The sequence below is a fragment of the Oryzias latipes genome, chromosome 8 (assembly GCF_053564925.1).
Source record: "Oryzias latipes strain Hd-rR chromosome 8, Olatipes_Hd-rR_3.1".
Classification (NCBI taxonomy): Eukaryota; Metazoa; Chordata; class Actinopteri; order Beloniformes; family Adrianichthyidae; genus Oryzias; species Oryzias latipes.
In genome coordinates, this window is record NC_136244.1 from 21,190,925 (window position 1) to 21,248,434 (window position 57,510).

Consider the following 57,510-nt stretch of genomic DNA (forward strand, 5'->3'; position numbering starts at 1 on the left):
CAACTGTGTTGTAATGTTGGGCTTTATGAATAAAACTGAATTGAATTCAAAAGTACTTTGTGATTGAAAGACAAATAAAATGTTCACTGAAAAAGAGTCTGATCTTTACCGAGACCAAACTATGCCTTAATGAAAAAGCAAGAACGCATGCGCAGAAGCGTCCTTCGTCATGTGCATAGAAGAAGCTACTCTGCTGCCCTCTGCTGGTAATCAATGAGTACTGCACGAACAACAGGCCTTTTTTGCAGAAAGTAACTTTAAAACTCAATGGATTCTTTCAAGTCATAAACTTTGCACGAAAAAGACGCCATGTGCTATACGGAGACGTTTTTGTTTTGTTCAACTGTCATGTTTCATTTCTGAATCACATCTACAGGTTGAGGATTCCTTTACATCAGTCATGTCCAAAGTGTGGCTCACAGGCCAATGTGACCCACGTTCAAGTTCTCACCAGCCCATAGGCTCCTATTATAAAATCAATTATATGTGGACTCCAGAACTTTGTAGCCAAATTGTTAAAAGTCGTTGGAAACCCCTGGCAACATGTGGCTACTTCACCTTCAGAGCTGTAAAAGCCAAATGAGAAGATCAGATTTATTTGTTTCTGTGATCAAAAGTTCAGGACAAGAAACCATGTTTTCCTGTTCATGATTTAAATTTAGAAGATTACAGTGAGCGTTTTATTGTGGATTGTGGAAAGAAAGAAAAAACTTTGGTCGGTTTCTTCCAGACAATTTTTATTTTAATTCCAGCCTTTCACAGAAACTTTGATTTAAAAATTATTTAGATGTATTTCTATTCTATGATGAGAAATGAAAAGTATCCCATTGGTATAAAATGCTCTTAAATCCGGAAGTCATTCCTGCCATCAGACTACACCATTCATCTGAAAGCCATGGATGTACATACATTTTAGATTTTTAAGAGTTCTAAACTTTTGCCTGCATATTTTTTCCTTCCCTGTATAGGTTGCATTTATCTTATTTTGTGGTGCTGCTACTGCAACTAAGGGGATTGAGTTTATCTTTGTTGTTTGAGGCATTCAATGAATGCATCGACGAACAGATGTTATCACCTACAATGAAAAGAGGCGTTATTTCCCTTTTACCCAAACCAGGCAAAGATGTGTTATTAATTGATAATTGGAGACCAATCACACTTCTTTGTTGTGACTATAAAATACTAGCACATATCTATGCTAACAGACTGAAATCAGGAATATCTCAGATCATAGACGAATCACAATCAGCATTTATTAAGGGGAGACATATTCACCACCACACTCGCTTAATCTTAGATATATTAGATTACAATCAAATTATTCCTCAGGAAAGTCTTATCCTTTTTTTGGATTTTTTTAAGGCCTTCGACTCATTAGAACACGCCTTTTTGTTTAATGCCTTGAAAACCTTTGGCTTTGAATCAAAATTTTGTAACATAATTAAAATGTTCTACAAAGACATAAGTAGCAACATTGCACTCAACCGAGGTTTCTCAAACAGTTTTCCTGTTAATAGAGGTGTTCGCCAAGGATGTCCAATTAGCCCGCTGTTGTTCATAATTTCAGCAGAATTACTAGCTATCTTTCTTAAATATTCTCCAGATTTTGAGGGTATTAACATTTTCGACAGGGAATTTAAAATTAGTCAATTTGCTGATGACACAGCTTTATTTTTAAAGAATAAAAATATCGTACCTGTTGTTATCAATAAAATACTTTTGTTTTCAAGAGCATCTGGCCTTACCCTAAATCTCAAAAAATGTGAAATCTTACCTATACATACCTGCAATCAAAGTATTATTGAAAACATACCTGTAAAAAGTGAAGTGAAATATCTTGGTCTAATAATAACAAAAAATAGTAATGATAGAGAAAGTGTAAATATCACTCCCAGACTAAAAACAATACAGAAAACTTTAAATCAATGGTTGGGACGTGGCCTATCAATATTTGGCCGCATTCTATTATCCAAAGCGGAAGGTTTTTCAAGACTTGTGTATCCCTGTCACTCATTATATACATCCCCAAAGAACATCAAGTTGTCTAATTCTATTCTCTTTAAATTTATTTGGAAAAATAAGACTCACTATATACGAAAATCACAATTGGTCAGAGATTATAAAAATGGCGGTTTAAAAGCTTTAGATGTTGAATCACAGATTGTAGCGTTTAGAATGAAATGGTTAAAAGGCTGTATTTCCCAGCCTCATTCTATGTGGTATCATATCCCAAACAAACTCTTCGGTAAGGTCGGGGGACTGGAGTTTTTGCTGAAGTGTGATTATAATATTTCAAAAGTACCAATAAAACTATCAAACTTTTACAAACAAGCCTTAGAATTTGGGAAGATGCTTTTCAACCATAACTTCTCCCCTCACAACACTGTTTTATGGAACAACAGATTTATAACTGTAAACAAGAAATCCTTGTTTATGTCTGAATGGTATGGTAATGGTGTGTATTTTGTCCATGACTTGATGCATACTGATGGAAGGCTGTTATCATACTATGAGTTTGTAACCAAATACAAGATTAAGGATTCTAGTAACTGTTATAACAAAGTCTGTAAAGCAATTCCCATACCTCTACTTAATCTCATTCAAAACATACTACAATACAATGAAATCAAACCACAACTTTCGGAGCTGAAAATTAATAATATTCCCCTAAAAGATAAAAAATGCAACAATAAATTAATAACTCTAACCTTTAAACAATTAATTTTCTGCAACTTTAGTATAAACAATAGATGCGATTTAGAAACCACCCAAATGAACAAATCTTTTTCTTTATACACAAAGTACCCACTTCCTCCTAAAATGAAAGAAACGCATTTTAAAATAATATCTAAAATTTACCCTGTTGGAGATTTTTTACATAAAAGATTCAAATTTGAATCGGAACCATGCATATTCTGTTCATCTGAAACTGAAACATTAGAACATCTGTTTTACAGTTGCAATCAGGTTAAAATATTTTGGTCTGATATACACAATTGGTTGTCACTCAAAATTTTAAATATTCCCTTTTTTTCCTTATATGATGTTCTTTTCTATATGGAAAATCTGGACCCGGGAATTTCTGATGTCATTAATGTTGTTATTATTTTATGCAAACATTTCATTCATTTGTGTAAATGGAAAAATACATGCCCTTTATTTAGTATTTTTTTGAATTATTTTTCTGATTATTATAAGTGTCTTAAATGCATTCCTAACAAAAACAAGAAAACTACAGTCATTTATCAAAATATATCAAAAGTATTATTATTTTGAATTGTTTTGGCCTTGCCTTTGCCTATTATTTCATTTTTGTTTCTTTTTATTTCTATATGTGCATTTATAACGTTTGTTCACCCTAATTTGGTTTGTATATGAGCATCTATAAAAAAAAAAAAAAAAAAGGCACACACATTGTTAAAATATTACTATTTTTCGTTTTTTCAGTCTTATATGTGTGTGATATTAACAATTGTTTATTGAGCAAGTAAGTGACTGTGAATGTCTGTAAATTGAAAAATGTACAATAAAGTTTGTTAAAAAAAAAAAAAAAAAGATTGAGTTTATCTTGAACCTAGAAAGGAGGCCACAAGGCTCTGGCCCCTCACAATATCTGGCTCTCTTTGAGGAAAGTAATTTTAGAAAAATAGTCTCTTTACTATTAGATGACAGTACAAACCCATTTCTGATCCATGTTCTCCATCCCCAGAACTCGCATTTGTTGCTTGATTTAGCTCCTTTAGATTATAAAAGGAGATGCATTTCCCATTCACATCTGTCTGGTTCTCTTTGTTCTTAATGAAGCCATCCAGCTGCAGTAATGTTTGATATACATGTTGGCCTTGAATCACTGGAAATCACTTATAACAGTGGTCCCCAACTCCCGGACCGGTCTGTGGGTCATTTGGTACTGGGCTGCGCAAAAATAATAATTTACTTTACTTCCAGTTTATTTATATCGGAATCTGAAGGATGTTTTATTTTGAAAAATTGCCCCATTCTCTGTCACATCGGTCTTCGTCACCATTAACGAAGGCCAAGGCGCTCTTCTCAGTCACGTGATAGGCTACCACTAAAATAAAACCCAGGAGCTAGCAAAATGAGTAAAAACAAACGTCTTTGGAAAGTTTCTTTGCCAAAGGGAAAACGCCCAGCCAGGAGACAAAGGAGGAGCCTTCCACTTCCAAAAAAAGAAAGCTACATTTTATAGACAGTACTTCCTTTTTGCACCATGAGCGTTGGAAGGGGGGGGAGGATGACGACACCTGCGATGTTCTATCCATGCGTGTCAAATTTCGGGGTTAGTGTTGTCACGTATCTGTTCCTCCTCTGAAGTGGCGTTGCTACAGTAATCCTCCGCCAACATCTTAAAGGCCGGTTCATAAAATAGAAAATTGTGTAATAAAGATTGAAAAAAAAATAAACCGGTCCGTGGTGCTAAAACAGATGGGGACCACTGACTGACCCACACGTGCACACATGCAAAGTCCACACGGAAAGGCCCCCCACTGACTTTGTTTCAGGTGCCCAGCCGGAACTTGAACCAGAATTATTGCTGAGGCAAGAACTGCACCACAAAAAAATTACATACATCAAGGGTTCTATTGCAGGCTTCACATTGAAGCATTGACTAAACTTTTTATTTTCCTGCATCAGTTTTGCCAAAAGGCGATGTCGTCAGAACCCGAAGGCTTGGAAGACCATCGTGAGAAAAACATCATTTGCAGGCTACAAACAGATCTCAAAGTTTATATTAGAGCAGGGTGTGGTTCATTTATCTCACCTCTCTTGGGGTTTTGATGTTGCTATCCAAATTTCAAATGAAAAACACATTAAAGTTTTACAGTGAAGCAACTTGAACCAGCGGCCTTGTTGCTGTGAGGGAAGAGCGCCAACCAATGCTCCACCGAGCAGCCAATGATCTCTAATCAAATTAGAAAAACAAAACTTTCTGAACAACAGGATTTGGTGAAACTGACAAACACCACAAAACAATTTCAAACAGGATTTTCTTTATTTGAAAGGGTCGTGTTATCCAGCAGCCGTCCTGCTCCAAATCAAACCTAAAATTTCTGGAACTGTTTCTTCGCTCCAGCAGCCTTAGTCACTTTGAGGACGTTAAACCTCACAGTTTTGCTGAGCGGTCGGCACTCTCCAACGGTCACGATGTCTCCAACGGTGACGTCTCTGCAGAGAGACGGTCATCTAAACGTTAAAGGATGCAGGAACAGAACAGCCCTAAACCAAACATTTGTCCAGTTAAAGGATGAGGCACAGCTGCATCAGCGTTTGCTAAAGGCACCTTCCTCAGAACTACTCATGGCATTTGCAGCATATTTATGCTTTGAAATTGACTTCTAGAAAGTTATTTTTCTTAAGCACAAACTACATATGTGCATTTTTTAAAAGTTTAAGTTTCAAATGACCTCTTGATTTAAATATAAAGGTTTTTTTTTCATAGCTGAAAAATAAATTCAGGTGTCAGTGGGTCAATACATTTTATTTTTGTTTCCTAAAAACATTAATATTTTGACAAAAAAAAGTGAAATGTTAAAATGAATCAATTTGAATTTGGTGGGGGGGGGGACTTTACGTCCGTACGTAATATATATACATATATTACGGCATTAAAACACCAACATCGATATTCAGCAACAATAAAACAAAAATTTAAGTCAAATATTTATTTCTAAGGAAACTTTCACAATTCTAATCTAGTATAAAAGCATTAGAAACTTTGCTTAAATATACTAAAATCCTGCACAATTCAAAGAACTACCTATAGACATCCGTTCAATCCTCATCTCAAAAATTGGGTAGCAAAGTACCTGAAGCAAGGTGACAGATGGACAGAGAGGTTCTTGTGCCTTTTTTCAAAGCGGTTGTATTTGCGGATGTAATGCAGGTAGTCGCGTCTGATGACGATGGTTCTCTGCATCTTCATTTTGGTCACCACACCTTCACACACACAGAGAAACCGTCAGCACAATGAATGCAACAGCGAACCATTTGTTGGAAGTGTTGGTTACACTTTTGTCACGTGGCTACATCAGTGTTGCCATTAGGCAGTGTCGTCAAAACTGCATGAGTTCGGAAGACCATCGTGAGAAAAAGCATCATGTGTGCAACAGTGACAACAGCGTTCAAACTTCACCAAACCCAACCTCTGTTTATTTTTATTCTATTGTTTAATCAATGCTTAAACGACAACAAAGGGTGTAACAATTCAAAACACAACTGAACAAAATGTTTACCAGAGAGGATACGGCCACGGATGGAGACATTTCCAGTGAAGGGGCATTTCTTGTCAATGTAAGTGCCTTCAATAGCCTGACAAAGAAAAATAAAAATATTTCAATTAGGGTTCTAATTCAGGCATCACATAGCAGAAACATTGACTAAAAGCAGCATTTTTTTTCTCTGCATCAGTTCTGCCAAAAGGCGTTGTCGTCAGAACCTGAAGGCTTGGAAGACCATCGTGAGAAGAAACATCATTTGCAGGCTAAACAGATGTCTAGACAGTTAAGAGTGGGTTTTCGTTCATTTATCTCACATCTCTTGGGGTTTTGAAGCCAAGCCCGACGCTTTTATGGTAGCGGGGTAGCTTCTCCTTGCCTTCCTTCCCACCATCGGTAAGCAGAACACGCTTCTTGTTCTGGAAGATGGTGGGCTGCTTCTGATAGGACCTCTCGGTCTAGATAAAACACAAACATTGAGCATCAATGATCAACTATAGTAGTCCCCACAATATAGTTTAACTACCTTGCGAGACTATGCATATGTGTAAGACTAACAAAACTTAACTGTAGCGTAAACCAGAACTACGCTAAGCTATTCGCGTTAGCATTAGCATTTCGACGCTACACGAGGTTGATAGGATGGCAACCTAAAAAAATAATGGGCAAAAAGGGCATGAACTTGGCCTGAAATTGTTTAGTAATATATCTAAGCTCTTAATGTATCGATATAATGACTCTAACTGGCTTGTATGTGCGTCTAAATAATCATTTTTCTTAAAAATCCGCCACGTTCCACGTACTTGCGCATCCGCCATATTTGCCAGCCGAGTCGTAAAGAGACCTGAGCATGCGCGCGATGGGCGGAAAATCTGTTTGAAACAGGAAATGACGTTTCAAATGAGCATTTCTCGTTTTTTTTCTTTATAATTGTCTTATCGAATAAACACGCCCAGTACTATTTAAATATTTTAATTCATTTATTGTTCATTTATTTAAACACTAAAAGCCCCCACTTTGCTCTAAACATTCCAACTGGTTAAAGATCTCACAACATCTAGATGATGCAGTAGCGCCCCTGGTGTTAGATGTTTATCAAATGCCAGTAACGGCGACTGCATGACGACTCCGGGGAGGGGTTACTCAAATTAAAATTGACCCAACACGTGATTTCACGGAAGTAGAAGCCGATCACCATAAAGCAACAAGATGGCATCGCACCCCGGAGGAGGCGATCAAGGTAGCGGTTAGCATCGATTTAATTATTTAAAAATAATGGTGGCAATGACATTCTCGATTATTGGGCTAAAATAAATTTTAAAAAACGGGATCTTATAATAATTATAAGTTCGTAGTTTATCTCGATGGAGTTTATATAAACCGATGTAGTTAGCATAGAGATGCTAGCCGAAATAGCTTGTTGTTTTTTTAAGTTTTTAAACAAGAGCGAAGACAAAGGTGACGCGCTGATGGTCTTTTATTAAAATAGTTTTGGCTAAAACTGTTAAAAAAGGTGACCTGGCTACACACTAAACACGATCATCACGTCGACTCGAGTTATTGGTTTCTTTTTCGTTTTGTGTTGGACATATTAGTGTTTTGTTGTTTCTTTAAATGTGGGTTCAACAACTTTAAGATACTGTATAAAACGTGAAAAAAGCAGGAATCTGGATGTTTGTCTTTCAGAAAAATCCAAAGAGCTACTGGATGTGGGCACCAAGTTGCTGAAGAAGTAAGTAGACTTCACGCCTGAGTTTCTCTTATCATTGAACTTGGTTAAGGTGATCGTGATTTCAATGGTCGCTGGTAAATGTCATACTGTAAATTAAAAATGAAAATGTAGGCATGTAATGTTTGTTTATTAACTTTTTCAAAGTAATGTTTTTTTCATTATTTTTTTTTATCTTTATTTGTTTGTTTACCTTTTTACTTATTGTTTTTTATGATCTATACAAAATGTATGTAAAAACATTGTTTGTCCTTGTTGTGCCTTCATTTTCACTATGATTCATGAGGGCGTGGACGACATCAGATGCGTCACACGAGCCTCTTCCCAAAATAGACTGTAGCCTGAAGTTATGGAACTTTGCTCTGACGACTTCACACTTAGAGCTTAGGCTTTTATTTTCAGTTATCTATTCTACACATGCAGGAAAATGTAGGTTAATTAAATGTCAAATGCCACTTAAACACACCATTGTTATTGTTGCACTGAAAGACAAAGCAGACGCTTCTGTTACCGTTGAGACCATTATAAATATTTCAGATAGGACATTACAGTGGATGTGGTGCCTGGAAATGTGTTGACTGACGTCATTCGCTGTAAAGAAGAAATTGACATAAATGACTCTTAATTGACTTCTGTCAAAGTGGAGGAGTAGCAGCTCTTTAGCTCTGATTTTCAGCTGCATTTACCACCTTACATGTTCTGTTGAATAATTTTGGAATGACAACTATTTTGTATTAAGCGATACGTACATTGGTTGTATTTTTACATCCTTAGCAGTGCTGACAGCTTGGGGCCGGTTTAGCTCGTGCTGGTTTGCGGCGCCTTCCGTCCGTGAAACCAGGGTTCGATTCCGGGCTGCTCCCTATTCCCTTCTCTGCTGCTGTGCCGGTCCCAAGCCCGGTTGGATTGAGAGGGTTGCGTCAGGAAGGGCATCCAGCGTAAAACATTGCCAATTAACCATGCCACTCGTCCTTGTGGGAGGGTTGTTTCGCTGTGGCGATCCCTGATGGGAGAAGCGGAAAGTGACAGAGAGAGAGAAGTGCTGACAGCTTTTGGCCTTGTCCATCTTTGTCCTTGTTTAGCTTCATCTGTGAACGGGTCAGGAGAAACCTGCAGGATGACTCTGAAGTGGTCAGACAGCAGCTGGGTGCAGAGGAGCTGGTTGACCCAAACCACAAGAGACTTGCTCAATGCCTCCAGCAGATTGGAGATGAGCTGGATGGGAATGTAGAGCTCAAAAGGTGCAGTATTTGCACGTTTGTCAAATTCAATCATTACTTTTTGTTATTTAAGCTTTTTTTCTTTTAATTGCGCTTTCTCTCTAGATTGATTGATGACTCTTCGCTCAGTCCCTCCAAAGAAGTGTTTCTAAAAGTGGCCCTCGAGATTTTTTCTGATGGGGTATACAACTGGGGCCGGGTGGTTACACTTTTCTACTTCGCCTGTCGGCTGGTCATAAAGGTCAGTGAAGCCATTTCCTTCTTTCTCTTCTAGAATTCATTAAGAATTACAGATACGTTCCTCTGCTTTTTTCCAGGCTCTCATCACAAAAGTACCAGACATCATTAGAACTATATTCACCTGGACCATAGATTACCTTCGGGATTATGTGATTGCCTGGATAAGAGAGCAAGGCGGCTGGGTAAGGATCTAGCACTAGTCAATCATCTTCTACTATTAAAATTGATGCCCGGTTGCTTTTTTTTTCTCTCTAGGATGGCATCTTTGGCACTCCTGGCTGGCAGACGTTGGCCGTCTTTGTTGCAGGCGTTCTCACCGCTGCGGTGGTCATTCGCAAGATGTGAGAGCAAAGCAGAGACAGACGAAGAAACATGACGACTCGGAGAACGGGAACAAAGAAAGAAAGAAAGTCAGCAGACGTATTTACGGTTCGAGCAATCTGGACGGCAGGAATTTGTACCTTCTGAGACCTGATCTCTCTTTCTGCCTGCATCTGATGTGAAGCTGGACGTTGGACTGGATGAGATGACCCCCCTCATAACCGCAGTGTCACAGAGGAAGCAAGCATGGGAACATGCGCACGGAAAGGAACGAATGACACTTTGGAAGAGGGAATGCATTTTAAAATAATTTATTTTATACCTGGTGCGACGAGAGTCCCAGCATTTTTGACTCTCTAAAATGTTGAATCCTCTGAAGAGATTCCTCTCTGGTATTTTGTTTAACTTCCATTGCCGTCAGACTATCACTTGTCTTATTTATCCTCTTCACTCCATCCGTTTCCTCCTGACGCCTGCACGTTAAGATGAACCTCATTCACCTGTATTTGTACTTTTTCAAGGATCTGTAATTATCTGCTGGCACCAACCGATTTGGGCGAGGTCCCTCATAGATAAAGAGACGTTTTTGTGAGTCACTAGTTGGTACTTTGAAGCAAAATCAAGTGGGGAGAGAAAAAAAAAGTGACTACGACAAACGGCAGCTAAAAGCTGCCCCGGTGGTCCCCTCCGTCTTCCATCTTTTTTCCTTCAGAAGTGCCATGTCTGGGAGTTGTGTAAAGCTTTTGTTTACACTTAACAGGAGTCCGATTATCTTATGTCACTTCAATAACGATTGGCTTTTTTTTTTTTTTGCTTTCTTTAGTGACCCCCAGGGGGGGAAAATGGAAATTTCCCACTTCTTGGTTTTGTGTTTGAACATGTTTTTGAAGATTTGCTGCAGACTCCAGGCAGAAACTTACCTCACTCTATCACCGTTCAGAGTTCTGTATTTTTACAGCCCTTTTTCAAAACTGCTCGTCAAAAGGCCTTTTTACAGTCTTCATGTTTGTCAGTGCCTTGCTGTCATCGTTTTTACAATGAATTCCCTTTGGTATGATCTGTTTTTTTTCCACCTTTTCTATCACATTTGTAAAACTACAAGCCGACTATAATAAATTTTGAAACTCTTTCTGTGGTCATTTAAGAACAGGGCTGAGATCAGCACAAAAAAGAAAGGTCCTTCATGGAAATTGTTAACTCATGGTTTAATTTAAATATATATATATATATATATATATATATACACGTCTTTTATGCTTACAAATTGCACTATGAGACATTTCTGCATGTTAGACTAGTTACATTAGGAACAAACAGCTGGAGTTTACAGTCAGCAGAGGACCTAAAAATACATTTGTTTTGTCTGGAATTGTGATCATAATCACATAAGTACTTAAAGCTTTCTTGACGAACAGGAAGAAGCTGCAACATTATCAGAAATTTGATCTTCAAACGACGAAAAAAAATCTGTAAAAGCTAGTTGGTTCTTGGAAACCTGTTTTAAAATTAGTTTCACATTTCAATTGCTCTGGTTGTTTTTACTGATCCTAAATAGAGATAATAGCTGAACTACAATGGCTATAACTGTTGCCACCATAAAGATCAGCTATGCGACAATGATGCAGCAAACAATTTGAGAAGAAGTGAGAAAAGGAAATCAAAAACGCCAACTTGTTTTTGTGTTTCTTTTTTATTGCCTTGAGTTGAACATGCAGTTTAGAAAGGCCACATCCCTCCCCTTCTTCACAGATTTCACATGAAATGGGGACTCGTTAAAAGGTCATCAGACTTGTGGGCTTTCACGCGTCTCCAGGAGTCCGTCTTTGATCCTCCACGACCACGCGCGACTGAAGTCTGGAGCGGGGACACAGCGGAGCTCTAGACCAGATTCTTGTACCTCCTCGTTGTGAGGGACCTGCCGGCCGTGCGCCGTCTCCAGAGTGAACACCCGCTCAGAGATCTGCAGAGGAGGTTCCTTTAAGCTCCTCCACTGGCTTCATTCAAACCAAGACGCAGGTAAAATTCATAGACAATTTGTGATGCGCTCACCTGGTCACTGATTCCAGTGGCAATGTGGCCAACCTTCACCCGCCGCTTCTCTCTGATCCGAATGGTTTTGCAGCTGAAGTCTCGGATGTGGACGTCCACCCCTGTTCCAGTCACAGAGCAGAGATTAAGTTTGACGGCAAAAGTTTGAACTGAGAGGTGGGAGATTTCTGCTACTGTTTGCACCTTCAAGACAGCTGGGCAGCGGAAACTCGAACTGACCCAGCAAACCGATGCTGAAGGGCTGAACCTCTGGCTGGCTGTTGGAGGAGAAGAAGCCGGAGCTGGGGTCATCTCCTGGGCTCAAAGACCAGCGGCCAGAGTCCTACATTGATAAGAAAGAACATTAGGCTTACATTTTTAACAATTTGTTCTTTTTTATAAAAAGCACTCCATTTTCTGACATTTCAGCCTATTTATCTTAAAGTAAACATAGATTGTATTTGAAATACTTCTAAAGTTTAGCTTTAAAACTCCTTTTCTGTTAATATTGACTCAATACTGGCTCGATAAACAGAAAAAAGTATCATTTCCAATTAAACTTTAATCCTAAAAGAGGAACCTGTCTATCAGACTACAGCTGCGATGAATGATAATCTTTATCTACATTTCTTTGACTAAATGAGGCAAAAAAAAAGCCATTCAAATTCAAATCTTGAAACCGGACTCTTCACTTTTCTCCGCTCTGATTTACCTTTTTATCCCACGGCTCCCGGTTGAAACAATGGTCACTGTTGAGACAAGAGAGGAGCTGCTCCTGCATCTCTGCAGAGTGAAGCTGTGAGAGGCTGCTCAGGTACAAGTCTGCAAAACAGAACCAACAGCAGCAGAGGTTCAGCTGCACATCTTAACCTTTAAATGAGCAGAAGACTGGGGGGAGGTTTACCCCGCTCCAGTTTACGAAGCTCCAGTTCAGGCACTGTGATTTCCTCGTGGTAATTCTTATAGTTTGGCTCATGGATGAGCATTTGTGGAGCGTTAGAGAAGGACTTGTTGGACTCCACGTCTTCCTCGTCGTCAGGTTTCTTTGTCCTCAGACCCGCGGAGATCACCTTGTTGACGGAGAGCTGCGTCTCATCGGCCTCAAAGTCTGCGCTGCTGTGAAGCAGCTGCTGGGAGTCCAGCAGTTTGTCCTGAACATGCAGAGGTGTAGTGTAGGGCCCTTCCACTACACTGGTGAGTCCTCCCACTTTAATTATAAAACACAGGTTTCATTTTAACGTGAGCCGTCCACTTTACTTTGGGGTATTTGGTTAATTTAAAAAAACATTTAAAAACACCAAAAGTCTGATTTCTAGCCATAAAAAAATATGTGTTTAAGGAGTCAGACATTGAGATAAAGAAGAACTAATAAAGCCTTTATTTTACCTTGTTTTAGAGCGCTGTCAGTTTTAAGTTTGAGGTCAGATGCAGACAACCTCTTAACTGGATCCTTCTGGAGGCCTGCTTTCAAAACATCAGCTGTGAGAGGACTACAGTCACCGGGGATCTCTCTCAGAGGTGGAGGCTCATTTGCAATCTGTGGCCAGAACAAGAGGGTTTTAATCAACCTTTGATGGAAAGAAATGTTGGGAGAAATCCAAGTTCCATGCCTCTACCTTAAGGTAGAGCCTGCAGGTGTAGTATCTCGTCCATGGCTGGCAACCGTTGAGCATGTGCAATAACATACAGCAGCTGCTCCACACATCTGCTTTGGTTCCGCGGGGTTCTCCTTTCACAATCTCAGGTGCCATGTGGCTTTCTGTGCCCTTCAGGTCTGGACTCAGCAGAAAAATCAGCCGATTGGTACATGAACGCAGAGAAATTACGGATCAAACTCAGATAACAAGTTTTTTTTACCTTTGAACCCACTAAGGCTCTGGCCCTGGTGGTCCACTTTCTCTGCATGTCCAAAGTCACACAAGTAGGAGTCTCTACCATCTTCTGACAGCAACACGTTGTCGGCTGAGAAGAATAAGCAGACATTAATACTCGTGTCACTCAAAACCCTTTCAGTCTTGCATTTTCTGTTAAAGCAACCAAATACATGCAAAAAAAATAAATTTAAGTCCCACTCCGATCACCTTTTGATCTATTTTAAAAGCGTCTATTAATTACCATTAAGCCGGTTTTAGGCAAAATTAAAAAAAGCTGTCATTTTCCCATCATTCCATCTGTTTACAGTCTCCTTCACTAGCTTACAGCCCCTCACAACCCTGACTTAACATTACAGGTGCAACAAAAATGGCCAGCAATATTGGAGCTATCTAGCCATACAGTTTAGAGCCAGAAACCAGCTCAGACGAGGAAAAGGAAGACGTACATGGATCTATTTGTCTGCGAGTTGATGCATCAGAATGGAGCGGAGCAGACTGCAGATTGCAGATTTCATGTAACAACTACAACCTTTTCTTTGTGACTGCTCCTGATTTACAACAATTTGCATAAAGAAACACTCAGAAACACACTTTAAATGGTAACTTTCCTTATCCATCATTAACAACATGTTAAAAAAACATTCATAGTCTTTAATAGAGTTTGCTCTTGTTTCCTGTAAAACATTTCAAACACCAGGAGGCGCTTAAACTCTAAAATCTGATATTTTCTTTAGAATTCTGTCAGTTTGTGTCTCTTCCGCTGGTGAAGTATCTTTTTCTGTTTCCCTTTTGATTCTGGATTCCCTCCATGTTTCATGTCCTCCTCCTCCTCCTCCTCCTCCTCCTCCTCCTCCTCCTGCTGCTGCTGCTGCTTGAGCTGCTGCCTGCTAACTTCCTGCCTCCCGACCCCCCCCCCCTCCGTCTGCTGCGTTCTCGCCTGATCGAACGCACATGCGCCGTTTCGAGAGCGGCGATGAGTCACAGTCTGGGAAATTCCCAGCCTGACAGCTTCACAAAAAACACACACACACACACAGGTGCTGTAACATCAGATCTGCACAATATCTGTGACATTTGTTTTCCGCACAACAAATTCAACACGACACGAAAAATGCTCGGAGAGAGAACAAAGTCGAAATTCAACTAATCTTACTCATTCAGTGAATATCGCTTTCCGCTGTGTGGCACGACATGTAAAACTTGAGCTGATTCATTTCGTTTTACTGTTTTTACTGCAATGAAACAACTCACTCTTTTGTTGTTTATGGCCTAATTTTCCTCTTTGGACTTCATTCTTTTAGTGGTCCATCAAGCCTAATGCTTAACACATTTAATAGCCGATGACAAGCTTAAATACGAGAGGCCTTAATTGAAAAGAATGAGCCTTTTTCATTTACAAAAGCAGATTTGAAGCTTTAAAATAAATCCTACTTGTTTGTTTGTGGAAGGAAAGTGAGTTTTGTACGACATACCTTTAATATCTAAATGTGCTACTCTTTTCTTGACCAAGTACTCAAGTGCTGCCAGCACTTGTGAGTGGTAATGCAGACTCAAATCCTCCGGCAGCCGGCCGCACCTCTTGATCAGGTCACCCAGGCAGCCTGGACAAAGCAGAAACGGTCCGTTCACAATCAATTCAAGCAGGATTTTCTTCACGCAGCTACATTACAGCGACGTGGCAAACCAGAATTTGGTTCTTTAATACATGAGATTTAATATTAACAAGACTGCTACCAGTCACCAACTCCCACATTGTGACATTTTTCACTTCCTCATTTGTGTAAACCTCAACCTCGTTAATTCATCTGTGTGTGAGCCAAACAACAGGCATTTACCGCAAAACGCTCAGAAAAATACACACAAAAATGTCATTATCAGGCTGATTTACCACTTTTGAGGTCCATTAAAAGAACGATGTTGGGCCCATCTCTGATCACTCCAAAGAGTTCCACCACACGAGGAGACCTGAGGGCACTCCACGCACCCACCTCCTCGCTGATGAACCTCCTCAGGGCAATCTGTCGGAAGAATAAGGAGCAGGAACTAAGTTAAAGCAGCTGATTCTGGTACAGCAGCAGGAAAAGACGGCACATGAATCTTGCATTTACCTTTTTCACAGCAAATTTGAATCCTGTTTTGACATCTTGAGCACAGCGGACTTCTCCATAGGAGCCCTGTTTGATGAAATGTGTCAGGGTGTACTCGCTCCCTTCCTTGTATTCAGAATCTACGGGTTGAATTTTCTGTCAGAAGGTGAGAGAAATATTTTTAATCGATCCATCTTATTTACCTCCAAACACATGAGAAGGAGAAAGAGAAGAACATACATCGTTATAAAATATTATTCCCTCATTTTTTATGACAGAAGACGCAGACAGCTCGTCTTCCTCCTCTGTCAACTCCCTCTCCACGTCTTTGAAAAAGGGCCCAGCGAAGCATGGGTCCCCCTGACTGACGCTGCCCCGGAGTCCAGCGAGGGCCAGGGAACAGTCTCCCACACTGCTGAGGGAGTCCGAGCTGTTTTCCTGCTCATAGGACAAAGGCCTGGAGAAGGGGCGACAGAACGACTGGGGCCAGTTTAAAGGGGAGCAGCTGGAGCCCGTGTCACAAATCAGCAGCGGGTAAAGAGAAGCCCTTCGCTCCTGCGTCTCCAGGCTCTCAGTGCTGCTGCTGCAGCAGGAGCTGCTGAGGTCACTGCTCTCTCCATGAGACAAGGACTCCTACAGGAAACAAAAGTGGAATATTGACAAAATGATTTACAGCCATTGAGCCTTCAAAAGAAAAGAAGAAAAGGCGTTTCTCACCAAGATCTGAGCTTGAGAGCTTCCGCTCTCTTGCTCAGGGACTCCTGATGGCGTTCGTCGGCGTTGTCGCTGGTTGTCTGTCCTCCTCTCCTTTTTCTTTGCCCCTTTTCGCTTCTGCCTCCTGCGACTCTTTTTTCTTGGGGAGAAGTTTGATGAAAAGCCGCTCTGCTCCTGGTAGGAGGCCGTTGTGGGGCACGCAACATTATTGTGCTCACAGGAAAGACTGAAACCATCACATTTAAGACATTAGCTTACCGTTATCCAAATTAAACTCCAAAGTGGTGTGAAGTGAACATCATACCTGCTGGTAAAGCAGTTAGGGGAGGGAACAAAAGAGCGTTCATAACATGAGGGGCTGAACTCCTGAGAGTCCTGGGTTTCACCTTAAGGAAGAAAAAACATGATCATTTTTTTCCAGGAACACCTGCTGAGTCATTTCTTTGAAAGAAATAGCAGACATGTTTACATTCAGCCTGGGCAATGATGGTTGAGGTCTTTATCGGCTTTTCTCCCACTTGCTCTGCAGTCCCTTGTGTCAGGAGTTTATTAAAAAAAGGGTTGGCTGCCCATTCAGCTACATCCACGTAGCCTTTTGTGTTGTCCTTCCCCTCCTCTTCCTCATCCTCCGTCTCCTGCTCCACGCTGGAGTAAGATGGACATGTCCCCTTCAGCTCTTTGGGTGAGTCAGAGAACGGAGCTGTGGAGTTGAAGAACCTTTGCCTCACAGCCATGTCTTTGGATGGACCTTTAAGGAGAAAATGTTTCAGTTAGAATTTGTTGAAATCAGTCTGTCTGATCAGACACAAACACAGAAACCATCATAGAGCGGTTCACTCTGAGTTTGAATAACAAAATGTTTTAATACTTGGAAAGTACGAGTTTGGGCTCCTCGTATTCTGCTGTGCAGAGGGACGGTGAAAGTCACAAACATTTTTTACAACATGATGCTAGCTAAAAATACAAACTTTGATTACATGTTTGTTTAAAAAAAGAGATGTTACACTTCTATATTTTGAGAAAAAATATTATATAAAATTATTCTATAGAATGTTAGTTCAAATTACAACAATTGAAAATATAAATCAGCTATTTTCCTTGAAAGTTTAAATCAAAATTCACAACCTAAAGTGGCTGTGATCACCAGTGAAGCCAGACCATTGACTGCAAATGAGAACTGGACTGAGTGCGTGTGATGTCACCCATAGAAAATGGCTTACTTACTTATGGCTCCAATGAAATGACGTCAATTTAATTGCCATTTTTTATGCAATATGGATGCCGCCATGTTAAAGCCATCAGTACGTAGTGATTGATCCAAGCTGGTCTGAGTTTCTATGGTAACTGCTCTCCCCAATCAGGACTGAATTTATTAAAAGTCCACATCCCTACCACTTTAAATGAATGTTTGAGGTGAAACCACATACTTTTACTGAGTGAGGTATCTGATTGGCCAACTTATAACTCAGTCCAGTTTTCCTATATAGTCAATGATCCAGAAATACAAACACGGAAGTACATTTTGTAAAAATGTAATCCTCTTTTTTCACATCTTTCCCATGATGGCACAAAGTCTGTTGTGTTTAAACTGACAGATCCTTGGTTTTATTTGATATGTGACATGTCTGGATTGTTTAGCAGATGACCAAGGCTTGTAGGAAAAAAAACACACAAATATGCGTTTGCTATCATACAGTCATGAATGCTCCAGTAATTGGTAATAGGCATATACTTATATAACGCTTTTACTACCTTCCTTTAAGGCCTAAAGGGCTTTACAGTCACAGTCCCATTCCTTCATGCACACACACTCTGCTTATCACTGATGCCAACCTATAACCACCAGGAGCAATGAAATGTCTTGCCCAAGGGCACTTCGACATATGGTGGTCTGACGAGGCAGGAACCAAACCTGCGATCTTACGATCGGAGGCACTATGCTCCACGTCTGCACCCCAGCCGCCACATTTTCCATGAATATTATCTGACTGGTTAATTTAGAACAAACGGCTCATTTGTTGCAAACATTTAGTCCCCTGCATACTCCTCAGCTCAAAGCTTAAAAGGAACAACATTTTTCACAGAGAGAAGAAGAAACCGGAACTTCAAACCTGAACCTTCGTTTGACAGTTGCAACTGTATTGTTAACAGCAAGCTCAGTTTTAGTCAGAGGAAGTATTCGAAATGAAGCAAGGTGGAGACGAATTTCCAATAAAAGGGACACGTGACTGTGCAACATTTACAAAGCAGACACATTCTGAGACCGTTTTCACCACAGCACTGCCGACTTTGAAAGGCATTAAGGAGGGCAGAGTTGCAGCCCGTTGCATCAGCGATCCCCATTGATTGGAGCACAAGATTAGCTCTGACATCTTGACACGATTCCACCTCTGTTCACAAGCCTATCTTTTTCCCTTAATGACTAACAGAACTACCATGAAAGAAAGAAACCAGCCTAGCCAGCTTCATGCTCTGCAAGATTTTGTAGAGCAGTGCAAGAAGCTATTTCAGCCGCCATTTCCGTATCACACCACTGCACTGTCACACAACAAAAGTTTAACACGTTACAGGAAACTAAAAACCCCAGAGTGCAGCACAAACAACCGCAGAAATCAACCCTGCTGGTGAGGCAGAGCAAACATACCGATCAATCCCCACCGGAAATGTCGCTTCTCTCCACAGGATCCTTGCAGAAAAAGCCTCGTCTAGTTTACACAGGTTCTCTATTTCTCTGCCTTGTCCTTGATGTCTTTCAGCAATGCCTCCCTAAGTCTCTCCACTGCTTTCAGCTGGCCCGCAGCCAAAGGGGAGGAGGATAGCTGACAATGACTTATGGGAAATGCATCTACTTCCCCATATTCCCCCCTCCCTCTCCTCTTCTTTAAACAGAACTGTTTGCTTTGCCCTTGTGCTGTTGTAGATACAAAATGTTTAAATAGAGCTCTGTATCTTAACAATATGTAAAGAGACAGAGCACAAAGGATTAAAAAAAACTACAGACTTTAAATAAATTAGATAAATAAATGTTTACCAAGAAATAAAAAGCATTACTATGTATAAAAGGAGTAGCAATCTGTTCACTATCTGAAATGACTTTTGCACTTTCTCCAGAGTAAATTAAAAATGAGAAGCTTCTCCTCTCGCTTGTTTTTTTTCTTCTGTTGAGCAGCAAAACAACCGACCAAAACCACAAATGAACACAGGAAATGCAGACTGCAGCACTTCCTGATATATGAAACATGGTTCAAAAAAACACAAACCGTCCTCAACTGTTTCAGTTTAAATGTGTTATTTTGTCTTTAGCTAATAAATATAGCATAATCTGTATTTAATACAAATGTTCAAAAGCATTAAACTAACGTTTTTTTCTTTTTTTATTTAGTTTTAAATTAACCTATTGATTTTAGTAAGTGTAAAACAGCCCTATTAACAAAGATATTATATAAATCAATTTTGAAAAATGTTATTAATATGTTGTAACATTTTATATAAACAAGGACAGATTTCTACTTTAAATAAACTTTTTTCTACTTAAACAAGTTTCCCTTTCACTGATGTATAATACAGAATTACAGAGCTTTATGAGATTTATTGTGTTTGAAAAGGAATGATTTCGGTTGATCTGTTTCTGGTGCATGAAGATAATATTTTAGGAACTTTCGTCATTTGCAGGCAGTAAACAAAAGTGCCTGGAGCTTTGATCATTTGCTGCTCGGGGTTTTAAACCAGCATTATGTGCAGATAAATAAACCTTTATGTGCACAAAACCTTAAAAGATAAAGAAGTCGACCTCACCATGTTTTATTCCCTAACTTAAACATGTTTTGTCAGACCCCAAAAAAGACTTTATTTTGAAATGTAAAAAAAGGAAATGTTTTTTAAGAGACGTGTAAACAAGAGTGTTTTACAAAATAAAAGCTTGCACAATAATGACTTCTGTAAAGGAAATTGAATAATGGTTTAGAAACACAACCAAACTTTACCTTCAGTGAACAATCAGTTGTGGAGAGTGGCTAAAACGTTTTTAAAAAACCATGTGGAGATATGTCAACATGCATTTAATCTCAGTCTTGTGCTTGTGAAAGAACTTCCGGTCTCTGAATGCTAAAACTGGTGTCGCCTCCAGAGCGGCGGTTTGTTTTAATCAGAAACATCTGCACTAAAAAAAAGGTAATTCTGTCGCAAACACGAACCGCTAGCCTTAATAAAATCCGACATCCTTTATTTGTCGAGGTCTCACTAGTTTGACAGAAGGAACAAAAGTAGACAGTTGCTAAAAAAAGTTGAAATTAATTAATCGCGTTAAATCGTCCGCTCTGAGTGACTACACCGACCGAAGCCGTGACTTTCCTAGCTGCATTCAGCGCCATTTCTGATTAAACTTGGCCTCGAATATTTAACTCATTTCACTCGAAACACTAAATTCGGGCTTAAAAAGAACATTATGTCACTGTTGTTTTCTTGTAGGCAACAAAACGGCAATGTAAGTAGTTTAACATAAATCAAACATACAGTTTACTTACCGTACCTTCTTTTAAGGCGTCGACCGATGCGGTCTTCTCATCGCCAGTGCTGGGAAGTTCTTACGCATGCGCAAAACCCTCCCGGCAACTTTTTTTCTTCACTTTTTTGTTTGTTGTTAAATTAAAGTTAAGAATTAGCCTAGACACAACACAAAACCCCGTTTTATTTAAAAAAAAAAAAATAGGTAAACTAGTTATTGAGTACAAAATTATTTTTAAAATATTCAAACAAATAACCTTTTTTTTATTTTTACTTCCTGTTGATCTTTCAAAGCATCTGCGTCCCCATGATCCACCACGAAAACTTAATAACTGTTCTCCAAATAAAACACAAATGGCATTTATCTTTAAAAGAAATATAAATAGAAACATTTTTTCTTTTTCATTTTATTTTGCAATTTAACGAGTCGTCGAACAAAAAATGTTCCCTTGGAGTAAATTTGTCTACTTATGTATCACCTGTAATTCGGTGGTAAAACCACAAATCTATAAAATAACTTTGATTTTGCAACTTCATTTGGTGAAGATTTATAAAGTTCTCTGGTGTGAAATAATGTGCTTGGCAACAATAAAAACTTTCACTTATTACAGAGATCCATGTAATTATTAAGACTAAATCTGTCTATCAAGCGAGAAAAATACTAAATTGAACAATCTTGGGGTTTTATTCACACAAATATATCAACCACATTTCAAAGTTTTTACTGTTGCACAAAAAATGCCAACATTTTACTTGGTTTGAGTTCCATGCAGTCTTGATCTTTGACCCTAAATTTAATCCAGACTTCCCTATATTATACACAATATTTGTCCTTCTAATTAAAGTAAACAACATTTCCTTTGGCTTTCCCGACAGCAGTGTCATTATAGCAAAGGTTTGACGAAAACGGGAGTTATTTAAAACGGTTATTTTAGGCTGGTCCTTTGAAACATTTTTGGAATAGTTGGGAAATTATGTTTCTGAGTCATGGATGCAGAACAGGCACAAGTAACCTATTTGCAAACATTTTGCTGTAAACTGTTGAACTGGATATCTTCATTGTTATTTTTTTCCATCTTTTTCTCCAGTTTGCTTTTGTAAATAAATGGACTGATCTTGAGTTAAATGTCAAAATTCAAATGGAGTCATTTGTATTGGCAGAGATCTGCCACATGGGGGCGACATAAATTATTCTTTAAAGCGTTTCCTGTTTTTGGATTGAATAGATTGAATTATTTTAGAATCTTACAGGATTAAAGAATTGTTTTTTATATATATATATGACAAAAAATGTGTTGATAAAAAGAAAAAGAGTAAAAGGTTTCAAGTTTAGTGGAAATACTGTAAGGCAGCTCCATTTACATACGTGATGCTCTCATGTGCACAGAGTAGCATCAGTGAACTAGTAAAAACTTTGAAGTTCATAACGAAATATTATTTTTATGATATAATCTGTTTATGAGACAGAGATCAGAACACCACCTTTTTTCCCCCTTTTGCATAGCAAATTATGTTTTTTGATATGTTTAAAGCACAAAAGATTTAACAACTGACTGCAAACAGTACAAAAATGCTTTGACACAGACACATCTTGACTTAGTGATTTTATGGGATTATACATCTTGTTCCCCCCAAAAATATACTTAATAAAAAAACAATTACAGTTGTTGACCAAAGATTTGTCTTTAAAACTAACATCTACATCATTTTTGTGCAGTTGAAGGCTGTTTGTTCTGTCTTGAACAGTATTCTCTTTCCTGGTTCTCTAGCCATTTTTCCTTTCCTTTTTAAAAGTTGTTGCATATTTTAAAAGTTTATCCAGTTATATTGGAAGCTTGGATTTCCAACCAGATCCCTGGAAACTGCAAGGCTACTTAAGATATATACTGCAATCTTTTGGACAAAGATCTCCAATACAATCCCTGGATTCTGCTAAAACCTATTTTCCAGGATCACACCCCCAAGCACTCCTACTCAACTAATCAAGGAGCATAGTTGTTATTGGTAGGGAATCACCTCAGGATCTTGACATAATGATTTTCCACCATCTTTAGAGTTGTTTTTCTCCCACATTGTCAAAGACCATCTGGATGATCCAGAGGAGCATTGGGTGAATGTTGTGTGGTCAGATGTAACGGATATGGAACTCTTTGGTATAAATACAACTCACCGTGTTTGGAGGGAAAACATTTTGTGTTGAGTCCTAACCATATTATGTCTGTTAACCCTAGCAGTAGAAACATCATTCTTTGAGGTAGCTAGCCAACATTAGCTGGGTTGGCTCAGGCAACCCCATAACCGAGATAGGGATTCAATGGGTTATGAACATGGGTGGATGAATAGCTTATGAATAGATATCTTTTGTTTGTGAGTGATTTAGATTCAGCCCAAGTTATACGATTTCTTCTCCATCAAATTGTGTTACTGTTTGGAGTAAACCAAACCCAACTTGGGGCGGCAGTGCCTCAGTTGGTTGGGCAAGTCAGCCAATGATCAAAGGGTCGGAGGTTCGATCCCAACTTCCCACATTCAAAGGTTGTGTCCTTGGGCAAGACACATCACCCTCCACTGGTGTATGAATGTGTATGAATGTCTGGTTGATGGTCAGAGGGTATAAGCAAGTACTGGCAGCCCCGTCTCTGTCTGTCTGCCCCAGGGCAGCTGGGGCCACATCAGTAGTTCACCATCACAAAGTCTGAATGAATCAATGAATAATGGATATACATTGTAAGCGCCATGAGTGCCAAGAAAAGTGCAGAAAAATCCAATCCAATATTATTATTAACTATAGCACCAGTATGATGATGAAGAAGTTCTAATATTTTAGCTGTTTATACCAGAATAATCCAACTTAATAGAATAAGATGCTGTTCCACCACAGAGTGGGATCAGCTTTGGGACAAAGTGCCAGGTTGATGTGGCCATACATGATTTTTTAACTGAGACTGCTGTTTGTTAAATTAATGATATCATACATTTGCAAAATTTCTTTGTCTCTGTAAACTTTCAGGGCTGCAGCATCACGACAAATCCACTGACAAGTTCAAAATATAATTGGATTTTCAAGTCAACACATTTGAATTATAAATTATATGCCAAACTCCAATTAAAACCAGTTTGTTCGGAGATGAAAACAGTTTTCACAGGGTAAAAACTTTGATTAACACAATTATAGTCTTACATGTTTTTTCCCTTAAAAAAAGCAGGTATTTGCTTAACAACTAAATCAATTTGTGGTTGTAGAATAATTGTATTTTATATGAGAATGATTGAATGATGCCCTGTGACAGACTGGTGAACTGTCCAGGGCGTCCCCTGCCTTCGCCCACAAGTGGCCAGGATAATAGGCTCTGGCAGTGAATCATAATTTATTGATTTATAGCCTTACAAATGTCAGTCATTCAATCCATCAAAAAAGAGTGAAGGGGAAATTTTGCTTTTGGCTTCCCTTTTAGCAAGAAGTAGTCCATTTTAGTGTACTGCAAGTACAACTTAGTTTATGCTAAAAGGGAGGCAGTGTATTTGAAGTTTACTTTTTGTATGCTATATACATATTGTAAACTTAAATTGTTCAGATTTAGTGTACTTGTCAAAATAAACTTCAAGAGAACTACTTTTTGCTAAGCGGGTTTGGAAGATAAAGTTAGCCAGTTTTTTAGGCAACACTATAATCAACTATGTTGCACTTATCCCTTACAAATGTGACATAATTTTAAATATTAATTGAGAGGTGTTCAAAGATTATTAGATTTGTTGCCAAAGAGCATTGCTATCAGTTTATTTTACACAATACAAATTTGTATGATTTTTTTAATGGAACAAGGTCATTTATCTGCTCAGTTATGAAAGTTTTTATTTTATTTTATTTATCAAAATGTGTTGATTATAGTTTTCCAGGCACAGTTTTCCAACTTTTCCACGTTGTGTTGCTGGATGACAGCGGAGGTCACCGCTCCACAGTGGGAGTCGTTCACGAGGCGAGCATCCTCAGCGTCTCACGCGCTCATCGGACACAGTCTGAGCGAGGAGCCCAAGCTGGTGCTGCTGCTGCTGCGCTCAGAAAATGGCCGACAGGTTTTCTAGGTTTAACGAAGAGCGTGATTTTCAGGTAATTTGTGTCAAACGACCTTCAAGAAATATCACTCCACCGATTCAGGAGTATAACGTCTGAAAATTTGCGTTATTTGTAAACACGTACGTGTATTTCGGTCTGAATGTAGCACATTAGCAACACATGCTAGCATAGCTAATCCTTGTGCACTGCGGCTCTTTCGATAATAACTTCCCCCTAATGTTTCTAAATTACGTGATAAAAATTTCATTTGAGTGAGCAAACGCGTTGCCTAATTTTACAACTGTACCTATTAAATTATTGTCGAGGTATTGGAAGTCCACTGTGGCGTTTCTGACCTTGGAAATTGTGGTTGTTTATCGACATAAGCTAGCCGTATTTTGTTAGCTAGCACAGACACAGTTAGCCTGTACGCACACTGGTCTGGACAGTTGCAACACCAATGGCCATTGATTGCCATATTTTTGGACTCGTATATAAACTGCCACTTTAGTAGTTTATTGCACGCGCGGTTTACTTTGTAATTCGTTGTACATTAAATCACGCGGAGTGTAGGTTTTCAACATAAAACAACAGATTTTGAGCATTATTTGTTTATGGTAATGTGATTGATTGTCTGATGTTCCAATTTGTCTATTGTAGTTTGATTCTTATTAATAATTTTAGAGTAACGTAATCGGTTTTGTCTTATATTAAAGACCCTGTAATATGTAGTTTGGCCACTGTTTTGTTTTTGTTTGAAACTTGTTTTTCTCTTCAATATTGGTCCAGCTGTGAATAGTCTCTTTTCCGCTTAAGCTTGAAGTCTCTCCTGATTCTTTAAGCTGCATCTGTTCTTCTTTTCTTAAAAAGACATTTTGTCAGCATGTTTTAAACGAAAAACAAGAAAGGCTGAGTTGTAGGTTTCAGGAGTTTCGGCAGCTTATCTGTGACCACACCCAGGAGTCAGCAGCACAACAATGCTTGGCTAAAATAGAACATTTAATGTCTGTAATTGTTAGTATAATATTCTCATACTGGATCTTCTTCCTTTGAATCTTTATTTTAGTGTACATGGTTGCTTTTAAAACAGCTTTTGATATTGCGTTATAATACTCCATACCGACTTTGTATCAATACTGTAAACCAGACTGACTGGTTTTAAGAATAGGAGATTTTTACAGTATAACAAGTACATTTTAGCATATCATTTACCCCGCATAAATGTTTCCATTAGAATTTTCTTGACACTCGGAGTTACAGTCATTACATAGAAAAATGGGTCATTCAAAATTCTGGGGTAATTTACTGCACAGCTAAATTTCGTTCCTTTTCATATAGGCATTCGTGCAATTTTAAAAACAATTTTAAAGAGCGGTATGCTGTAATCTAAGTATTAGTCAGTTCTGGGGAATTGTTTGTATTTAGTATCTTTCATCTGACCATTTTATATGATAAAAAGCACACAAATGTCGCAGAGATAACACGTTTCTCAAAAATATTTAAATTTTAAACCAAGTTTTGTTTGGGGATTTTCAAGATTAATGGTGGGGATTTTTTTTTTTGAGGGGGTTGGGAGCCTAAAAAGGATATAATTTAAAAAAGAAAAGATGAGAGTTGAACTTCATTTATTAATCTAGCCAGAGATATGATTGTTTGCAGCAAAAGTAATTTGTATTTGATCTAGGAAAAGTGTATAAATTCTGAGGACCTTTACTTGACACAATGTAGTGTCAAGTGATTATCAGCTCTCAGAGTACCAAGCAAAAGATAAAATCTTTTTTGTTAGTCTTTATCTTCAAGTTTTGATTGGTCAAATTTGTCTTGTGGCTAAAATGACCACAAGAGGAAAACATGTTAGACTTATTTTATCTTCCTTTACAGTCAGTTTCATTTCTAACAAGATTTTGAGGGTGCAAAAATTTTAGCAGTATATTCACATGCAATAGAATTCTTTACAACCATAAACTATGTAAAAATGTTATATTGTTGTGTTTTTTCCTCTCTGTTTTTTTAGTTTAGTGCACTGCACTCACTGCTAAACTCTGTTTTTAACTGTGTTGTCAGTGTGAAGGGCTTTGCTGCGTGTTCTGAATGATTCTGTCTAGGGTAGGCCGGACACAGCACAGTGAAGCTCTGTGTGAGATCTGCTGTGAAGGCATTCATTTGCTCTGTATTCAGAAGTTTCTCCCTGACTCCATGGAATAAAGCCAGCTGCCAAGCAACATGGCCTAAGAAATTCCTGTAGCTAGTATGCTTAATATTTACCGCACAACCAGCCCATAGGCTTACTCTTTCTTATTTGATTTAGGTTGCCAGTTAAAAAGAACAATTACTTTGAAGGGATTTGTAAGTTCTCTCATCAATCTTGACAGTTATTGGAACAGCAGGGACGGTCTTTCTTCTGAGAAGGGGTGGATGCAGATCCCTCAATTGACTTGCCACAAACAATTATTTGCTTTTACAGTTTTTCTAAGAGTGGAGATTGCTGTCATATAGTAGTATTGGATTCAGGCTGATGAAGAAACCAGCTGCATAAAAATAAAGTCATTGTGGTGAGAGCAAAGCATTACTGAGAGCATTAAGGGTTCTGAACAGAAAAGGCTGATAGAGGAAGACATGAAGTAGAAGACCAAGAGCTATTGATTGGCAATAAATTAATGCTTTGTTAAAAACCAAAACTTTTACACACAATCCCTGGTTGTACTGATGAAAATGCAGTTTAGTTTAATGTAAAATGAGTTTTATTGGCAGAGCATCATTTCGCTATACTAGAATAGCTTTGCCATTTCCCCTCATGATGGAATGAAGGTGGTATGTATTTCTGTGTAGCCTTTCTTGTTTTATTTATACCTGAGTATTACTGAGAAAAAGATACTACGAAGGCTCACAATAAAGCCAACATTATATTGTGCAACATTAAAAGTACCAAATATGATGGATTTAATTCAGCTCATGCTCAAGGAGTAAAATGTGCAAAAGTTCCAAAGTACTTTAACTGTGACTAATGTGTAGCAGTAAATTTGCTTTAATTTGTGGTAATTTAGTATATTATATTAGGAATATTTATAGCAAGAATTTAAATTTATTTGTTGCATTTTATCATTAGAACTTTTTTTAAAGACTAAATTCATGTCATTCTATTAAATGCAATGGTAGTTCAACTAAATCCCAATAATCTTTGTCTTGTATTTTACTCTTTGGTTTAAAAAATGTATCTTTAAACGAATTTCTTCTCCACAGGGCGGAAATCACTTTGACCAGTATGAGGAGGGTCAGTTGGAGCTGGAGCAGGCGTCCCTGGACAAACCAATTGAATCGGTAAGTTTCTACTTGTTATCCCGCAAAGTTGGACCTGCTGTGAGAGTGGATATGATTGGTCAAGGAAAAAAACAAGTACCACACCTTTTTAATCCATTACTGTCTGTGTAGAAGCATCCAGTGTTTTCTTACACAAATGCCACCTAATCTGTAGAGTCCTTTGTTTATTTTATTTCCATTGATATTTTTTTAAGTCCCTCTTAACCCCTGTGTCCTGTTCCTGTTCCATTTATGGTGTGATATATAAAATGATGTAAATTGAAGATGATTTGTTTTATGTAAAATGTAAAGTTTTAGATTAGATTAGAAGTAACAGTCTCACTGTCATTGCTAGGTTTTAGGTCTACTAGAACGAGTGATCCTATTAGAAAGGAGTGGACAAAGCGCTGTTATTGTTGATAAAAGTTACTATAAATCACTTTTCAATGTTTTCGGTTATTTAAAAAAGCGTAACTTTGTAATGTACGTCATGAGATTATTTCTTAGATAGGGTCCAATAAAATACACTTAAATAAAAACTTAATGTAAAATGTTAATTGACAGTAAAAGAGCCAAAATAAAGTAAAACAATGTTTGCGCTATAGTGATGTCAGAGGATTTTCTTTTTCAAAATAAAGTACTCATATAGGTTCAGGAAAACAAGAGAGTCCACATTAAAGGGTGTGTGTCTTTTGTGTTTGAATGAGTGTGTATCTAAAATATGTAGCTTGAGCATTTTTTGTGTTAGTGTTAAGTGTTTTTATCTATAGGACAGATATCTTATTGTACACAACTTGGGGTGTTCGACATTTCTCTCCTGCAGCGAATTGGCCCTATTAGCTAAGCAGCAATTACCCGGTTTGTATTTGCACGCTCTGCTTCCTTACTCCTATCTTTAGGGTTCTTGTAACGCTTCTCTTTTTTCTCTCTATCTCTCTCTACTTCACCACTTTTTTCTGCTTTACTACTGTCACACTTTCCATCTGTTCTGTCCCTCTACCTCCATTTCTTGCTCCCTACCTACTACACAGTGATTCGGTGTACAGTACCCTCTGTCATTCTGTGCTGGCATGGTGCTTGTGCAACTGGGACTGCATTTTTCGCTGAAGAGGCATATCGATAATAGTGCAGGCAGCCATCTTCTCCCTGTCTCTCTTTCTCTCTGTTTATCCCCCTTTTGTCTCTGAAGCATTGTGGTGAGCAGGCCCAAACTCTTCTGTCCTCAACCCAATTTCAAAACTTCTCACAGCCACTTGAATATGCTTTGTGAACCAGTGCTGTCAGCCAGCGAGATGCTAAATGTTCATTTAATCATCAGATTTTTGGCTCTCAAATGCTACGTCTCTTCTGAAGAGACTAAAAATAAAAATTTAAAAAATTATCACATAGTTTTTAGTTGGTTTTTACTATTTATTTTGTTATTTTCCTCACGAATCCTGTAGCCGTGTTAGTGATTGAAATGTAAACATCCTTTAACAGTTTAGTTTGTATTGGCTGCACCTCAAAGCATGCCCTCAATTTGTGTGGGTTGTGGGAATGGAGTCAAGAAAAGAGGTGGCCTGCTCATCTGGCTTGAGTGGCTCTTTTGCTCCTGCGCTATTATTTGTGGAGGGGGTTGAGGGCTGCGCTGCAGCATCACATAGCTCTTTACCCATATATAGACAAATTGCTGGGGCAAAACTACTCTCCAGTATTACAAACTCATTCAAGGTAATGTATCATATTTAAAAAGCTCCATGTTTGCACAACAAGCTGTATATAGTTTTTAGATGTAATTCTTATTGAATAAATATCTGGTTCATACACAAAATGAAAACATGTGACGACGTGTTCTCTGAATCATTGGAGGATGAAAAGAAATTCAGTTGGTGTCATTAATCATTCATATTACATCTAAAATGCTATTGGAAACATTCTATTAATATAATCTTAATTTTGTCAATTGAACAATATTTCCCTCCTACGGGGCAAATTTCAAATGTAAACTTGTAACTGTAGTTTTCCACTAATCTTACTGCCTTTAGTGAATGCTCAGGCCCAGTTTCTCAGAGCCCCTCACTTGCCATTTATTGTGTGTGGTTCATAGGCAGCTAGAGGTCTGTGGTACTTTTGGGATCTCTTTTCTCTCCTTGTCTCCCTCTCTCTGGTCTTTTGATATTTTTTTTTTCTAACACTGTTTTTGCATTGCATGTATTAATTAACCTGTTAGCATTCAGTGCAGTTATCTCTGAATACTCGTCTTAATCACTACAACAGTTTTATTTCCCTCAAAGTCATTCCCCTCATCTTTCTTGTCCCCTCAAGACCCCCCCCCCCCCCCCCCGTCTCTTAATCCCACCATTCTCCATCTTCCCTTTACCCCCCCTCCTCTCCATAGCAATATGCAGTGGGCGGCCTCAGAGCCACAGAAGAAACGCATACATAAAATTGGGCTACATGATAAACTTGTGTGTTCCTAATACCATTCCTAATACAGCAGTTTGTAGCCTAAATTATTAAACTACAAAATAAATCAGCAGTTACTGGACATAACTGCATGTGTCACTTTGTCTTGCTAGATTTCTATCGCCTTATAATCTGAAGTTAAACGTCAAACAATAAATCTTTTAACTCCCTGACCTGTTTTTTTTATTATATTTGAATAACAGTGCAATTATTATATTGAGCACATAATTTAGTTGGTAAAGAGTCCTTGAGGTCCACATCTAGCTTCAAAGGGAATTGTATGTACATTGGTTTAAGAAATATAATACAAATTAGGGCTGCACAATATGAAGAAAACTTGCGATATGCGATATGAGGGATTAATATTGCGATAACGATATAATTTGCGGTATATAAACAAATAGGGAAACAACCAAAAACATCATTCCCATTTTATTGCAACAGTTTAAGAATTGTACTCCAAATGACCCTCGTTGACATAGGATGGAACATCTAACATAAAAGGGCTAAAGAGTCTATCCGATTGGTCAAATGCATAAAGGGATTTATTTGATTCGTTAAATAATTTAAGCTGCCATAAGATTGTTTTAGCACATCTAAGGTAACCATTTATTGCAATTTTTGCTGTGTTTTGCGATATGCATATTGCACAGCTTGATCTTGCGATAACGATAAATTTGCGGTATATTGTGCAGGCCTAATACAAATATACAATCCTAAACATTCAGCTAAACTACTTCACATAATTTAGCTAAATTTACAGCATTTGAATTTGGTAATTAAAATATTTGGGTAAGTGTGATTCTTTAATTATTTGTTTTAAATAAACTGGATTTCTTCAATGTTTTACATCAGTTAAATAATAAAAACATTAAAGATTTGAGAAATAATCTAATGTGAATTTTTCTGCACATGGTGTGTGTGGCAGCTCCCTGTGGTGTCTGTCTCTTTTTACGGAATACTGACTGTGGAATCGGTCAAGGAAAGTGACAGAAAGACTTCTTAATTTACTCTAACAAGTGTTAGCATTGCCCTGGCTATTTTTTTGTTTACAGTTTTGAACAGCTATAAACAACAACCAATAAAAATGGCTCAATAACTTACATTAAAGCTTAAAGTTCTGAGGTCTCTAGATGGGGTCCCCTGCATATCACTCCCCTTTGTCTACATTTTTTGCCATGCAATGTGCAGATGGACAGCACATTGCATATCCCTTTAAAAGGTCACTTTTGTTTTTATAACAGTTATATTTATTTTCTTTCTTCTGTATTAACAGTCCGTTGGTGGATTAATTGAAATGCCTACCTTTTCTGTTTGTATGTAGTATTATGTTCATTTAAAGGCAGAGAGATATGTATTTGTAAGAGCTAGAGAAGCTAGCAGAATTGCAGTTGAAAGCGTTTGGCTGGTTTCTTACGTTGTGTTACGTGTGACTGTTTTTTTGACAGCCCAGTATTTTAAAGCCAGGTTCGTATGGAAATGCCTTCACTCCACTTGCACTGCTGTTGGACTCGTCGTCGTTGCTTTCATCCGTCTGTCTTATTCTTTTGGTGCAATCATCTGTTTTTCAACACCTAGACTGCACCTCATCTCTGCCCTCTAACACGGCTCATTTTGACCTAATCTCTTGATTGTTCACAATTGCAAGCTGTTGCCTCATCCAACCTGTTTTTCTTATTTTTGTTTTAGAATATTCTATGTGCTATGGGTTTAGTAATTATTTTTTTTGTTATAATTTTTCCGTGGTGTGAAAAAATTGAACTTAAAAATGAAGAAGCCAAACAAACTTTTATATGCGGCCAGTTTGATAGAAATCTATTTTCTACCGTAGGCAACTCAAGGGCCCACTAAACTACAATATTTGTACTACTAAAAGGATTTTTTTGTCATACCGCAGTAAAGCTAAGGATCAATATCTGCTTATGGCAGGAGTATTGTTTTTTTTCATATTTTACAAAACTTTTACACTAGTTTGAGGCAAATTGCATGACCAGACATTCCTTTTACTCTTCTATCGTAAAAAGTATGTGTAGGTTTAGTGTTGTTGTAAACTTACTTAATCAAAAAAAAAAATTCCAGACGGTGTATGAAAAAAGTGGATAGTAATCATTATTGTAACTTACATTTTGTAGAGCATAAATACTGCTACTACAGTCTTATTCAGTATATCAAATATACCATTAACCAATGAGGCACACCAACCACAATCTACCATGATATTGAGCAGGCAGCAGTTTGCTCTCTATAAAAAAATGTTGAAACTTGAAAAAACATTTCCAGTGCAACCTTAAGGGCAGAGATGCAGTGTATGCTGTGTGTTGTGATTAGCACTCCCTTCACATGCTCTAACCCATTCAAGCCCGGCTCACTTCTACTACCCAAAAACTCAACCCTCATTATGGCTCAGCCTGCTCTGTTCTGCTCGTTTTCCCAACCTCCTCTTGTCAAAAAGGAACTAATTGAGCCCTGTTGAGCCATCACCTTCCTCGCTGTGCCTGATTCACATGAGACTAACACAGTTGGAGTTTCGTGACCCTGCTCTCCACCTCCAACCCACCCTCTATGTATGTTCCACCTACAGTGCGCTATTAACACCGACGACTCTTTTTGTTAAAACTTTTAACAAAAAGCTGCATGCTGTTTTTATTTTATCCCTGTTTTGTTCCAGTCCCCTCACTTTCTGTTTAAATTTAATGTTAGTCTCTTTGTGATCATAAGTATTATTTGTTTGGTTTGTATGTTTTTGATAGAATGCAACACTAGTGAATGTTCGACATGCTTGGAATAGTTACTTTTACAACAGAAAACACAACTTGGAAGGAACTATCAGTGTATATTTGTGCTTGAAATTGTACTGTAGTATGTAGTAGTGGGACAGTCGTGCATATTACCAGATGATTGTTTTTTCCTGGCCCATATTAGGGTATAAAAAGCTGCAGACCGCACATTTTTGGCCCTTAGTGTGCTAACAATTCCTGTACACAGTAGAGCAAAAAGTATGTGGAAGTCACCAGCTCTGTATGTTGTCCCACCTAAAAAGATTAGAGGTCTTTAATGTTCATCATCAATACACTTTAACTATGAAAGACAGAAAATAAAAAATAAATTCTATCTTCTACTTGTTACCTGTATTAATGGCACCTGTGTGAACTGGTTATCTGTAGAAAAGACACCTGTCCACACCCACAAACAGTCTGACTGAAACATCTCCACCGTGACCAAGACCAAAGAGCTGTCTAAGGACACCAGGCACAGGATTGGTTCATTCCAGTCTTGTTCAGTGAACAATCTATAATAAGCAAGCAGCTTGGTGAGAAGAGATCAATTGTTAGAAAATGGAAGGAATTCAAGATCTCTATCTTCCTCCACTTGGAACTACATGTGGGGTACAAATGATTCAAAGAATTGTGAGGAAAAAGCTCAGAACTACACAAGGGACTGGGTCAACAACCTTTAGAGAGCTTGAACGACAGTAACAAAAGTTACTTTTGGGAACGCACAACGTTGTCATAGATTCAAATCCTGCAGTGCTCCAAAGAGCCCCCTGCTTAAAGTAGTTAAATTCCGCCTTAAGTTTACTAGAGACCATCTGGATGATCCAGAGGACGATTGTGAGAGAGTCATGTGGTCAGATGAAACCCAAAAGGAACGTTTTGTTATAAACGCCACTCGTTATGTTTGTGGGAGGAAGAATGTTGAATTGCAGGACAAGAACACCGTACCCACTTAACAGGATAGGGGTGGAAATATCATGCTTTGTAGCTGCCTTTCTGCAAAGGGCACAGGACGACTGATCTGAAAGATGAATGTAGAAGCAATAAATGGTGAGATTTTGGGCAAAAGCCTCCTTCCACCAATGATGGCCTTGGGGATGAAACGTTCTAGATCTACCAGCTGGACAATTATTCTAAACACATTGCCCTGCCATTTAAAGTGTGGCTCCATAAAAGGCATTTCAAGGTTCTGGAGTGTCCTAGCCAGTCTCTGCACCTTAATCCAAGAGAGACTCTGTGGAGGGAGTTGCAAGTCTGTGTAGTCCAGGGACAATCTAGTTTAACTTCTTATATTGACCAAATTCTTATTTACTGCGCCATTATACAAATAAATTATTTAAAAATCATACAATGTAATTTCCTGGATTCTTTTTTCAAATTCTGTGAAGTTGAAATGTACCTATACTGAACATTAAAGACCTAATCTTTTTAAGTGAAACAACTTGCAGAACCTGGGACTGAAAAATACCTGTTTGCCTCAATATATGTTCTTGCATGCCTCAAAGCATCTTTGGTTGATACACATCACAAGCAACGATGTGATTAAAGTCCGTCATGTGTAGTTGCAGATATTGCCTGACCTTAATCACATTCTCGATCATGTTGTTCTTCATTTAGTTAATATTTTAATATGCAAAAAACATAAGACAAAAATAAGCACACCTAACATTAACTCATGCAAATTTTAATTCAAGGAAGTGCCAGCAGTATGTAGCTTTAGAAATGTACGGAACTTCTAAAGCTTCTCCAAACCAATCACAACTTTAACAAAGACGTCAACAGTTTTAGATTTTATACGGTAATGGTTTGAGCATTAAATTAGATGTTTATGCCACACTTTGGTTTTGATATTGAAAGTGCAAAACATGTTTGAGCCTGACGGTTGATGATGACAATAAACAAAAGATGCTGGGGGTATACAGAACATACGCAGCCTGATGAGGCTTCAAACACACTATGCGTCTCTCTTTTTATCTGCACCTCCACATGTCTTATCACTCCTGTCTTTTCTGTCCACCATGGGTCTTATAATGGTAATTCAAGGCCCATTAGTGCCACTTCTGTCTTTTCCTTTTTGCAGTTTTCTTGTCACAGCTTTTTTTGTTTGTTTCGTGGTGCTCCCTTGTCATGGTTCTAGAATCACAGCAAGCTTGGAGTTTCTGGTCTTAATTTTGTTATTGCTAGATTTCCATACCTGTTCTGTGTCACTTTTCGTGTACTGAGATCTTACTCTTTAGCAGATTATATATGTATGTGTGCGATACATATATTACCGTCCCCCTTCCCTGTTCTCCTCTCACTTAGTGGATGTAACTTGGTATGCTTCTTTTTTCAAAACATAAAATTCAAATTCCTATTTTCCCCCTTTTTTACCCTTAAAGGTATTTTTAAAACACTCCAAATGTTGGGGAACATCTTATAGTTTTTTTTTTTGGCTGTGTCCTTTCATAGTTTTCTATTATAGCAAAATCTTACCCGTCATGTAAGTTTCCAAGTTTTTATTTCACTCTGCTAACTGGCTTTACACCCTTTATATTGAAAAACACGCTGTTACATGCTGTAGGTGATGACAATAATAGCAGTGGTGATGATGGTGGTGGTGGTGGTTGTGCTGATAATGATGGAGTGATTTGAGTGCTTTTATTTTGATTTGTTTTTTCACCCGTTCCCACGGGGTATAGCTCTTCTTATTATTGGAATATTTTTGGTTTTTTTCTTCTATTCTCTTTGCTAGGATAACATTGGACATCGGCTGCTCCAGAAACATGGCTGGAAGTTGGGGCAAGGCCTTGGCAAAACCATGCAGGGTAAGGTCATGCTCAGCACTACACGATAAACACACCAATGTTTAATGTAGACTGTTAGCAAAAAAACCATTATTTCCTGTCAGTTTTCTTTCCTTTTTTTTTTCTTTTCAATTTTTAAAGTTGTGAGTTTCCTTGTCTTCTCCCACCCTTTGTCCAACCTCATCTCTTGCATGTTGCTGGGTAAAACTGCTGTTTAAAAATTCTTAATATCTGTTTTTGTCCTCCTCCTGTTCACTCAGATGTGGCTATTCTATTAGACTTAAACCCATAAATGAAAACCTCAATATTAAATGAATGTTTTGGCTATGGATTTTTCTATGTAGGATGTACTTAAAAGCACATTGGATGAAATATGGGATCCTTCTTTGTTGTCCAGAAACATTATTTTGCAGTGTATTTACTTTTATAACTTATTGAGCTTTATTCAGCATTTTTTTGCAGTGAAACAGCCTAGTAAGGTGGAGGCAGAGCTCTAAATGTAGCTGAGAACGTGGGTTGGTTTAAGCTGACTTTAAGTTCCCTTTAGCTCAGGCCTTGAAGGATCATTGGCTTGGAAGCAGTGGTGCAGAGCCTTGGCATGTTTCTACAGAGCCATTCCTTTTTTCTTTGCTGACTTCCCTGATCTCTCTTTCTTCATTTTCTTCACGTCTGGCACTTTTCTTTCTATAGCTCCAAGCACCTGTGTATTCTATCTGGAAATGGCAGTTTAAAGCATTGTCAATAAATGCGTTAGGGGCCAGGTTGATGAGTATTAGCAGTTAGTTTTAATTAAATATTTTAGGGTTAGTGGTCATTACTTTCTCCACAATATTTAGAAACTGTACAGCTAAACACTTGATAAATATTTGTCTTCAGATATTTACAGCATAAATGACTTTGAGAAAACAGTTGAGATTTTTGTCCTTCAAAATACTTTAAATATTTTCAAATTATTATTACAAGATGGTTAAGTGTTTATATTGCATCATATATCTTTCAGCTTTTAAAATAAGGTGGTCTAAAATATCACCTCTTCTAGTATTGCTTCATTGTGGTTTATTTAAAATACTACAGATAAAAGGGAAGAAATCTTTTCCTGATTTAATTTCTAAAGGAAAAAAGGTTGACAGTAACAGCTGTATAATGGCAAAACTTATTAAACTAGAATAACCACAATGTGTTCTAGCCATGTATAAGCCTAGAGTCTACAAACTGGGGCTTTTATACCATTCAATTTTGGTGTGATTGTGCTGTAATCACAGAATAGCTGCTTGCATTATTATTGAAAATAGAACAGTGTACTACAAATTGTACATGTATCATGAGCTAGTGGTAATTCCTAGCCTTGGTTGCCAAAAATAGGTATAGTTATAAGAAAAGGTATTTTCAATTGTGGGTTTTTTAAAATTAACATTCAGTTTTAGGTTTTATTTATTGAATTTCCAAGAAGACCAATTTTTTTTTTACTACAATTTAATGGTGATTTCAAATTCACATCAAAATTCTAAATAAAAATCTTCCACAAACATTGCAAAAGTGTTGAAAAAGATAGTTGACTTGTGTTGTTTCAGTTGAAGGTTTTTCTCATTCTTGTCTCCAAATTTGGTTCCCTGTGTTGTCTTGTAAGTATAATTGACGAGGCTATAGTGAGAGAGCGGAATAGACAGTAAGCTGCTTTGTTCTGGGCAGGCCTGCAAGTGTGTGGACAGCAACACAGCATTATTTTCATTTAGCTGAACCATTGAATTGCAATTTATTGGTCTAATAGGGATGCATACTTGGTGTGGGGAGAAAACCCATTGTAGGGACCGATTATGTGTTTTTTATGGCACCACTGCTGTGGTTATGTAAGTATTTGTCTTTTTGGGCCAATGAGACTTCAGCATACTGTTTCCCATTGTTCTTTAGTAATTAATGGATGCCTTTTGAAGCCTACAATCTCTGTTACACCATCTTTTAAAAAACAAACAAACTGCGGAATAACTGATTTGCTGTCTTCCCTTGCCAGGAAGGACATGATTTACTTAAAATATTGTCCCACCTTTAATTTTTTTTCTTTTTTTTTGTATTGACTTTGTTCTTATTCTTCTTTGTCTTTTTTTGCCCCTTTTTAGGTAAGGTTTGTTGACTCCTTTCTGTATGTCACAGTATGCTTGTGTGGGTGTCATTTCTTTCTCCCACTTTGCCGTTGACCTCAGTGTAACACTACTATTACAGTGTATCATAGGCTAATGGCCTCTGTCAGCTTCCTCTTCTTTGCTTTATAATCACTAAACCTTTATTTCAGTGTGCTTAAAAGTAAAGTGCTTTGAGAGTAAAGATCCATCTGAAATCAAGGTAGATCTAGGAAGTCATGATTTCACCACATTCCCTAGAATAATCATCGCCATCTGTATTAGATTTTTCTTCTTTGAGTTTCCGTGGCTGATGTTGGGTAATCTGACTGGCTGTAACCACGGCTCAGACTTTGAATGGCTTGCCAAGTAGACAAGTTTCCCCCTCTGCCTGTTTGCCTGTTTCTACCTCTAAACCTGTGAAATTTTGTACATGTATGTGTGAACATTACGTGGAACTGTGACGGGTGTGCGTGCGTGTGCCTCTGCTACTTACCGGGCCAGAGTCAACTTACAGGGAAACCTCTCCACACTTCTACACACCAAGTCTCTCCCCACAGTTACAGGCTACCATCCTCCCCCTGTTTCATTGCTCCTCCTATTCAGCATGTTTGTCACAGAGGTGCACTACTGCCTGCCTTAGACTTTTACCTAGCAGGGGTTTTCAGCAGTGTTGGAGGTGGATCATTAAACCATCACATTTGTGGGATAAGTTCATTTTAAATAGTAGTTGAGTCTTGCTGCTGCTGCTCTATTTTTTTGTAAGTTGCTCTTTTGTAGCTAATTGAAATAAACTCAAAGCACTGCTCAAAACCTTGCTGGCTCTTTCCTTGGGTACATTGTTTTGTTTGTCATGTGTTCTCTTGTTGCTGGGTGTGACGCACCCCAGGTTGCCGGCTCTAGTGTAGAAAGGCAACGAGAGACTTGGGGAAACTTTCTATCTGGGCTGAACAGTAGGTGAAAGGCCAAAAGTTCAGAGGGGGAAAATGGTGGTCATCCCTTTAAAAACTTCTGAGGCTAACCGTGATTATGTATGCTTTATATTCTGGATGTTTATAAAACATACATGTTTTATAATGTCTAAACAGATGTAGTATCAGACTTTGCTGTTATTCCCTTAATTAGTAGTAACTACCAAAAACATTAATTTGTCAAAGAAAAGTTTCTTCTTCTTTCCTAGAATATGACGGGGATTTTGGGTTTATACATAAATTACATCCTGTTTGCGTTACTGTATGCTCCTTTTCCACTAAAAGGACTTGATAGTCTTGACCATCACATTACAAGAGCCCTGCTTTCCCACTGTGTGGTACGGTTAAGGAAGGATCCAATGTAGATGATTAAAAGGGGAACAGGTTCATCATTTTCTAAGTGTGTCTAAAATATGCTGTTACTTTTACAGAACAATAGAATTTCTGAGTTGTTTTTGAATTTATTTATTTATTTAAGGATTACCATGCGTTGTAGCATTCAGTTTATACAGTGCAGACATATTTCAGTAATACCCCCCTGAAATGTTACTATCAGAATATGCATGGTGTACTGCAGATGGCGATGAATAAGTACATATTCAGAACCGGTGGCAGCTTTAAATGTCTTATCTTGCTAGTTATAAGATCCTTTAGTGGAAAAGACTTGGGGCCTATTTATAGCACACCAGTTGGGCTGTGCCATGGCGTAAACACAGCAGGAGGTTGATTGCTCGCCGTCCCCGTTTCCACTAATAAACTGTTTTTTTCCACCATTGCTCAGAAATGGCATATACATACACCAATACAGTAGAGAGTGGTGTTTACTATTGGTTCCACTTTCTTGTTCATGACTTAGGGAGCCAGTGCCTTGGCAAACCTCTGCAGGGTGAGCCAGTGCCCAGGGATGACACCAGAGTGATCACATTTACCAAAATAGCCATACTTTGGCTCTACCCAACTGGTGTGCTGGGAATAGGCCTGTAGATTTAGTTTTCTTCCAGGAGCTCATTGAATACATGAAGATACCACATTGAAGGCCTGGGGACTGGGACAAGTGGTTTGGAGAGAGTTGTGAGAGGAAATCCCTGTAAGCACCTAGCCCTAAAAGAAGGGATGAGGTGGGTGGGGTTAAGGGGTATCACTTGGAAGTTCTTCTGCTAATGAACACCCCTAAACCTCACAGCCACACTCCCAATCCCACCCTCCCTACTTTTTGTGCCTCAATCTTCCTGCTTAACCAATTGGTGTTTCTTTTTTACAGCGATTTGATCCTGCCCATGTTGTGCTGATGGTAAACTTAGTGGTAAATGTTATTTTATCCCCCAATTGAAATGTTTTTTCTGTTTGTTTTAATTTTTCCCATTGTTTTCGTTTTCCTCTCATCAGAGCACCAATGCTACATAGGCTTTCAATTATCTCTGTATTAGTCTTCATTCTGCTGCTTGTATATTACCATGCATCTTTATTACTATTAGAATATTGTCATTTTGTTTGTTTTCAGTTTTTTTTAACCTTGTGATTCACACCTTGTGATTTAGATGCACATTGTTTTTGTCTGGTCCCTTTGTTTTCCACTGGAATGGGTAATGTGGAAGTATTGTCACTGTGTTTAAAGACTGGTGCTAGTTTGGGATGACTGTACATGTCTATGAATCTTTAATTCTGGGCCTTGCTTGTGACTCCATTCAGACAGATCACTGCAGTGGCTGGCTTGCAGGCAAAACCGTTTATGGTTTCACTTCTCTTTTCATGTCAGGGAAAGAGCGTGAACCAACAAGTCTATCAGTAGACTCTCAGTAGTCTTGTGATCTTTAAAAATCACACAAACGGCCCTTTCGTCTCACTCTGTCGGTTAAGTAAGAGCATCTATAAATAGACAATCAAAACAAGTTATTAGGCATGAAGCCGACAGACACTGCATTGGATCTGAACGCCCAGGCAGGCCAGTACATGTTATAATGTCCATACATCTATGATTTCAGAATTAATACGTCATTGGGCTGTGATGACTAAATATATGAAGGAAAGCATTGGAGTGATCAATGATTATTAACAGCTGCCTGGAAGCATCTGCACTCTTTATTTCAATAGATTAATATTTAAGCATGAACCTTAAAAGACATAGCCACTGTCCTTTTCTCTTTTTATTTTTTAGAAATTACTTTACCTTATTTTAAATTATTATGATATAAACTACTCCTCTAAGGTAAATATTAGCCAAAATTGATGAAAAAGATTATGGTTGCCAAAACTGAACCTAAAATTGTAGATTTTGGGGTTTCCATATGCCCAATGGTATACAATGATTTAATAAAAATGAGAACTTATTTTAAAATATAGGGGGGGTAGAGTGAAGGAAAAAAACTGAAACCAAACTAAATTGATGATCACTACCAGTAAGATCGGTTGCTGTTTGTGGCTGGCATCAGGAGCAGCAGACTAGCCCAAATTCTTTTTATGCCTTTTTCTTTTGAGATTCCCTTGCTTTTCTATATGTCCGTGTGCCCCCTCCTTCCTTTCCCACCTACTCATATCCATGTTATACCAGGTAAGTATCCTCATCCTTCGCACAGTCACCATGGCGACACCTGGCCTGTGACGTCATTTTGCTGTAGTTCAGTGCTTGTGTCTTTTTTTTTTTCTCTCTATCTCTGCTTTGTTTGGCTGATTATGAGTGGAATAAGCAGTTCTGTTTCAATCAAGTAGTCATGTTTTTTATCTCTATATTATTTGTTTTTACTGGTGTTTATTTTTTTGTACCTATTTTTTCTCCTGTTAATTTCTTTCTGGTCTAGCTCTTTTCACAGCTTGCATAACAGACTTGAAAACAATCTCTGAAATCTTGACCTGGGGACAGTGAGCGGCTTGTAACGTTTGGGCAGTAAGCGGACAGTTCAGAGACATGATGCAACAAGCCTTTGATAGAACTACAGGGCTCTGGTTCCCTCATCAAGGACATGGCAGGCTTGTTGTTATCTCTCCACACACAACAAACAACACTCACTTCCTCCGATTGCTGCATCCTACATAAACCTGGTTTTCAGGTTTTACAGGCCTGCATCAGTGACGGAACTGAGGGCGATGTGTGGGTGGAACTGCAGCACTAAACGCACTAAAACAAACTTACGTTAAGCTTTTTTTATTATTGCTCCTAATTTTCTACTTTATGCACAGGTGAACAGTACCGAAAGCCTTGTCTTCATTTTGTCCACTCTGATTTAAAATAATCTGTTTCTGACGTAAGTCATCCCAAATGCAGCTGAAGCAGCCATGTCAAATAAAGTCTTAAGTTTCATAGTTGGTGACGAAAGTAAGCTGTGAGAATGGCTGGTGTTTGATTCACTGTAGCTTTCTGGTCTCTGCACTCAAAGGCAAATTCTCTAACCCCAGCACCCTATGCTCTAAAAAAAAAAACAGGCTGCCTCCGAGTTTTTCCTCCACCAGAGTTTAAGAAACTCAACTACTCCTCTTTCTGTCTGTTTCTCCATCAGGACGCACTGACCCTGTACCCATTATTGTTAAATATGATGTCATGGGAATGGGACGGATGGAGATGGAGGTAAAAGGCTCATTTGGTTTGTTTGTGTTTATGTTGGGTTTTAATGACAGCGACTGTAAAGAAGGATAATCATTAAGATGTGTGCATAGAACATCTGTATGTTTAACAAAGCTCTAGTAAGTTGCTGAAGTAAAGGGTCAAAGACCCTCTCTGATGAAAATTGTAGTTCTAACATTTTGTGGCACTTTTCTGATGATCTTAGACATTAATTAAGAAAATTCAGCTCACAATTTCCCTTCTGAGAATTTTTGTATTCAAATAATTCGGAATCAGGAGCAGACCAAAAAAAAAAAACAGTTGCAAAATCAGAATGGGTCTTTAAGCGAAATAAACCTATAGAACACATTATTTTCATCCTTGTTGTCTTATTGACCTTGTTTTTTATGGTCACAACCTCATAATTTCTATACTTTATATTTGTGTGTGGCGGCAGTAGCATGTAATCAAATCAAACCAAATTTTATTTATAAAGCACTCCTCAAGGCAAAGTGCTTTACATGCCTAAAACCATTAAAAAAAAGTATATAAAATACACTCTTCAGCCTCCTGACTCTCCACACCCAACATAGTGAAACACAAAATGACAGAAAACTGAAAATAGATCTAGGAATTGAAGTGGATTCTCCGTATCCAACCTTAGTGGTTTGATTTAGGAAAATATAAAAATGAAAAAATTATTCGGTTATCATTACAACATACCTAAATAGATATTTTTGTTGGTTGGCAGATAAAGTAGTGTCAGCTGCCTTTGTTGTCTGATGAAGGGTTTTATTTATTTCCAGAGCTGAAGTTGCTGTGTTTGTTGTTGTAGTTGGACTATGCAGAAGATGCCACAGAGAAGAGGAGAGTGCTTGAAGTGGAAAAAGAGGACACGGAGGAACTGCGGCAGAAATACAAAGTGCGACTCCTCAGCTTATGGAGTCACAGTGTTCTCGTAGAAATGTGTCTGTATTCATATTTTGCTCCTCACCAATATTAGGACCAAGTGGAAAAGGAGAAAGCCATTGCAAAGGCTCTGGAAGATTTGAGAGCAAACTTCTACTGTGAGCTTTGTGACAAGCAGTACACCAAACACCAGGAATTTGACAACCACATCAACTCCTATGATCACGCGCACAAGCAGGTACCCAGAACAGAATAATGCAGATCCGTTATGATATCGACACATGAAGGAACTTGATACAGACGGACTGATTCTAACTCCTCTGTTGCTTTCATGCTTGCAGAGGCTGAAAGAGCTAAAACAGAGAGAGTTTGCTCGTAATGTATCGTCTCGTTCTCGGAAAGATGAAAAGAAGCAAGAAAAGATGTTGCGGCGACTGCATGAGCTGGCTGAGCAGAGAAAACAGGACAAGCAGAACAGGTGAGATTTTGCTCCTTGAGTGCCCTCTGCCTGCTGGCTTTGATATTTATTGAAGAAAGCAGGACTTGGAAGATGTCGCCCCCTGTGGAAGGTTTAACTAAGATTGTTTAGGATGTGATCCATTTTTGAATCAAACTCGCATTTTCCTTTTTCCTAAGTTATACTTTTTGGGATTGAAGATGTCTGTTTACCAAAAATAACAGCTCAAAAAATTCTTGTAGATTCATCACGTGACTGTCAAAGACAGTTTGTTTTGTTTTTGGCTCTTTTTACCCCCCAAATCATAAACATAACCATAATCTAGGGGTGTTAACCCTTAGGAGTTCAGGGTCTAGTTGGCTGTTTTTGTTTTATTTTGTTGTTGTTTTATTTTTTTAATTTTGCGATTATGTCTACACCTCAAAAGTATTTACCTTGCTATACTGGAATCTTATTATTTTTTTTAAGTCTCAACCTCACTTATGTAATTGTAAGAAAAAAAAAAACTATTTTGTTGTTTTGCCATACTGAAGCTAAAATCAAGCAAAAAAACTAAATCTGAGTTAGAACATTTTTGTTGGTTTTACAGTGAAAATCACAGAATGTTTAGCAAACCTCTATTTAAAATGTTTTTACATTTTTACTTTCCAAAAAAAAATTTATAACTTACAAATTGCAACTCCTATAAACCAAAAAATCCAAAACAGAAACTAAACATACACAGTATTTAAAAAAAACATATTTCAATTATTTTTTCATTATCTTGCTTGATTCATAAAGGCAACAAAAAAAGAATAATATTAAAAAGCTAGATTGTAACCAAAATTCCACATAGTTCAGCATAGTTTTAGGGCAACTTTATAAAATACTATGCTGAAATTTTGCAAGCAACAAATCTAATATGTGCCTTGTAAAATGCAGCCAGTGTCCTAAAACTAGCTTTAAAACAAAATAAAGACACAAACCATTTATAGCTTTCTTGGAAAACAAAAATTCAACTGAACACACCTGACCACAGCACTAACATGTTCAGAATTTGGGTGAACAACAAAGCTATGTACAAATTTGACGGCTTTTACATAAAAATGCAGGGATACTTAAGGGAGTTTTCTTTTTTACAATAATAATAATATTCACAATAAGAACCCACACAAATGAATTGTGCCAAAAACCGTTTGTCCAGTTGCACACACACAGCTCGGACATTTCCACATTTTGTCCACCTGGGGGCAGCATTTGCACTTCTGTCTTCCTTTGTAGGAGTTTTTGTCATCTTTTGGGAGAATGGTTACAAGAGTGTGACCAGCCTTGCTGCTCTGTGGAAACACCACAAAGCTGATCCACCCTCTTCACCATGAAGTCCTGGTGTGGCTCTGCTCATCTCACATCATCTAACTATTCACTAAACACTCAAATTTCTCCAATTCTTCTACTTGTAAAACATTTCACTGCTACCTCTCCTGCCTTGTTCAAATGCTTTAAAGTTGCACAATCAGTCAACAGCGTGAAATGTATTGATTGGTTTGTGTAGTGACTTTTTAACTAAATGTTATAAAGGGAGATTTCACACTTTTGGCTCACAAGCGTCGTCAGCTCTGTGATTTCCTGAAACAAATGCGCATCAGGTCAGTTATGTGACGGGAAACATGCAGAAAGAAATCTTTTTAAATTACACCTAAGTAAAACACAACTAAAACTACAATTGGTACATAGTTTGAAGCCCCTACCTATAAAAATAAACCACTTAAAATGGACAGCCTTTAAAATAGGTCATGTGATTTGGACGCTCAAGAGCAGAGGGAATATTATTAAGATTGTTTTTGGACAAATGGATGCACAATCACTGTATCTAAAAAAAGTGACATTTATTAAAACAGCTTCCTATTGTCTTTGAGCATCCACAAATATCTGTTTTTTCAGTGAGTAGCAGAAAAATCACACCTTGTGGAACAACATATCAATGCCTACATTAAAAAAAAGTTTTAAACTGGTGGTTATTCAGAAGTCACACACTTGTTTATTAGTATCCCTGTAAACATTTTTGACAATTCTGTTGTCAAAAAATGCTAAAACACAACAAGCAAACCAACTGTTCTTCATAATCAATGGCATCCTGTTTGCTTTTGTGTTGCAGGACTCCAGGAAGTGGACCAATGTTCAAAACAACCACAGTGGCCGTCGATGGAGAGAAGTTAGAAGATGGCGATAACATGGCAGTTGAAACCCCTGTTTTGACTGATGCTATTCTGGAGGCAGCACCGTTAGAAAAAACGGGTCAGTCCTCTCCAAAACCAGGCCCTGCTATTAGTTTTTCTCTGGGGAGAACCACCTCCTTGTCTCCAACCCCCAGTGGCTCCTCCAAATTGGGCGTGTCATTCTCTTTTGCCAAGAAAGCCCCAGTGAAGTTGGAGACGGCTGCTGCCGTTTTCACTGATCCCTGTGAGGAGGTTCCAGAGGGAGAGGAGATCCAGGAGGGAGATAAGGCTGTGGGACAAGAAGAAACCTCAGGGTGCAGCACGGACAGCCAAAAAGAAGGATCCGGAGGAGAGGGAGGAGAGGGAGATGGTGCAACTGGGGTTGACGATATGCAGCAACCTGATAACGGAGGCTCACTGGCCTCCACGCTCAACAAATTGAAGATGATGATGAAAAAAGAGGAAGGATATACTGGACAGGAGCCGCAATACTACCATTATGTACCTCCTGCCCATTGCAGAGTAAAACCACACTTTCAGTTTTTGCTGTTCATGAAGGCTTCTGATCAGAATCACAGCAAAGAGGACGAGGAAGACGATGGTCAAGAGATGCTAGAGGAGAAAAACTGTGAAAAAAGTTCAGACCCGAAGGAGTCTAACACTGCAGAGCGTGAAGACAACAAAGAGCAAGGAAATGACGCTTTAACTACTGAGCCGGAACCAGCTCCTGCATCACCCAAGGTGAAAACAGAAGAAGAAGCCTCTATGTGTGCAGTAGACACAACTCCAACTGCAACAACTTCAGCCGTGACCGCTTCTACCCAGAAAGGCGAAGAAGCGGTCACGGCTGATAAAACGAATTTAAACACTGGTCCAAAAATCCCCACCGGTCCTTTCTTCCCTGTCCTGAGTAAAGATGAAAGCACCACCCTTCAGTGGCCGACGGAGCTGCTAGAATTCACCGCAGCTCAACCCTCCCTGTCTTACAGTTGTAACCCGCTCTATTTTGATTTCAAACTGTCGAGAAACAAAAGGATGCACGGTGGGAAAGCGGTCAAGCCCCCAAAGTCTGGTGAAGAGGCGGGAAACAAGAGGCAAGAGGGAAGTGCCGCAGCAGCTGAAGCTGACGCAGCGGCTAACCCTGGGATGAGCGCTGATGCGGACAAACCGGTGGCAAAAGGAGATCCCGGCCCGTCGGAAAGCGGCGAGCAAAAGCCCACAACTGCCGGTGGTAGTGCAAAGAAAAAAAAGAAGAAGAAAAAGCACAAGAAGTCTGCAAAGCATTCAAAACGAAAAGGGAAAGACAAAGCTCCAGGAGAGGAAGCTGAGGGCGAAACTGAGGTGACTCAGGAAAAGCCCAAGAAGAAGAAAAAACACAAACGGAAGAAGAGCAAAAACAAGAATCCAGATCAAGAGGAAACTGCTGGTGATGAAAAAGAGAACGTGAAAGCAAAATCTGAAGATAAAGCTGTGGCTTCCTCCATTCAGTCAACAACAGGAGCGAAAGAAACTGGAGGAGTGGAACTGGGAAAGAGAAAACGTCCCGCCAAGGAAGTGCCTGCCAAGCCTGGAGCGGAGGACGGAGGAGCGGGAAAAAGTTGTGAGAAGAGCAACTCCTCAGAGGAGCACAGTGGCTCAAAGAGACACAAGAACGACCCCAGTGCTTCTCAGAGTGCCTCATGCTCCACCTCTGCTCGCAAGAGCCCCGGTCATGGTAGACCCCCCAGCAGTGAGAGTGAAGAAGAGGGCAGCTCCAATACCCAGCGCTCACGGCACCGCAGGCTAAGCCCACGGGAACAGCGACGACACCACAGCGAAGAATCCAAGAGGTCCTGCAGCCGCTCTTCCAGACGAGGGGAAAGGCGGGGCAGCAGTCGACGCCATCACCGTGGTCAAGCATCCCGGAGTCGCTCCTACTCGAGCAGCTCTGAGCGTTCCTCTGCAGGAAGCAGCGCCTACAGCCACCGCAGCCGCAGCTACTCGGACAGCTACAGTGACTACAGCACAGAAGGCCACAGGCGAAGGCGCTCCAAACGGTCGTCAGACTCTGAGTACGAGCACAGGGGGAGCCGCAGGCGATCACGAAGACGCGAGTACTCCTCCTCCTCCTCGGAAGACTCCCGCTCACGATCGCGCAGCTACAGCCGCCGGAAAAGGCACAGACGACACCGGCGAAGCAGCTCGCGAAGTTCCAGCAGCTGGAGCCGCAGCACCAGTGCGAGGTCTTACAGGCGGAGCTACAGCCGAAGTCGCAGCTCTGCTAGCCGCTCTTCCAGTTCAAACAAAGGCTCCCCTCACCGGCGAAGCACCAGAGACCGGGGGGACAGTGACACCGCTCGCAGAGACTTCAACCGCTCTTGCATCTACCGCTCCCAGTCTCCGAGGACATCGTCGTCACGAGGCCTCAGCCGGAACCCCTCCAGCTCGCAGGCACTGCGGTCTGGGCCATCCCGGGATGCAGGGGAGCAGAAAAACAGTCTTACTGCACGGCAGCTGCTGGAAAAAGTTCAGTCCAAGAAAAGTTCCGATGATTCTTCCTCAGGAACAAAATCTGGGATTAAGATCAAGGATCCACCGCAGGGCTATTTTGGTCCAAAACTACCCCCAACCCTGGGAAGCAAAGCCATGTTGCCACTATACGGCAAACTGCTGGCGGGGAAGAAACCTATAATTCCCCTGACCAGACCTGATGATGGAGACAAATATGGACTGGGAAAAGGCTCGGATGAGAAAGAGGTCATCCTGGTAGAGCCCATCAGAGAGTTTCCTCCCCCACCACCACCTCCAGCTCCACCCGTGCAGAAGGTGGAAGAGATGCCACAGACTACAGTCACACAAGAGGAGACACAGCAGCTCCCCACCCCAGAGGATCAAGTCCACCAAGAAAACCGGCCGTTGTATGAGCAGGATTCTTCCATAATGATGCCCCAGTACCAGCTAGAACCCGGACAGGACCCGTCCCAGAACCCCGTAATGGAGTCCATGATGCCCGAGATGCAGCAGCAACAGCAGCCCCCAATGCACGCCTACCCCGCTTACCCGCCTCCCAATTTGGAAGAAGATGGGATGGAGGCGGAGGAGGACGGGCTGGCTCCTTTGGAGAGTCAGCCCATCACGTTCACGCCCGAGGAGATGGAGAAGTACAGCAAGCTGCAGCAGGCGGCACAGCAGCACATTCAGCAGCAGCTTTTGGCCAAACAGGTCAAAGCCTTTCCCTCTGCCGCAGCAGCCGCCGCCGCAGCCGCCGCCGCAGCTGCCAATTTGGCGCCCGCCCCCCCTCCACCAACGCTCCAGCAGATACACATTCAACAGCCGGCTGTGTCTGTAGCGTCCGGCACATCCATCGCCACAGTCCAACACGCCATTCTGCAGCATCACGCAGCTACCGCCGCGGCGATGGGCCTCCACCCGGCGCACGCACACCACCATCATCCTGCACACGCCCAGCTGGCCCAGGTTCATCACATTCCCCAGCACCACCTTACCCCCATCTCCCTGTCTCCTCTGGGTCATTCGCTCAGTCACTCTTTGGGGCATTCTCTGGGACACGCGGGTTTGATTCCCACACACCACACGGCCTTCCTTTCTGGTCAACCCATCCACATTATTCCCGCCTCCGCACTTCACCACACCCCTCTGGCGCTCCACCATGTTCCACACGCGGCCCTTTATCCTGCGCTCTTCGCACCTCGCCCCTCCCAGGCTGCTGCCGCGGCGGCTCTCCAGCTCCACCCGCTTCTACACCCAATTTTTTCAGGGCAGGACCTCCAGCACCCCCCTAACCATGGATCCTGAGGGGTGCTCAAAGGATCTTCACTTTTGGTTTTCGGTTAAACGTACAGGTGGGGGTTCCGGTGGGAAGACTGACTGATGACGTCAGTATAAAATATTGAGCATTAAGCAGAAGTATTATTATGACATGAATACTCTCCACAGATTAGTCCTTTTGCCAGACTTGGGTTTTGTAGTGAAACTAACATCTTGAACCTGTCAAATCAGTTTTGTTTTTCCAGACTTTAAGATCTTCAGCTCCAATATGGGATGAGATATTGAAAAAGTAAACTACTGGACCTTTTTATAACATTATGTTCCAGTTTTTTTGGGGGGCTTATTTTACTTTTTGATAGCCAGAGAGACTCATTATGGCTAAGAATAAATTAAAAAAATTTGGAGACGGCAAAAATAAAGTGGTTTCGTCCCAGAATGAAACAAATAATGCTGTGCAACAGGATGTTTTCAAAAAAAAAATCTAATTTTTAGGGTTTGTTGTCCTTTTCTCGGTCTCACAATATGTAATGCAGTACCGTGTACATATATCAATGTATAATGTAAAGAAACCCACCGTTTATAACCATATAAAAGTTCAAAAGTGGTGTTGAGCTGGCATGTTGCCGAAGGAAATGTGAGGGTTTTGATATGCGACACACTTAAAGCAAACTTTATGTCCCTTGTTTTGAGGGCACATGTGAAAAAAAAAATTGCACTGAAATCTGTACATCAAAGTGGTGCTTTTGCATCATGTAACAATAACCTTGTAGAATACTGCAATAATGTTTTTTTGTTTTAAATTATTTTGGAAAAAAAAAAAGTCTCTTCAAACGAAGGGCTAGATTTTTTTGGCTTTTGTGTAATTTTGTAAATAAAAGTGCTGTAGATGATGAACGCTCAAGAGGGTTGAAGAAGCAGACGTGGGTTTCTAAATTCTTCCAGCTGAGGGGGGCTGGGACAGCAAACGGGTGGTCTTGTCTGTCAGTAGCAACTATGTATTTTTAAAAAAAACATAACTTTGTTCCAAAAAAGAAATAAAAATCTGGAGTTTCCTGTGTTTTATCCAGAACGTGTCTGTGAAATTCTATTCTTTTTTTCATTTTGGGTGCCGATAGAAGCACCAAACAGAAGGTGGAGCTCTTGTCCGGCTTTTCTGTAAAAAAAAAAAAAATCAAAACGCATCAACATAAAGGTTTACAAAGGAAACAGTTTATTCTGTTGGTTAAATCACTCACACAGTGAGACTAGACCCATACAGAAAGCACATCATTCTGAGGACTGCTTACTTATTTAACTGAATTTTATATTCTGATAATTGTTTCATTTAATCTGCACAAACAAATCCTTCGATAAGTTTCAGTTTTACATATAGGAGATGATGTTTCATGTTTATGCTGCTGTTTAAGGTCCAGCTCCACCTTTGCTGGACTCTTGAATGTGCTAAAAACTCTTAAGACTACAAAAAAAAAAACAGTTTGAAACTAAAATTATACATTGTATTCTGAAGACTTCTTCATTTGCAATACAAATGCAGAAGAAAGCACTTTAACAAAATTACTGTTTAGACAAAAGCAAAGATTTACAGTTCCTACAGTGGTTTTGATGGAAGGGTGTTTGGCAGTGAATCTGCAGATCTCCTCTAAGAGCTTTAATCGCCCAAAATACTGGAAGTTTAGGAGATCTTTTAACCTTAACATTTAGCAAAATTCTTAAGATAATGGTGGAAACCCATTTGGAGGTTCTGGCACCATTATTAAAAATGACTGAATGTAAAATTTCATATCCTGTGGGATGACGGGCTGCAGAAACGGATCAGCCCAGATATCTGATCACCAAGAACATGAAGACGCAGGTCAGCAGCATGCCTCCAATCATGATGAGCTTATCTTGTGTGGCCCTCCGCTCTATGAACCTCATCACAGTGTTCGAAAGCCCCAGCATGTTGGCCACATCCAGCATCTTCTTATGGGTTCCCTGTGAAGAACCAGAACCACAAAAAAAAAAAAGGAATAAAACGTCATTTTCTATGGTTATTGGTTTTGCGAGTGCCAACACATTCCGGGCACGGCCAGTTTCTCATGGTTGAGGTTCAAGGCTATGGGTGGTGATCAGTCACACCCTGATAAGAGGACGTCTGAAGCCAAACCAGGAAGCCCATCTCCTCCCTGGAAACACGGAGTCACTCTGTGGCTGGGAATATGCTCAGTAACAATAAGGAATTTTGATCAAACAACCATGCGGGCTCCTTTCTGCAGCGCTCGCAGGCATTTTTTTTTTTTATAGTTTGGTAGGTTAGGGCTCCTTCACACAAACCTTGAGTGTAGATCTCTGATCTCTGAGGCCGTTGAGTATGCCACTGCCGCTGCCCAGCAGGTCATCCATTCCTCTGTGTGCGTTGTGCAAACTGCTGTTAAACTGCAGAGTCTCGTCAATGGGGATGGATGTATCTGCATCCTGTTAATCAAAACAACTGTTTAGCTTAATACTGACATTTTCATGGATTACTTTGTTTCCAGCATCAATATCCTGAATAAACAACTTTACAGATGTTTGCCGATTTTGTTGGACACTTCAAAGAATCTGAGTTTGTATTTCAGCCTTTTTTTCAGGATCTTATAACTTACGTTTGTGGTGAAAGTGCGGCTCAGCAGTTCCTCCCTCTCTCTTTCCTGCGCCTCTCTGGTATAGCGTCGATGTTGGAAGTTTTGTAGGGCGGTCCGTAGGTGCTGCACATCGTACTTCAGCTGGTCGACTCGTCTGAGAGACAGCAGAAAATTATTATTTTTTTTTTAATCAAACGACTGGTGTGTGTACGGGGGGTTTTATCTTTACCTTATCCGCTCAGCTGAAGGAAACTAATTTCTTTCTAGCTGGTTGTAGCTGAGAGAAATGCCATATTTGTAGGGTAAATTGAAAATTTTCATGACCTTTTAAAAATATTTTTACATTTGTGATTACTAATTTCTTCACTTAAAGAGTTTCTAACATGTTTCTTGTAGTGTTTTTCTGATGATATTAAAACAAGATTAGACTCAAAGAAATGTTTCTTTATTCAAATTGTTGGGAATCAGGAGCAGACGAAAAAATGAAAAAGAGCTTCTTCGTTACATAGAAAATACGCACAAGCTCCCTCCTCCGAGCTCTCAGCAACAAGAAGAGGAAGGGGGGGCGGGGTTACACCACGCCAATGATCCCACCCACACAATTCAGAGGCAACTTTTCTTCTGCCGCTTGCAGAAACTATGTCCCAGAAAACACAGTTTTTTTTTGTTATTTTTGGCTAAAAACAGCATAAACATAATTATAAAGACCATAGGGAACGCTTTTACAAAAGATGATCAGAGTGGATCTTTAAACACGGTGCAATGAGGTCTTCGTGTTCATCCCACCCGCTCAGAAATATTAGAAGTGGAATAAAAACATTTTACATCAGCTTTTGATTTGTTTCAATTTGTTTATCACTAGTTTGTCGCAAAGTTTGACTGTAGCTTTCGTGATTCTTTGGATAATAACATTTTTGCTGACTTCCAATCTCACGCAGTTGAAATGAAGAGTCCCTCCCAGGTCCAAGGCACTTGCTGGGATCACAGGAAAGCTCTGGGATGGGATAAACTGTGTCCCCCGAGGCCTGTTTACCCAGCTCAAAGATGAATCTGCTCGATGCAGCAGGAATGCTGGTGATGACGGGGCTTCTGAGGAAATGTTTTTATAGAGACTCGACGCCTCGGGGCAGGACGGGCTGCCTGTCTGGTCTTCTACACCCCTGTCACTTTTGGAGCTTTATGACCACAGTGACTCTAAACTTACAATTTGGCGTTCTGGCGGCGATTCGGTGGTTCCTTGCTGACCAGGATCTCAAGTCGCTCAAGCTGATTGAGGATCTGGTCAGTCCGGATCTGGAGTTCATTCTCTAGCACTTAAAATTGAGAAACAGAAGAAAACTTTTAAATCCCCCAATAATTGTGAAAAAAAATGACATTTATCCCAAGTTTCCCCTCCCAGATCAGCAGCTAGTAACAAAATGACCCTCCACAATGGACCTATGTCCTTCTTGGGAGAAACAACAAAGTGATGTCATCATATGTGGAAGGAACAAAGGTTGCCTGGCTCCTAACATTATCTAAAAGCCATGCCCTCTCAGCTTCTGTCATTGCTCCCACCCAACGACTTCCTGTGCCAGTGAGACCGGGACCAGCCTCGCCCTGGGCTGATGGGGTAGGCACCACCATCCACAGACAACGACCAGGCAGGAGCAATTCAACCCCCCGCTGTCCTGTTTGTGTGTTCAAAACATTAGCAATCAGCCAAAACAATGACAACCCCCCCCCCCCCCCCCCCCGGACAGAAATAAACACCACAAGCAAACACACACCGAAAAGAAGGATGACAGATGTTAAGAACGGTCAAATGATCCATTCAGAAGAACTTACAGTGAACTGACTGACGGTCTGTCTTCTCCAGGTTTCCCATCAGACACTGAACCTCCTGGATTTGCCTAATCCAGCCAAAAACAAAACAGGTTAATAAAAAGCAACTAGCTCAATATTTGTCCTTTATTTTAAAAATACGTTTACTGATTAAAAAAAAAGAAAAGAATACGTATTGGTTATATTAAATTGTTTTATTTGGGGAAACATGTTAGCCTTAAAATTGTGAGCTAAAGTTAGCTAAACAGGTCTGCAATATTTCTACGGAAATACATTTTACTCACTTATTTGTTTGGTGGTAAAGCGTCTCCATTTTACATGTGTGACGAAGACCCTTTTTCTTGTATCGCTACCTTTTTTATTTTCTTTCTAGCGACCCTTATTCTGACAGCCGGCTAAGCTAGCTTACTAACGGTAGGGCAGTGTACACGTCATCAGCCAAGTATTTGTGTACGGAAGTGAGAAAGCGGAAGCTGAGCAGCTCCATAGTAACAGGAGTGCTCACTCTGTTTCAAAAAAACTACACAGAGTATTCTCTTTGACATTTATGTTTTCTTTTTTTAATAATCAAATTTAAAGCGGTAAAGCTGTTATTTATGGTAAATAGCATAAAAAGTGCACATTATCTGTGTTGCAACAAATTAGTTTCTATATTATCTTTGTTTAATGTTTATTATAAGTATTTAATGGTTAAAAAAAATAAAGAATTGGAAAATAAATTACTCATCAAATAACATTCAATCGTTTTTTAAGTTGAAAACTTTGATGTTTAATTTTATTTTTGGACTCTAGCTCTAGATAATAAGTCATTTTGTTTTTGATGATACACCAATTCAAAAAGTAAGTTGTGGGCAACATTTGTCATTGCACCTCTGAAAAGCAGTAGCTGACAAACCCTTTTGACCCACAAGCTTTAAGAGCAGGAGCATAATCTGTTGACATGTAGACATGTGACAGGAAAGACTGACATGTGTGTCCTGAGGCTACCTTTCGTCAGCTCTCACTGACTGGATCTAAGTGTTTTTTTTTCTTTAATGGGAGGATGTAAGAATATTTTTGTTTTTCCATCCAGAATTTTCCTTTTAACCTGCAATCAAAGACTCTAAAGTTAAGAAAATCAAACGTTTTATTTGCAAGATGAAGTGGTGGATCCCTTTGGAGAGGATGTCAGTGTGAAGAGAAAAGAGATTTGTGAGCTTATCACTTACAGGTTGGCTCTGACACAGAGTACTGTGTGAAAATAGCATGGTTGGATTTCCCAGAACATGTTGAGAAAAATATGACCAAACTTCCTTGGTGATTTAATGCAAGTAAAATCTTCCTTGGGCGCTGCTGGCACTTTATCAAAGCCACATCTCAATCAACTCAGGCCAGATCTCCATCACTATGGTGTCTGCTGATTTTCAAGGGTGTAACTTTTGAATAAATGCAGGGTAAGTAAAGTTCATGGAAGCATCCTTTGATAGAATTATCTGCAAAACATATTAAAAGCTCCTGTTTGTTTGTTTTCCTCATTCAACAATCAGACACCGACCCAGACAGTCTCCCATGGCAGCCTAATGGTACACAAGCTGATGGTTGTATCTTCAGGCTAGACACCTCAACAGTGGTCCTTTTTTCTACCCCCCACATGTCAGAAACCCTGAGATCTGTTCAAGCCACTTCTTGCTCTTGCTGCTCAACGTTCTTGGTTGTCATAACATAACTTTAGGGCAGCGACTGGATGTGCACAGCTTTAAACCTGCAGGTTAAAAAAACTGAAAAAGCATATAGAGGATGAAACCCCCTGCCAGATCTTTTCGGAGATGTACACAAGGTGAATTTGGGTCGGGTGGTTTTTCTCCGTCTGTCCTTTATTTTTCAGCCCCGGGGAGAGGATGAGATGAGCTTACTGGTTTTCATTCACACCTGAACACCACGGGCGCAAACTGAAATCCAGACTCCAGGTGTGGAGCTTGGTCATGTCCTTCTGGCTGACTGAGATGTCACAAGTTGTTACCCCTATATCAGGAAGTGTTTCAATTTTTACCCCATAAATCACACTCAAAAAGATCAACTTTTGTTTTTACGGTTGCCCTGTTTTCTGATTTTTCGGAAATATTAACAACATTTTATTATTAAATTATAAGTATGCAGGTGGATACAGACCATAGAAATGCAGAAAGTTTTCAGTATTTGACATTAATACAATTGAAATCCACTTTATGCCTCTCTCCCTGTCCAGGCTTTACTGCAGGACTGAAGAGTAATTCTTTGGTAGAAGAAGAAAGCACTCAGTGTTCTCAGAGACAACACCCCTCAATAACACTGTTTTGTTCACTAAACGAAAATGATATGTTATTGAATCACTTTTCCACAATGAACTTAATGATGTTTTCCAGGCAGCATAATGCATCATAACTCTCTGATGATTACCCAAGACAGACAGAGTGAAGAAGCCAATTATGAGAGACAACGTTGCCCCGGGTCAACAATTTCTGGATACCAGTCATTTTTTGAAAGCACGCCGATCTTCTCATTCCCCCCTCGAGGAAGATGAGACACTTGTCTTTGAAGCCGTGATGAGATGCTGAATGAAAGCTAATGAGAGCCTGTCAGAGATGACGGGAGAAACTCATAAGCTCCCACAACCTCAGTGGGTTTAGTTGGGGGGTTCTGGAGACTGAGGACCCCCTTTGCCATCATGTCGTGTGGTGACAAAAGTTTTTGAATGTGAAGCCGGCAACTTAGCAGGTGGGTTCCTGGACCACTTATGAAGTTCCAACTTGCAAATTTGGTGTGCTTTATTAGTTACTAAAAGGATTAGATGCATTTTCACCTTTGCTA

The 57,510-nt window shown here is 39.5% G+C and overlaps 5 protein-coding genes and 3 non-coding genes across 18 annotated transcripts; 2 read left to right on the forward strand and 6 right to left on the reverse strand.

Annotated features, from left to right (window-relative positions):
- Window positions 1-4,643: 4,643 nt before the first annotated feature.
- On the reverse strand, window positions 4,644-4,726 carry LOC111947850 (small nucleolar RNA SNORD35). Its single transcript, XR_002873800.1, has one exon. It is a non-coding gene; the product is annotated as a small nucleolar RNA SNORD35 (small nucleolar RNA).
- A 269-nt stretch (window positions 4,727-4,995) lies between these two features.
- rps11 (ribosomal protein S11) lies at window positions 4,996-7,195 on the reverse strand. Its single transcript, XM_004071315.5, has 5 exons — window positions 7,040-7,195; window positions 6,554-6,694; window positions 6,255-6,330; window positions 5,829-5,958; window positions 4,996-5,187 (listed from the first exon to the last, which is right to left on the reverse strand). The coding sequence occupies exons 1-5, from the start codon at window positions 7,052-7,054 to the stop codon at window positions 5,064-5,066; spliced, it is 486 nt and encodes a 161-aa protein (XP_004071363.1). The 5' UTR covers window positions 7,055-7,195; the 3' UTR covers window positions 4,996-5,063.
- LOC111947852 (small nucleolar RNA SNORD35) lies at window positions 6,041-6,125 on the reverse strand. The gene has a single exon (XR_002873802.1). It is a non-coding gene; the product is annotated as a small nucleolar RNA SNORD35 (small nucleolar RNA).
- On the reverse strand, window positions 6,417-6,500 carry LOC111947851 (small nucleolar RNA SNORD35). Its single transcript, XR_002873801.1, has one exon. It is a non-coding gene; the product is annotated as a small nucleolar RNA SNORD35 (small nucleolar RNA).
- On the forward strand, window positions 7,191-10,874 carry LOC101168213 (apoptosis regulator BAX). Of its 2 annotated transcripts, none has more exons than XM_004071314.5 (6): window positions 7,191-7,476; window positions 7,923-7,968; window positions 9,048-9,206; window positions 9,291-9,426; window positions 9,503-9,607; window positions 9,681-10,874. In XM_004071314.5, the coding sequence occupies exons 1-6, from the start codon at window positions 7,446-7,448 to the stop codon at window positions 9,768-9,770; spliced, it is 567 nt and encodes a 188-aa protein (XP_004071362.1). In that variant the 5' UTR covers window positions 7,191-7,445; the 3' UTR covers window positions 9,771-10,874. The 2 variants fall into 2 exon arrangements, with proteins under 2 accessions (XP_004071362.1, XP_020560840.1); XM_020705181.3 differs by having other exon boundaries at window positions 7,410-7,482.
- Window positions 10,875-11,417: 543 nt separating this feature from the next.
- On the reverse strand, window positions 11,418-21,255 carry map3k14a (mitogen-activated protein kinase kinase kinase 14a). Of its 3 annotated transcripts, none has more exons than XM_011477989.4 (16): window positions 20,973-21,255; window positions 16,919-17,197; window positions 16,754-16,835; window positions 16,453-16,675; window positions 15,976-16,368; window positions 15,757-15,891; window positions 15,537-15,666; window positions 15,121-15,249; window positions 13,632-13,736; window positions 13,391-13,548; window positions 13,161-13,311; window positions 12,679-12,981; window positions 12,487-12,596; window positions 11,979-12,117; window positions 11,796-11,896; window positions 11,418-11,706 (listed from the first exon to the last, which is right to left on the reverse strand). In XM_011477989.4, the coding sequence occupies exons 2-16, from the start codon at window positions 17,181-17,183 to the stop codon at window positions 11,530-11,532; spliced, it is 2,601 nt and encodes an 866-aa protein (XP_011476291.1). In that variant the 5' UTR covers window positions 17,184-17,197; window positions 20,973-21,255; the 3' UTR covers window positions 11,418-11,529. The 3 variants fall into 3 exon arrangements, with proteins under 3 accessions (XP_011476291.1, XP_011476294.1, XP_011476293.1); XM_011477992.4 differs by having other exon boundaries at window positions 20,978-21,067; XM_011477991.4 differs by lacking the exon at window positions 20,973-21,255 and adding an exon at window positions 19,094-19,231.
- A 3,647-nt stretch (window positions 21,256-24,902) lies between these two features.
- gpatch8 (G patch domain containing 8) lies at window positions 24,903-51,326 on the forward strand. Of its 8 annotated transcripts, XM_020705179.3 has the most exons (11): window positions 24,974-25,060; window positions 28,247-28,324; window positions 29,127-29,161; window positions 32,197-32,215; window positions 36,257-36,329; window positions 40,655-40,696; window positions 42,885-42,952; window positions 43,764-43,850; window positions 43,932-44,075; window positions 44,179-44,315; window positions 46,429-51,326. In XM_020705179.3, exons 7-11 carry the CDS (start codon window positions 42,926-42,928, stop codon window positions 50,282-50,284), a joined length of 4,251 nt encoding a protein of 1,416 aa, XP_020560838.1. In that variant the 5' UTR covers window positions 24,974-25,060; window positions 28,247-28,324; window positions 29,127-29,161; window positions 32,197-32,215; window positions 36,257-36,329; window positions 40,655-40,696; window positions 42,885-42,925; the 3' UTR covers window positions 50,285-51,326. The 8 variants fall into 8 exon arrangements, with proteins under 8 accessions (XP_004071628.1, XP_020560834.1, XP_078807857.1 ...); XM_020705176.3 differs by lacking the exon at window positions 40,655-40,696 and having other exon boundaries at window positions 24,965-25,060; XM_020705175.3 differs by lacking the exon at window positions 40,655-40,696 and having other exon boundaries at window positions 24,950-25,060; window positions 32,197-36,329.
- A 124-nt stretch (window positions 51,327-51,450) lies between these two features.
- On the reverse strand, window positions 51,451-55,145 carry gosr2 (golgi SNAP receptor complex member 2). Its single transcript, XM_023957442.2, has 6 exons — window positions 54,969-55,145; window positions 54,688-54,752; window positions 54,065-54,173; window positions 52,882-53,014; window positions 52,571-52,711; window positions 51,451-52,231 (listed from the first exon to the last, which is right to left on the reverse strand). Exons 1-6 carry the CDS (start codon window positions 54,995-54,997, stop codon window positions 52,070-52,072), a joined length of 639 nt encoding a protein of 212 aa, XP_023813210.1. The 5' UTR covers window positions 54,998-55,145; the 3' UTR covers window positions 51,451-52,069.
- Between the last annotated feature and the right edge of the window lie 2,365 nt (window positions 55,146-57,510).

Bases quoted from the DNA above. Each gene is read 5' to 3' on its own strand.
- rps11 (XM_004071315.5), bottom strand. The intron at 6,331-6,553 runs GTGAGATAAATG...TTTCTTTGTCAG, and splicing joins GCTTCAAAACCCCAAGAGAT to GCTATTGAAGGCACTTACAT. The intron at 5,188-5,828 runs GTACTTTGCTAC...GTCTCTCTGCAG, and splicing joins CATCTGTCACCTTGCTTCAG to AGACGTCACCGTTGGAGACA.
- gpatch8 (XM_004071580.5), top strand. From the start codon at position 25,016: ATGGCCGACAGGTTTTCTAGGTTTAACGAAGAGCGTGATTTTCAG. The intron at 25,061-28,246 runs GTAATTTGTGTC...TCTTCTCCACAG, and splicing joins ACGAAGAGCGTGATTTTCAG to GGCGGAAATCACTTTGACCA. The intron at 44,316-46,428 runs GTGAGATTTTGC...TTTGTGTTGCAG, and splicing joins AAACAGGACAAGCAGAACAG to GACTCCAGGAAGTGGACCAA.
- LOC101168213 (XM_020705181.3), top strand. From the start codon at position 7,446: ATGGCATCGCACCCCGGAGGAGGCGATCAAGGTAGCG. The intron at 7,969-9,047 runs GTAAGTAGACTT...GTCCTTGTTTAG, and splicing joins GGCACCAAGTTGCTGAAGAA to CTTCATCTGTGAACGGGTCA. The intron at 9,427-9,502 runs GTCAGTGAAGCC...GCTTTTTTCCAG, and splicing joins CCTGTCGGCTGGTCATAAAG to GCTCTCATCACAAAAGTACC.
- map3k14a (XM_011477989.4), bottom strand. From the start codon at position 17,183: ATGGCTGTGAGGCAAAGGTTCTTCAACTCCACAGCTCCGTTCTCTGAC. The intron at 13,737-15,120 runs GTATGTCGTACA...TATTCTTCTCAG, and splicing joins AGCACATTTAGATATTAAAG to CCGACAACGTGTTGCTGTCA. The intron at 11,707-11,795 runs GTGAGCGCATCA...CCTCCTCTGCAG, and splicing joins CCACTGGAATCAGTGACCAG to ATCTCTGAGCGGGTGTTCAC.
- gosr2 (XM_023957442.2), bottom strand. From the start codon at position 54,997: ATGGAGACGCTTTACCACCAAACAAATAA. The intron at 54,174-54,687 runs GTAAGTTCTTCT...CTCAATTTTAAG, and splicing joins AGACCGTCAGTCAGTTCACT to TGCTAGAGAATGAACTCCAG. The intron at 52,232-52,570 runs GTTTGTGTGAAG...GGTTCTTCACAG, and splicing joins ATCAGAGATCTACACTCAAG to GGAACCCATAAGAAGATGCT.